At 33.7% G+C, this 72,089-nt stretch overlaps 4 protein-coding genes and 3 long non-coding RNA genes across 12 annotated transcripts in view; 4 read left to right on the top strand and 3 right to left on the bottom strand.

Moving 5' to 3' along the window:
* Window positions 1-2,561, bottom strand: part of LOC117684194 (uncharacterized) — a 3,592-nt gene extending 1,031 nt beyond the window's left edge. Inside the window, exons 1-5 of one of the 2 annotated variants that reach the window (XR_010712303.1) lie at window positions 2,099-2,561; window positions 1,339-1,407; window positions 951-1,095; window positions 627-719; window positions 126-258 (exon numbers count right to left, since the gene is read on the bottom strand). This is a non-coding gene — a long non-coding RNA (uncharacterized lncRNA). Of the gene's footprint in view, window positions 1-125; window positions 259-626; window positions 720-950; window positions 1,096-1,338 lie in introns of both variants that reach the window. The other variant, XR_010712302.1, reaches the window with a different exon arrangement.
* Window positions 2,562-12,891: 10,330 nt separating this feature from the next.
* LOC105338842 (nuclear receptor subfamily 2 group C member 1) lies at window positions 12,892-16,930 on the bottom strand. The gene is made up of 3 exons (XM_011444125.4): window positions 16,770-16,930; window positions 15,112-16,269; window positions 12,892-13,682 (listed from the first exon to the last, which is right to left on the bottom strand). The coding sequence occupies exons 1-3, from the start codon at window positions 16,774-16,776 to the stop codon at window positions 13,441-13,443; spliced, it is 1,407 nt and encodes a 468-aa protein (XP_011442427.3). The 5' UTR covers window positions 16,777-16,930; the 3' UTR covers window positions 12,892-13,440.
* Window positions 16,931-27,448: 10,518 nt separating this feature from the next.
* Window positions 27,449-33,440, top strand: LOC136274038 (uncharacterized). 2 transcript variants are annotated; one of them, XM_066080064.1, is made up of 5 exons: window positions 27,449-27,603; window positions 29,013-29,405; window positions 29,826-30,047; window positions 30,139-31,067; window positions 31,210-33,440. In XM_066080064.1, exons 1-4 carry the CDS (start codon window positions 27,597-27,599, stop codon window positions 31,035-31,037), a joined length of 1,521 nt encoding a protein of 506 aa, XP_065936136.1. In that variant the 5' UTR covers window positions 27,449-27,596; the 3' UTR covers window positions 31,038-31,067; window positions 31,210-33,440. The 2 variants fall into 2 exon arrangements, with proteins under 2 accessions (XP_065936136.1, XP_065936134.1); XM_066080062.1 differs by having other exon boundaries at window positions 30,139-33,440.
* Window positions 33,441-34,429: 989 nt separating this feature from the next.
* On the top strand, window positions 34,430-42,432 carry LOC105338729 (protein mono-ADP-ribosyltransferase PARP12). Of its 3 annotated transcripts, XM_066080061.1 has the most exons (9): window positions 34,477-34,500; window positions 34,588-34,657; window positions 34,775-34,865; window positions 36,564-37,387; window positions 37,498-37,733; window positions 37,844-38,065; window positions 39,382-39,578; window positions 40,302-40,517; window positions 40,607-42,432. In XM_066080061.1, the coding sequence occupies exons 1-9, from the start codon at window positions 34,492-34,494 to the stop codon at window positions 41,103-41,105; spliced, it is 2,364 nt and encodes a 787-aa protein (XP_065936133.1). In that variant the 5' UTR covers window positions 34,477-34,491; the 3' UTR covers window positions 41,106-42,432. The 3 variants fall into 3 exon arrangements, with proteins under 3 accessions (XP_034299147.2, XP_034299148.2, XP_065936133.1); XM_034443257.2 differs by lacking the exon at window positions 34,775-34,865 and having other exon boundaries at window positions 34,460-34,500; window positions 40,607-42,429; XM_034443256.2 differs by lacking the exon at window positions 34,775-34,865 and having other exon boundaries at window positions 34,430-34,657; window positions 40,607-42,428.
* Window positions 42,433-44,897: 2,465 nt separating this feature from the next.
* On the bottom strand, window positions 44,898-47,274 carry LOC117680745 (uncharacterized). The gene is made up of 3 exons (XR_004595667.2): window positions 46,426-47,274; window positions 45,949-46,295; window positions 44,898-45,825 (listed from the first exon to the last, which is right to left on the bottom strand). It is a non-coding gene; the product is annotated as an uncharacterized lncRNA (long non-coding RNA).
* Window positions 47,275-54,190: 6,916 nt separating this feature from the next.
* LOC105338845 (uncharacterized) lies at window positions 54,191-56,776 on the top strand. The gene is made up of 4 exons (XR_010711589.1): window positions 54,191-54,379; window positions 54,990-55,909; window positions 56,009-56,235; window positions 56,433-56,776. It is a non-coding gene; the product is annotated as an uncharacterized lncRNA (long non-coding RNA).
* Window positions 56,777-64,855: 8,079 nt separating this feature from the next.
* The window catches only part of LOC105338731 (protein mono-ADP-ribosyltransferase PARP12), a 9,578-nt gene continuing 2,344 nt past the window's right edge, over window positions 64,856-72,089 (top strand). The window contains exons 1-6 of one of the 2 annotated variants that reach the window (XM_066080060.1): window positions 64,856-65,013; window positions 66,604-67,565; window positions 67,669-67,895; window positions 68,055-68,270; window positions 68,947-69,143; window positions 69,996-70,205. In XM_066080060.1, coding sequence (XP_065936132.1) covers window positions 65,003-65,013; window positions 66,604-67,565; window positions 67,669-67,895; window positions 68,055-68,270; window positions 68,947-69,143; window positions 69,996-70,068 — 1,686 coding nt within the window. In that variant the 5' untranslated portion in view covers window positions 64,856-65,002 and the 3' untranslated portion in view covers window positions 70,069-70,205. Of the gene's footprint in view, window positions 65,014-66,603; window positions 67,566-67,668; window positions 67,896-68,054; window positions 68,271-68,946; window positions 69,144-69,995; window positions 70,206-72,089 lie in introns of those variants that run through there. The other variant, XM_066080059.1, reaches the window with a different exon arrangement.

Raw genomic sequence — 72,089 nt, 5'->3', positions numbered from 1 at the left:
ACGAATTTTAATGATTCCACGGTATATACATTAGATCTGACACTTTTAAGATGCCTTAATAGTATTGTTGATTTTTATCAATATATAAGTATATCATACACATGATATTACAAAGTCAGACTTACAAGTGCTACTGTCATCTACTTCCTCCTCATGTCCACAGGACTCTTTCCTGGTGGGGTGAATTGCCTGTACAAATAATTGCACAGCCATCCAGGGGGAGAGGGTCTCAAATTAGTCCATTGTAGAGCGGAACAGCTAAGAAAAATAAACATCAGACTTTTAATATTAAAACTAAAAAACAAATATTTGTTTAAATCAGTCACTGTATACACATGTAAGAAAAGTCATTGTTGTACATCCTAGAATTACCATTATTGAAACTATAAAAAACTGAAATATCCAGATTTTTAGAATTATATTGCTGTTTTGCAAGTACATGTACATGTTATACAATAATTAATTGTTACAAGTGCTTTTGATTGCTAAAAACTAACAGCAATTTTAAGAAGTCTGAGATAATTAAATAACTAATAATACAAACATGCAGCCATCAGTGGATACCAAGCAGCTTTAACAGAATTGTGATACTGCACATATTTTTGCAACAGAACTGACAAACTAACCAAAAAAACTAGCCATCTCTATGTCGATCTAACTTCAACTTCCTTCTTTTCAGTGCATTGACCTTAGCAATTCATGTGTGGACTGGGTTCTTTCTAAAATATAGTTATACCAACTTAATACAATCATCAGAGGTTTTTAAATCAGCATAAAATAAATATTTAATTTTGAGGAAGAAAACAGACTTATTATGATAATATTTTTATAATTAAACCTGAAATATTTCTAAAAGTTAGATTTTCAACTCTTAAAAATTACAGTACACTATACAGAAATTCTTTATATTAACAATACAGTCAGAACTCTACGTATTTAGATTTAATTACCATGATTTGTCACTTTTATACCAGCTGCAGTGTAGAACTGTCTATGAACTCAAGAAGAATGTCTGGATCTTGAAAAATTCATTACCCTATGTCTTCGGAGTTCCTGACCGACCAATATTGGTAGCCTTTGTACTAAAGCCATTTTCTACAAAAAAAGAAGAATTTACACACAATAGTTGTATATATCAAAATAAGTTGCATATCATAGTACATTGCAGGTATATTATTGCATGTTTAATAATAAAAAAAACACTTAAAACATGAAATTTAGAATTAATATGAAAATTTCATTGATTTCTTTTACAAAATTTAAATCATGAATACTTTCAAAAGAAAATCAAGCAACAGTTTTGAAGATAAAAAACTGAATTTTACTTATAATACTTACAACTGCATAAACAGTTTAGAGAGACATCCCTGCTATCCACTGCGTTAGTTTATGTCTTCTGTGACCTGTCTAAAAATAAAGTGTGTTAATTAGCATACTCACTTAAGTAACCGACTGAACATTTTAGCAAGTTGTTGCATAATAAGTAACATTTTAAACAATCAATTTAATTTTCAGTTTTGATATATCAACAACAACAACAACAACAACAAAATTATATAAAACTTTCGACTTGCTGCTTTTAAGTTTTATGGAATACCTACTCGTTACTTTGCAACGAGCTTTACTCTAGTTTATTCTACTTTCACTTTTCAAGATTGAAATGTGTCTGATCTAAATAAAAATACATTTGATAAACATATATTTAATGTTCGCTCAATTTTCAAGCATTGTTCTGTCTATAAATCTGCTTTTTTTCAGCTACCACTGCTTATAATTGTAGCTTTGTGGAAAACGTTTACCGACAGACCTATACCGTTTACCTACATATATAGCAGATGTAGTATATACCTTTATGTGTATTATATACATTAAATCACCGTATTTGCCTTTATAGTTCATCTAAAAACTTTCATCAATTTCACCTAAGCAGATTGGATAAGCATCGATCGTTGACAATACATGTTTCTTGTTTTCAACCCGAATTTTCCCGAAGAACACAAGCTACTTGACGTGTTGTAAAATGACTAGGTTGCTACCAGCAATATTTGTATAATTTTACAATACAAATAAATGAATAAGAATGATTGACAAACCTTACCTTTAGCCTCAAATCGAATATCTGTAAATGATTGATCAACATCTTCTGCTTCCGTGACGTAAAAAATGACGTATGATTGCAAACGACAAAATTAAAGCCAATCGAGATTTTTAATCCGGAATTGGTTAACAAATAAATTTTCTGTAAGTTACTCGGCAAAAGTTTGTAAGATAAATTTTATTTTTACAAGTATTTACTAATAAATGCATAAATATAGGTGAAAGTCATGAAAATAAATAATAAATTCAACATTTTTTTTTTCGTGTATATGTTCTTTGAAACATGTATTGAACATATATTATTTTATATATGTGTTAAACATATGTAAAATATATATGTTACACACGTGTATAATATATGTGTTCAACATATAAATTTTAAAACATGTGTTGTACACATGCATTATATGTGCAAAACATGTGTAAAATTATACACATATTTTACACATGTGGACATTTTTCCTGTATACTGTACTGTTTCTTCTTTCTTTTAGGCTGAAAAAAACCCCAGGTTTTCATGGTACACGATTTTAAGAGCGTCACTGAACCCAAATGTTGAACGTTAACCGAAATATTTGACCTAGATTTTGTAGTATTTAATATTGTTACATATACCAGGCCTTGTGCGTGACACATTCTGAACGTGGGGTAAAGAAATTTTTGCAATTCTTTCAAGCATATATGTTTTGTTATATATTTAATAAAAATCTTCCTATCTTTCAATGTATAAGTATTTACATCAACAATCACAATTTTCTTTTCATATCAGTATTTAAAGATTTTGAATTTGTTTCATTATGAATGATGGACCATGAATTTCACTGAAACCATGACGTTGAACAAAATTAAAAGCAATTCCTTTATAGACCCTCCAATTATTTTTCTTCTCAAATTCAGTCAATATAACAGAGACGGGATAATATTTACATAATTATATATATTTTGGTACCTTAAAATAATTTTTCTAGGAAACTGCTAGTCATTGGTTAGAAGTCAAGACACAAGGTCAACCATTGCCACGCGCGAACTTTGACATTGTTTATTATCTGAATGTGCAGCTGTTGATGATAAAGCAAAAAATGGAATTTGCGGCCTAATTTTTGTATGTCTATATGATTGTAATATTTGACTATTATTTTCAATTATCGTAGCTAGAAAAAAAACTAGTTGACAACAAGAGTTTTCCATTTTCAATTGCATCCAAAAACGGTTTGAAACACAATGCCCAACAAATTTCGAAGCCCACGTTGGACAAAACAAAGGTAGTTATTTGAAGCCTTGTTTAGTTCTTGCAATGTTTTTAGTGACCAAAAAATTGTCCTGTAATAGTACTAGTATTGATCACTATCAACTACCCCTTTTTTCATTCATAACCACAACAAATGGTCTTATCTGCCTCCTACCCGCGAATCGACGCGGGCAAGTCAACTGATCCGGCCTCTGGCAAAATGCCTGGGGCCCGTTTCACTAAAAGGCGTACGCCCGGCGTAACCTTACGCCTGGCCTAAGTCCGGACTTAAGTCAATTATTTGGACTAAGGTCCGTTTCACTAAAAGGCGTAACTTTGCGCCCGCCTTAAGTTAAGCCAAAAATCTACGCCTAGCCAAGGGTAGTCGTAACTTTTGGCGTAAACATAAAATGATTGCTAATTCTGTTGCTGAGAATATCAGTGCTGACCGTAATATCATAACATCCATTTCTATATCATAATGCTTTCAGTCTATTTTCATGAAAGTCGACTTGGGGTTATATGGACTGTTATAACATTTAATTTATTTAGATCCTCGAGGTCTTTGTTCCAACATCCCCACACTTGTCGGGTGCCCTAGTCAAGGTGTTTCCGGAATGTCTCCTCCTCTACCTGGGGAGTAGCCCGTGTCCCAGTCTGTATAAAAGAGGAGGCAGAAAGACAGCTTCCAGATGACTACTCTTTTATTAATTTAATATGACATTTGAACAATAAATATCAATATTAATTACAATGAAATTTATCAACATTAATATTTATTACAAAAATCTCTGAAAATAAAATATTAGTTGAACCCTCTGAATCTATTAAATTTACTTATGAGAATGCGCGCAAGCGTTAAAGTTTATCTTACCTGTATAAAAGAGGAGGCAGAAAAACAGCTTCCAGATGACTACTGGAGAGCCGTGTTTCCCGCACCCCAATTTTATACGCACGGACACTGCGCTACAACATTCTCCTCCTAATAATTAAATGCGATCAAGTGCATACTAATGATCTGACGCACCGTGGTCAGTAGAAGCGTTTTATTTAGATTTCTGACCCGGCGTCGACAGGCTCATCACTGGACTTAATAACACATTTCTCCATGAACATAAATAAACATACGCTATCTATCTAACGCATGTACTTTAACCAATTTCTATAGAATTTCCGTTATGATAGTAATGTTAAATTGTACAATTTATCATGTAAATTTTATTAATTTCATATGAATTTAAAAAAATAGAGAGTTTTGATAGGTGGTACCAATTCTTGAATGGAAATTTTCTTACCATGTTTTATGCACATTCTTTATATTTGCACTTGCCGTTTACATGTTAAAACGACATATTTAGACAATCGATATATAGTTTTCATTCGATTATTTTTATTCAAAAATTTGATTTACGTTTCAAATATTTTAGTAGATTTGGCAATTAATAATGCAGAAAATATACACACACGATGCACATGTAGTGCAAAGGTGTATTGGTATAAGACATTTGTAGCATCTGCATGTCAAGCATTTCATCCCCTCCCCCCCCCCCACCCCCCCAACTTCCACGCAAAATATGTGTGAGCGCGATATTTTGAAATTAAAAACTCTATAAGTGAATTATTGACTTTTATTTTTTCCTCTTTTTTATTTCATTTTTGGTGAGTAAAAGGTGTCATGTTTAGGAAGTTAAACTAAGGTTAATCACAAAAGTATTTTCAGTATTGTTTAAATGTAAATACATACATATGATGAAAGCTCCAACTGTGTTTTAGAGTCGTCCAAAGTCCTTAATTTTTTTTTTATATTAGATATTGTATTTATCATACAACCGATGCAAAACACTGACTCCAGATTAAATAGATTTTATTTCGTAGGTTACATACACCTACTATATATTAACTTAAAATTTATATGAAGCCTCACTAAATATACTAAATACACATAAAAGTGTACTTGGGTTGTTTATCTTGAGTTCACCATATATCGGACACATACATCTTTACCTTGGATCGGATAACTTTGGATAAACATTTACAAATTAAATAAACGTGCATGCACTTATGGTTTGTTTAATTTATTCCTGAATTAGAACTGATGAACGAATTTAACTATCACATTGTCAAAGAAATAGCAATATAGGCATCGTAAAATACGCCATCATTAAAAATTTGGTTACACACATTTTACACAAAGGTAATTTGAATGTTCGGCATTTGAAAGGACCAAGTAAAAATGTACCCTTTCACAACTTCTGAAACAAAATGTGTAAAAAAAAATTAGCCTTGGAATTCATCAATTTTACACTGACAAAAATCTAAATATGAAAGTAATAAATATATTTATCCGAACATCTTGGGGGGTTTTTTCCATGAAATAAGAAAATTTCGTTATTTTTCATATCTACTGTATGGTTGTCCGATGCTTGCTTAATATTGTCTGATCAATGGTTAAATAGCTCATTACTGCATGCATTAATTTGCTATATTTTCTATGTTTAAACAAATTCGCTGATTTTCTTTCAATGGTTAAGCAAGAAAAAAACCAGAAAATTTAATAAAAAAATATTTATACTCGGGCCATAATTGACGCATGATCAAAAGAAAAATTCCAAGGGTGTTTGAAGCATGGTGAAATCACCGTAGATATCGATAATAAATTAGTTCTGTCAAGTTAATAATTTCAATTAAACATATCCTATATGCTTCATCAAATATATCCTTCAAATAAAACATTTCAGCAAGTTTTGCTGTGTGATTTTGTCACTTAACAGGATTAATTTTTAACAACAATGTACTGAATTAAATGAAACCAATATGCCTTAATACTTCGCGGCTCTCTCTCTCTCTCTCTCTCTCTCTCTCTCTCTCATGCAAATACAATTGACAAGTTTCTATCGTTCTATCTATATAAACGTTATCTATCTATCTATCTATCTATCTATCTATCTATCTATCTATCTATCTATCTATCTATCTATCTACTGTTTATCATTTGTACGCGCATGTGCATAAGCTCGTTGTCAAGGACGTAAGTCTGGCCTTAACTTAGTCCGATACTAGTATTTACGGCCAGGCGTACGCCTCTTAGTGAAACGCAATTTACGCCGGACTAAATTTTGGCGTACGTCCTAAGGCCTAACTTAAGTTTCGTCGTATCTTACGCCTTTTAGTGAAACGGGCCCCAGGGCTGCACATTGTTGTAGTGAACAAAAGTATGTCAGGGCCAAGCCTTGCTTTATTTAGGATCAACCTACTGACACAATAGTGTGATGTCAAATTTTGTGATATTCATAAGTGTCCTTAATTCAAGCTAAACCTATTTTAAACAATATGCATTTAAAACGCGTTTGTTATCCTATTGTTTAGCACATCTCACGAGAATATTTCTCGTGACGTACCTTTATGAGGTTGTACTTGCTTAACAAAAGCACGCCTCAACAACCAGCAGAAATTTGTTACATGTACGATATTTTTTTATCTAACATATATTACCCCGTTTAACATGTTTAAGCAATATCGTGCTTTGAATCCCACTATTAACCAACTGCCCACGCTAGCAGAATGTTAATTTATGGCCACTTGACCACTAGGTCTGTCAGTGTCTACTTCTTGGCTGCAGATAGCGGTTACCAGGGCAAATCAAGGACGTCCGGACTTCTGGGTCGACGCATTTCTAGCGACAGTAGCATACACGTACGCAATATGATGCAAAAAATCTCGCGCCAAGAGCAGAAAGAGGTGGCGCGATGAAATCTCCTACAGTTAATGTAAGGATAACAGGAGGCGGTGACAATGGCGACTCCAGGAGATGGTTGCTCTGATAAATGACTTACCAATGTCAGAGGAGTTAGTCAGGGCACGAAACAACGCACATGCTCAGAAACTTGTAATGTTATAGATGAGACATGTATGAAAAATTAAATAAAATCGAGAAGTTGATTAATAAATTAAATTCAACTCTTTTGACTTGATTGAAGAAAAAATAAAGTAACTGTTGCGCCCCTTCATGAATGAATACGCTATAGAATAGTCTTACATGCATGATATTGAGTAGTCATCAGAGATAACGGGACTTAATGTTTGTGGATATTGTGGATACCATTTACCCAAGAAATTACATTCCTATTTGCTTGTTAACAGCGTTTCAAGATGTTGTTTAAAGTATTTTTTGCTGGTAAGCCAGTGATTAATTTTTTCCTTGCATAAGACGTTTATTTCAAGCAAATGTTGCATATTTACACATGTAGGTCTCTACCGTTTTTGGTGCTTTTATTGTTCAAGATATATTTAACTTCTAGGAAAAAAAGCCATCAAATGTAAAAATATAGGAAAATATTCAAATTGATTAAGGTAATGGTAAACTGTGGATGAGGGTTCATTATATATGCTAAATATAACCATCTATTTGAATTTTCAAATCTAAAATATTTTACCATAGAAATTATTTAAATGAAAAACTTGCAATACGCCCCATCATTTAATCGTTACGTTCTTAGAAAGATAAATAAGGTGCACAAAAACAAAAACAGGTCATTTTGTTGTTTCTGAAAACAATACGTAAAAAAAACAATACGTAAAGAAAACAATACGTAAAGAACGGTGTTCCAAACTTCCGCAAGTTTCAAAGCAGAAACAAATAACAACTATCTTTAGTAATTCATGCGAGAATCATATTTAGAAAATTCATATGTGTCTAATGCATGAATTTTTTGGCTTAACATCAAGCTTACTTAATTTCCAAATTCTCTCCAAAAGCGAAAGTAAACGAAACAAAGACGCATGTTTACGTCAATCAATTGCAATAATATGGACAAGGTGGCTGTCATAAAACGTGGAACAAGGGACACGTGTGTGGGTGCTACTATATATACTTATGAAGTAACCGGCCTTTCATAATAACAATTAGTAAAATGGAGAGGCGAATAATGGTTGAGAAACTCTGCTGAATCAATTATACATGCATATGAGTACCAAGTTATTTCAAACAGCAGTTATATGTGGAACTCCAACTCTTGTTTGTTAGTCTAGGCAGGGTGCACCTGTTCAATTCAAATACCGGTATTCTACTTATATGGCAATTTACGCTCTCAAATGTGGTAGGAATAACAGACCCAGTATCTGACGTGGGCACAACCGTTGATGCTGAGGTCGTTAAAAATACTTAAGGTCTTGTGATTGAATTGGTCATATGACTGGTTATATATGTGTTACATTCAAAGTTTAAAATTTATCAATTTAACTTAACTATAACAGTTTATATAGTAAAGTAAACATATTCGTTTTTCGGTTTCTTTGGAAATAATTCTTCAGCGCATTAGCTTGACACTCCATGTAGATAAACTTATTTATTTTGTTTCGGCTTCAAGGTAATCTTGTCTTTGTTACAGGTCTTCTTTGCGGAAATGCGAGTAATTGTTTTATTATACTTTCATGTTAAATACTGAAATCTGATTGGTTTAAAACAGTTGATAATCCGTTCTATTACCATCAGCGTTAGCAACACGCTTGGCAACGGGTAACACTATATAAATAGTGCCTGTTTGGGAGGGTAACTGTTGAAATTGACCCCCCGAGACAACCATTGTCAATCGACGCGAAGCGGAGGTTGACAATGGTTGTCTCGGGGTGTCAATTTCAACAGTTACCCCAAACAGGCACTATTTATTTTATTATACTGAATGTCTTAATTTAAAGAAAATTTTACTGCTTTTATATAAAAATGAAGTGAATTCTACGGCAAACCGTACGCGCATAATATACGCGCATGTAACAATTCGTTGTGTTACCCATTGCCAAGTGCGTTGCTAACGCTGAGGGTAAAAGAACGGATTACCAACTGCGTCTTAACCAATCAGATTTCAGTATTTAACATGAAAGTATAATAATATATAAATAGTGCCTGTTTGGGAGGGTAACAGTTGAAATTGACACCCCGAGAAAACCATTGTCAACCCACGCGAAGCGAAGGTTGACAATGGTTTTCGAGGGGTGTCAATTTCAACTGTTATCCTCCCAAACAGGCACTATTTATTTTGTTATACTGAATGTCTTAATTTTTAAGAAAATTTTACTGCTTTTAAATAGGAATAACGTGAATTCTACAGCGAACCGTACGCGCATAATTTTCGCGCATGTAACATTTTTTAATGTTACCCGCTGCTAAGTGCGTTGCTAACGCTGAGGGTAATAGAAAATATTATTAACTGCGTCTTAACCAATCAGATTTCAGTATTTAACATGAAAGTATAACAATTTGTTTTATTATACTTTCATGTTAAATACTGAAATCTGATTGGTTAAGACGCAGTTAATAATATTTTCTATTACCCTCAGCGTTAGCAACGCACTTAGCAGCGGGTAACATTAAAAAATGTTACATGCGCGAAAATTATGCGCGTACGGTTCGCTGTAGAATTCACGTTATTCCTATTTAAAAGCAGTAAAATTTTCTTAAAAATTAAGACATTCAGTATAACAAAATAAATAGTGCCTGTTTGGGAGGATAACAGTTGAAATTGACACCCCTCGAAAACCATTGTCAACCTTCGCTTCGCGTCGGTTGACAATGGTTTTCTCGGGGTGTCAATTTCAACTGTTACCCTCCCAAACAGGCACTATTTATATATTGTTACATGCGCGAAAACTATGCCCGTACGGTTCGCCATAGAATTCACGCCACTCCTATATAAAATCAGTAAAGTTTTCTTTAAAATAAAGACATTCAGTATAATATATAAATAGTGCCTAATTAGGAGGGTAATACTTGAAATTGACACCCCTCGAAAACCATTGTCAACTTCCGCTTCGTCGGTTGACAATGGTAATCTCGGGATGTTAATTTCAACTCTTACCCTCCTAAACAGGTACTATTTATATAATAACACCTTCTTTGGCTTAGCTAACAGTGTCAAGCATCAAAGAAATTTCGCCGAAATTGGGCGTTAACCTTTTATAATGGTTTACCTGATTGGCCAATTTCAAGTCCGTAGAGTGACCGCGTTGGTAAGTGATTTTTACGAAATCACTTTCCAACTTGCGGCTTATAGAAATAAACGCCATTTAATTAACTTTTACCGATTTTGACTTTGATTCTTCAGATATTGTGAACGTGAGTATCTCACATAGCCACAAATCAGCAGAGCTATTTCCCAAACATCACAACGGTGAAAACCAGAGCGTGATACATGTATCCTATAAAAGGTGTTCGAAAGCAATTCTTGGTATTTGACAAATGTCAATGCGTCAAGCGATGAACAAGCCGCTAGACGGGCATGTAGTGTTTTTGCCAATTCGGAAACACAGAGAGCAGCAACTAACTGAATATAACTTGGTTATTTTCCATAAGAAGTGACTTAAAAAATAAAACCGACATAGGTTTTCCCAATTAATCAGTTTCTTTATTAAAAGCGATCAGCTCTATATATTTCCGATTGACAAGATAAGAAATATCCTTGCCATTGTTCAATGAAAAATGCTCCTGCTGTTTTGTATGTCCTATATTTTAACAGTATGGATGATCATATGAAGTACGTGCCACAATTTGTGACTGACAAACACGAAAAGGATGGTTCTTTTTACACTTGAGGCACGGGCACCTGACGTTATATATTTTTCTCATTCTAAAAATTATCTACCCTCTACCTAGTAATAAACTATTAGGTAGAGGGTGTATATTTTTTTATTGTGAGAAAATATATCACGACAGGTGTCTGTGATATGAGGCTAGGTGTAATTGTGGCTCCATGTTTTGTGGTTAATTTTGTTTATCATATATAAACGTTCGTTTCTGTTTGCCCATCAACATATACTAAATGTCCATGTTATTCAATAGCAATTCTCGCTGTTCTTTCTTTATAGAACATACATGTTTGTATATCCTTGATTTATTAGTTGTCTTGATTTGGTTAAAACAATGGATGAAGCAATGAAATACTAGTATTTAATATTAAGTGTCCTATTAATTCTCAAATACCTATGTAAATGTATGGAGTTTTACCTCAAACAATGACAAAGAAAAGTGCACAGTTTGACGATAATCATGAGGGTATTCTCTTTTATTCTGTCCCTCAAACTTTAGAACACTTTACACAAATACAGTTAGCGTTGATATAACGCAAGCAACAACTGTGACAAGGGATTAAAAAACCCAAACATATTTAGCATACCTGTATATGTGTTTTAATCTAAGTTCACATTATGAGTTCAATATATATGTTCAACAAATGCTTCAAACTTATGTTTAGCAAATGTTTTTAAAAACGTTAAGATTTTTTTATTATTAACGCATTTTAAAGAATTTTTAAAACAATATTGATCATATGAAACTCTAACGCATTAAACATAAGTTGCAATTTCTTGAGAAACCTGTGTCCCCTTTATCACCATTGGTCGGTAGCTGTATCTGCAAAACAAAACATGTTCTGGACTGGAATAAACAAAATGAGAGAAAAATAACACATGAACACTGAATCTCTCCAAATGTCCTGGGGAGAAGTTAAGCATGCAGCTCAAGACAAAAAAAACATGAAGAGCTACTACCGGTATCTACCAGTACACTCTTCTATAGGATAGGTACCTTATACTTTATGATTAATTAATGTATTGTTAAACTCATAGTACACAAAAATGTAATTCAAAACTTGTAAACGACTTGGTTTTGCTGTCTGTCACTAAGTCAACCAAACAAGTGCTAATTTTACAATTATATTCAATTTTATAAACTTTCTTTTAATAAAAGGACCTAGCTTGAATGCTTTCTTGTGTGAAGGATATTGGGTTCAAATCTCATTTTTAGCGATTTTTAAGGAGGCTCGATTGTCAACAAATTACCATCAGATCTACCAAGTACATTCATATATGATTTGCTTACCTATAAACTATTATTTAGTAAAGAAAAAATCATAAAATTTACATTTTAAATTTGGTAATTTCCTATATATTTTTTGTATAGAGCTCTTCTTCTAAAAGAGATCAATACAGTCTAAAAATGGCCACGACCATCGAACCCTCTTAAAAATCAGGTTGGCGAGTCTTTCAGAATCTAACCTACTCCAGTATAGCGTTCTATGTGAATCGATCGATTCTGCGCAATCATACATGTACAATATCATTACAGTTGAAAACCTTCAAATTAAGAAGATACGCCAAAATGGTTTGTTTCTCGGTAATATATGATATAATAGTTCCTACAACACCATGGTCATTTCTTGCGACACAAATAGCCATAAGAGAGATTGAATATGGATTTGGAAAAGTCGGTCAGCGTTAATAGGAAACCAACACAGGTCGTGTTTAATTTTACCTTCTAAAAAGAAATATCTTGTCTAGGTTGAAGGAAGAGAACAAGGTTCTTTTTTATTTTAAAGTGTGAGGAAACGCTATTTACTAATTTTTTTGCCGTGAATACTAGGTGACCTAATTCACCTTGAACAATGGCTCACTGATCTGTTAGGTCAATGCTTCAGCTCATCAACTGACGTCACAAAAGAACGGTAACCTTTCGGTTTTCTAACAAAAATAACAATATATTCTTTTCTTATGCAAAAAAAACAACAACAAGAAAACAATTCATAGTTCTTATAAATTTTTAATATTATTAAAAAAGAAAAAATAAATTAAAATGGATATGACACATACTCATATGTTTACGACAATCAGAAACAATCATTTTTTCAACCTCATGTCTGGTACACAGGACAAGAAGGGTTGACGCACTTATATCGATTGATTTCACCTAAAATGCGAATTTCATCATACTTCTTCGGTTCAGCTAAAACGTAAGTTGCGAGTTGACTGAACGCTAGCGTTGTTAAACTTAAGGTCAGCGATCCTAGACGAATATAAATCAAGGTCATTACCTCGACTATGAGTAACCTTCAAAACTATGTTCATATGGCTGTATATTGAGAATAAGTGTGCGTCAACCTCAAATCTTGACAAAGAATAATATCATGCATGTATACAATATAGGGAGTGCTGTATGTTGACAACATTTCCGCATTGACAGGACCACGCACTCCATGGAATGATGGAAATAATAAAGAGACGCCCAGCGTCATAGAAAGTCCACGAAATAAATAAAACAACATATACAGTAACGTTAGTACATGGAATTGCTATAAGTTTTGTAACATTTCTTTCAAGAGAACATCGATGTCCATGTTTCCGTTGATATGCTTGCAGAAGAGATTTTCGATCATTTTGCAGTTAATGCCATAAAGAGCTGGGAGACAGAGCAGGACCCGGCTGTAATGGAGGTGGTCAGTTGGGCGGGTGGAACGGGCGTGTTCCTGTAAGAGCTGCTGGATGAGGGAGTTGAGTTGTTCTACCTGATCTGGTCTGTCCAACCCCACATAGCCTGAAACATAATAAAGAGAATGTTCATTAACGAACGTGACCATGACAGCGAATTGAATTTTAATCGGGTGTGCGATTTAAACTCAACAATAAGGTCAGCAACACTAGCCGAATTAATATCGCTACTGGTTACAACGAGATGTACTTGAAGTCCTGTTTACGCCAGTAAGGATAGTCACGCCGGGGTTGTTTATTGATGAAATCAGGAAAATGTCGGTCAGGATTATTTATATCTGCGTCAGAGCAGCCATTGACAAAACGGAATTACGAGAGTTGTGGCTAACTCACCACAAGGTTACATGTTCTGATTTTACTGAACATAAGGTAGTAGAGAGTTATATATATACAGTTTAAGCCTTTAACACCTCATACATGGGAGTGGTAAGCACGAAAACTCCGACTTTAGCTTCGTCATAATTGGCAGGGTATCAAATTCCATTAACAAAAAGGCAAGGCGAGTTCTTTGTCCACCGTTTTACTCGTCATTTGATATACCCGTCTTCGTCTAACATGAGGTATTTACGTCAAGGGCAAATAATGAGTGGTATTCAATAAACTTTTTGTTCCCAAAATATTGAAGGGCAAAGTAATCTTTAAACCGGATAGATATTTACACTTGAATGTTTTCTGGATTACATGCCAATCATCTATTCGTAGCACTAAAGATATCTTTGTTCAAGATAACCTTGTTGCAGAACAAAAGCCACCTGTCTTTTTATAGGGATATTTAAAGATTGCCATCTCTAATGAAAGGTACAAGGTTGTCATGAAAAAACGAAAAAGGTCAGGCACGCAAGGAGAAATCTCCAAGAAACCAATCAGAAGTGAATCTTTATTCAGCGTGAATTTGTTTACGGGGAAAACATATTTTTGACTCCCGAGTAAATTCATTGACACCGGGGCGATGGCTTTTGATGGTAATGGGTCTGAAGGCCGACAATAGCTTTTTCTCAGCAGGGCCCCAGAAGTCGGTGATCAGGACATCGACATTTGCTAAGCTCACCAGTAATTACTGTTAGGACCAGGGCTGGGGATGTCGAGGGCTGTGGGCCGAGTGCCAATAATTAACCTTCTTTCCTATTGTTAATTTTAGCCATTGTGTTCGCGGTTTGGCCTTTGTCGGGTCATGGACTGATTTTGAACCCGAATTCGGACTGAAGAATTTTGATGGACTTAAATGATACTATGCAAATTGGTTTCCCTATTTCATGATATTTAGAGTCCAATGATTTCAGATTACTCTTTTCAGGGGTTGAACAAGCGGTCATTATTACCGATATCAGGCGTGGTCACTCGACGGTCAGTTTTCGGACAAAATAAACAAAGGTTCTTAATAAAGTAGAGCATTGCTGACCTTATCGAAAACCATAAGTTAAACTTCAAAATATACACTGACCGATTTAAACACAATCAAAGGTATAGCAACTCACCAGAATTAAACAAAACTGCCATTCTGAGGAAAGCGTACTCTTTTTGATCCAGATTCATGGTTTGGCACTTGCGGACGAAGCCCTGAAGATTTTCCACCGATTTCATGGTGGGCTGGCTGGGCGGGGGGTCGCCGCCGGACTCCTCCGACTGCTGCTCGGAATGAATGGGGGTCACAGCGAACTGAAAGTTACTCTCTGACATGTACAGTAGCAGAAGCCGTGTCCATGAGTTCAGAATCAATGTCACTTTGTCATTGTGGGAGAGGTTGACAAATTCCGGAATGGATTTTGCAAATTGGATGATTTTCACAAGCCAGTCCGACACCCGCGACCCCACGGGATACATGTTTTTCTTGGCGAGGGTGACGGGCGTCGTCCCCGTTACATGGACCCCAACACAACTCTCGCTGTCGCCATGTTCGCTGCCCGAGTCTGGAGATTTGGGGGAATTCGTTTGATTGTTTTTTCCAACACACAGTAGGTTCCTCAATAAAGAGAACCCGCCATTGTCCTTGTCCTCACCGCTAGGAGTATTATTTTCTTCTTCCTTGATCACTTTGCAAGACAGGTCAATGGGCTCGTCTTGACAAATTTCTGTGGAACTAGATGAAGCAGGCGAGATTGAATGCCGAGGCGATAGGGAGGGGTGCGGTGAAGGCATCAGGCGAGGTGATGGCATATGATGAGGGGATGAGCGATGAGGCGACGAGATTATAGGACACTGTGGAGAAAACTGACGTGAAAATGGAACCTCCTGAGAAATCTGGAACGACTGCGGTGACCCGATGGGTGAAGTCCGAGACGGAATGTTCAGAAATGAGCTAGGACTGTGGGGACTCCGCCGGGGAGACGAGGCGCAGTGGGGTGGACTGAGTTGATAAGGAGACTTCCTGTGTGAGGTCAGATGGGAGTAGGCAGCTGGGACTTTCCCCAGTAACACACTTTGTAAAGTGTTGCTCTGTTTTGTTTCACAGTCCATTACTGGAGCGGAGGTATTTGATTGTAACAAGTTTGGCTGATTCGGTGAAGAATCCAATGGGTAAAATAAATTATGTCTGGGCATGAGTCTCTGCATTTTGTGAGGTTCGTATGCCACGGGAGGACATGCACAGATTGATCCTCGGTCGTAGCACTGAGACATAGTTCCAACAGTCAAGTCTGTAAAAGAAGAATCAGAACGTTATATAATGCTCTACAACTCAGAAAAATTGAGAACGGCGAGTTCAGGTTTCTGCCTGCGTGCAGTCACTCAACACTGGCCACTCTCGAGTTTTAAATCGGTGACCTACTAGTCTACAAATTAAAACGTTACTTCAACAAAGCCATTGTCTGGTTTAACAGGAAAAGGCTATTTTAAGAACATGGATATTTAACAAAGTCATTAGTTTGCCTTAAATAAAATAAAAACAAAAAATGTAATGACTGTGTCAGCCAGAAAGCTTTTACATTAATTTAGGCTTAATATGTTTGAGAATATGCGGTCAAATAAAAAAAATAATAAATTAGATATAAAAAATAAAGATGTTATTGAAAAAAATAAAATTTTGAGACTCGATGTAATAAAAAAAAATTGAAAAAAAAAATTGAAAAAAAAAATTAAAAAGTTTTCAGTTTAATTAAAATTTTTATATTAATTAAATCTTAAAAATTATACTTACCAAACATTTAAGAATGTTAAATAAATCCTAATTCCATATGAAATAAAAAGGAAACTTTTTTTCAATATCAATAACAATTATATAAACGTTTTCTGTAGCGTAATCCACTACCCAACCGTCGCTGGCGCTGTCAATATCGTAAATGACGAGCTGAAGATATTCTCTGTGTTTATAACGTCATAAAGTGCACTCGCCCTACTCCCATTCGCCCTCCGATGACCTTGGATTCCAGTACAACTTCCTTGAATAGGATATAATCCGACTACACCCTCGAAAATACGTCTCATAAATATTACTAAATTATCAATAAATACTTGGCCTTTATGATTTTTAGGAAATAATAGAAAAACCATACACAGATTTAAAGATGAAATATGAAAATAGTGCGCTGTATTACAAACTGAATCAGTGCTTTTGGTTCGAGATTATGTTTCTTCCGATGACGTAGGTAACCTTGAATGATTAACAAAGTGCGAATAGCTGACCCAATTCCAGAAATAACCATGTCAGTATGAAAAATGAAGGTTAATCCACAATACTTTAAAAACTTGTATGCTGGGATAGATTTAATACCTTTATATCTTAGATTTAAAAAAGAAAGATACCGTGAACGTGTCATATTTATTTGTTGTTTTTTTTAACTCTCCTTAAATAACTTTTCTTTGGTATTACGCAAATGACTATGTAATTATGTTTATTGTTCAAGGCTTATTTTCCCCAGTAAATAAGATTGTTTATGCAACCGTGACCACGGCCCATCCTAGATAAATTCTCTCCGTGTTAAAATATTAAGGGAATTGTTTACAAGGCCTCAAACCAAAAGTCGGTCAGATGACCTGCGTTGACTCTTTGCGCACAAGATTAATAACAAACAGAGTCAATAACGGGCGTAAACAAAGGAGTCAACTACCGTCTGAACAAAGATTTGAAAATAGCTTTTTTATTCCCAACTTTCACGATTTCCTATCAACAAAAACAAATGAGTACCGAAATGTTATAAATAACTCATGTAAATAGAGAATATATCGATATTACAAATGTAAATATAAATATATGTTTGACTATATATCTGAATAGACATATAACAGGAAATAAGTGTTGTAATTCTTCATTGAAAAAATAATCTTGATTTGAAAATTAAAGGAAACTCAAAATACTCTTTTTAGCAGCAAAGGAGAATTTGTTACTTCTGTTCATGTAGAAAGGGAAAGAACTCACGTTCGTTATTATGTCGTAAAATGTGAAATTACTACGCATAGCCATCGCAATCTAAGAAAGATAACTGTAAAATATAATCTTACTAATTCTATCAGGAACTGTGATGGAATCTCTGCAGATAACAAGACCATAGGCCCGCTCCCAGTTTGTGCACTCATACCCGTTCCACATATCTATACTATACTTCTTCGTTTTCAATTGCTATTTTTATAGTTTGTGATAAAGCTACGTTTATTTTTATCTAAGAAATCACGAATCTTACAAACTACTGTAATCTAAAGCTTTTGCGGTAAAAATATATGCTAAAAGGAGAAAACAATACAATTCTACTCTGCTCACAATACTCAATTAATGGTAGGAAAAGTTCAAATTTCTTCATTTATCTGTTCGAATCCGACACTGAGAAAACGTCAAACAAGTTAAAAGATATCTATTGTTTTCGTTGTCCTTGCGCAATGAAAATGTCTCCTTTTTAGGTCGTGAATCGATTGTCCAGAACAAGTTTAGTTTTTTTTAAAAAGCTTACCGTCTTTAGAACAAACCTTAAACAGCAATTAGTTATCAAAGACAGTTTAATTCTTTTTATATTAATGTCCATTCCTCTACATAGCATGGCGAGTGGAACATTTTATGTCATGTGTCGTTTAAGCCTTCGTGTCTAAAATTGAGAACTGCGTACCCAAGCTTGTAAGTTGAGATCGACTATAGGGTAAAAGCGATCTTAGGTAGGGTCGTAGACTCGTATTATTTTTATAAAATCAAAGTTATCCCACTGTATTTATCTATCTAAGGTGCAAATAACTTTACCGATATTAGGCATACCGCATCAATTTTGTTTATTTTGTATAAATATTTGAATAAACAATGCTAAAAGAAAAACAAATAATTTCAATAGATATTATAGAATGTTACTTTCAACAAGTTGGACCTGAAAACCAAAGGCTGAATTTCATTCATAGCAATTTTGTATTGCTTTTTCGTTTTCTCGCTTTTTAAGATTTAAAATCTACGAAATTTGTTAAGTCGTACATATAAAAGATCATCAGAAAATTATCTCCCTTGCACCGAACAATATTTCAAACAATGAAATAAATGTAAATTTTCTCATCATGTATTTTCTACCAATCACAAAGGAAAGGAAGTGCACAACCCGGAGACTGTAAATTATTTCAACTCTTTATACCGTCTTCCAAGGAAGACGGTAATAAAGTAACTCTTATAGAATTTCATTGATACACATTTGCGAATTTTATTTTTTTCCAAAAATCATTTATGCGACAAGAGGGATGAAGGAGATTCAGATGGATATGCAATTATTTTTCATCATACAACCGGCTTTCAAAAATGGTGAATATTAGAAAGAACAAAACATCATTTACTATTGTCCTGATGTAACGCCAATTGCGTGGTTATGAAGATGGAAGCATGCATCTTTAGAGATTTCCGGAAATTTTCTTAGAGAGCCGTGGTTTGGCCATAGAAAATCGTGGTTTTTGCGTAGAGTGACGTAAAATCGTAATTTCGACATATGAAGTTCTGGTTTTGGTCATAGAGAGTCATACTTTGGACCAAGTATGTCGTAATTGGTCATAGAGGATTTGGCCATAGAGAGCTTGACGTGTTTTGTTAGGGAACCAGCTTGACACATGATATCTGTGAAAGGAGTCCTTTTTGACGACCCAATTTCCATGAAGAATACGAACAACACATGTTGAAACATATTCAAAAATTGTCCGGTGGAATGCCAGGTATTACCAGCATTTGCTTTTAACTGCAGTCTTTGTTTAATATATTGTCTTTGGTTCCCAGAAAAGGCGATGCCATAATATAAATGTAATAATATATAATGCTTGTGATAGATAACTCTAATCAATTACATAGAAGTAAGCAACATTCATTTTCTTCATTTAAAAATTCTAAAAATAAACCGAATTCATGGATTACTGAGAATAATAGTGACTATAGAATTAAAAACTGGTATGTATAGCTTATTAACAAATGTCAAATAAACCACAGACTAGAACGAGAGTCCATCAAGTTGTTAAACTTTTGGAGAGTAGTACAATTGCATTAGAATTATTCCCAGTTAATAAATTGAAGTGATCTGTATACATGTATGTCCATATAAGCTGGAAACTTTTAACTATACAAGAGTCCTTAACAAATCATTACACCATCGTATGGTTACAATGAACCTTTTTTCTACGTCTCCATAAATTAAACTGCATAACACTTCTGATAAGACTGATTTAGTCAATGAAACCGCATCTATTGCAAACATCTCAAAGAAAATCTGTATCTTGGATGCACGTTAAGATTTTTAGAAGACACACAACTCGTAATTTTGAAAATTCAGGTTAAATATGGACTTAAAGTGTCAGCTTGTCATCTGCATTGAAACACTAGATTTCATATGTTTATATATAATTCCTGTTTTTGTAGCAGAGTCACGTGAAAGTTATTCAATGTGTAATGGCTTGTATTCCTCTGAACCACAAATTCTCGGTGCAGGAACCATTCTACTATCCAACTGCAAATAATTCATTCATAGTAAAGCAATACCGCCACTATTCCGCAAAGATGTCCAATAGGCAAAAGTATGCTCCACTCCATTCTGGACTTGAATGAACTATATACCATGATCAGCAGTGTTTTTGTCCAGTAGGAAGTAAAAAGTGCGAGTTGGTAATGCCTAAACTAGTGGTGCTGCTTGCATTTAAGAGGTACTGATCAATCATCATTTTAATTTGAATCTGGACTTGTTGATGAATCTATATCTTGGTTATTTCCTGGGCATGGTAGTTAAAAAGTGGTATGATATGTATCCACGGTATCAATATCGCATTTGATGAAAGTGAATTGCCCAAAAGGAACTTATTATTAGGATACACATAAAGTAGTGAATGAATTTTATTCAAGAAAATTACTTTTGTTACTTTTGTTACGATATGTCTATACAATGTGCGAAGACACAGACACAGAATCCAGGTCAAAAAAGTTGAAGTCAACACTATCAGCAGTGTAGGGTGAAAATTTAACTAAAAGTTAGTTCATCTGATCCGGAATTCAAACAATGTATCATGAGCAAAGGCGTGTACTTTGATGGAATTGTTATGGACGCTTATGTCTGCACATAAATTCAAACGACTCAATCAAATGTCCTGATTTCTCTAGAAAAGACAACAGACGCATCCTTAACTCTTTAACACTTACATATCCTCTGGTTATGATTTTTGAAATCACGTAAATGTCAACGTATGTTAGCTTGCTCCACTCAGCATACCCTTTTTTTACTATTTGATTTCAATGTACATTTGTATGTATCTGCAGAAATAGTCTTTAAACTTACATTCAATTTTATCCGAACTGTGTTGGAAATATCGTAGAGAGTCATGGTTTAGTCATAAACAGCCGTGTTTTGGCCTTCGAGAGCCGTGGTTTGCTTTGTTGGCAAACCAGCATTATACGTGCAATTTGAAAAATGAGTCCGTTTAGATTCCTTATTAGGGTAACACCGGCTCTGTTATATCTGGCAGTAGTCTTTTTTGCTGAATGCTAGCATCAGCTAACCATGATAGCCTTTGTTTTATATATTCTCCGGTTCCTAGAAATGGGGGTCATTCATACATGTATAACTACAGAATGTCAGTAATCTCCTTCATAGAGGTAATCAGCATTCATCACCTTCAATTAGAAATTCAGGAAAACGTATTCTTGGATGCAAGACTACTGTGAATAAAAGCGACTGCGGAATATTATGCCTAAATGAAAACAAGTGTCGAATAAACCATAGACTAAAACTAGATTCCACCAATTTGTAACGTCGAAACTTTGGATTTACTCGAAGAATGTATCAAAATCATTCCATGTAAGCAGATAGCAGTGAACTGTATATGTCTATATACGCGGGAAACTTTAAACTGCACATTAGTCAATACTAAATAATACCACCATTGTATATAGTAGCATTAAATGCGCCTTCTACTTGTCCATAAACTCAACTGCAAACACGCCTTAGAAGTCTGATGTACACACTGAAATTGAAGAACTAGTTCTGATGTGTACTTTGACCTATCTTGACGATCCACAACCCATAGATTTGTGGACGGTTTCACTCCAAGGTCAGACCTGGACATACATGTAGTAGTTACACTTCTAGATTGAACACCAGCTTTCTAAAGTTTGACTCCTAGTCCTTGTTTTAGTGTCATGCAAGTAAATTTTTTTAAATGTATTGTCACTGTCATTTATTTGAACTATTTGCACTTATTCCTTCGTCGTAATGCAATATCGCCACTGTTTTGTGAGAGCTCTCTACGACTGCCACATACAAGCCCACTATGTTCAGACTTGAATGAGCTCTATCCCATGATCAAAAGCTTCTTCGTCCTATAGGAAATCATAAACGTCAGTTGGTAATGCCAAACCTGGTGCTACTGTCTTTGTCTGTATGAAAGAGGCACTGATGATCCATACAACGTATATGTTCCTTTTGATTATGTAAATAGGTGAATACTAATCTAAATCAAGACTTGTTGAGGAAGCTTATTGTAAAAAGATTTGTCTACAGCATGTGCAGAGGTGCAGAGGCATAACATTCCATTCAAAAGTAGTTGAACTCGACACTATTTGCTGCAATATATGACTTTAGACTATCAGTGGTGCAAATTTAAATCAAATATGGTTCATGTGCTCCGGAATTCAAACCACGTGGCATGAGCAGCGACGTACCCTTACACAAAATTACTATGGACTATTGTATTTGAACAACTCAATAGACTATTCCGTTTTCCTTAGAAAAGAATTTTAGAAATCATGTAAATGTCCAACTTTACTATTGGTCTCTCTAAACTAAGTCTTTTTTCCTAAAATGCTAAATTCAAAATGCCTCTAGCTAGGAACGTACATGATTTAGGAACAAATTATAAAGGGAGAGTACTGATTCTGAATTGGGGATAAAGTTGAAAACATAGGTGTGCTGTATTATTCAAGGACTATTTTAGATTAAATATCAACCGAAGCGATTTCCATGGTTTCCGACATTTATAAGGTGTCAACATAAAAAATGAGGGTTGGATGTTGATGGATGCTTTGTCAATTTCGATGAAGAACAGTGATAGTTTGACTGTACAAGCCAGTCATTCTGAAAACTGCATTATACGACTAGTTTTTCACAAAGAAAGAAGTTTGTTAGTTTTAACTGTATGTGAAAGATATTTTTTCTACAGCCGATGGATTGGTCTGGCAACAATGTTTTGCGTTTAGCATGATTTTTTTTTTTTTTTTTAAATTATGCTTTATTTCACTTCAACAACAATACCCATTTACAAAAGCCAGATATCCCGGGTATTAGGCATCATTATAATAATAATGAGAATAACAGAACAAAAGTAATTTATAACAGGTTTGTCAAACGCTTTACCATATTTTACCATCGTTTAGTATGATATATGAAAAACCAACTTGTTCTTTCATTGTTATAGAAAATTATCGAATGATAGCTAATGACGAGATACCTACTTCCTTACGGGAACGTGATTAAAGTCAAAAATCAAAATGCTTGTAAAAGGTCTGAATACACCTTCATTATTACACTTCTCATGTTGCATAACCTACAGAGATTGTTGTGTTCCAAGTTCTGTTCTCATTATCAAATTTTACATGCATTATCAATATTGTTCAAACTCTTATCCCACAACAAATGACAGATAATATTGTGCTGTTACCGTCTTAAATTGAATAACATTCAAGAGTTGTAAAAAATAAAATAATATTCTTTAAAGTTTCTTGAATGTAAATAGTAACTTTTTATCAACTTTATCCAGCGGGATACTATTATAATGGTGACAATTCATCAGGTCAGCTGAAATAACCTATTTTCTTCCTAAAACATGACACAAATTGTTTTGCTTTCTAATCCTTCTTTTTATGGGGGGGGGGGGGGGGGGGGGGGCAATATGCAAACTAAATGTACATACGAAGTAAAGGAGACGGATATTAAGATAAACAGACATGTCGATTAAGCCATACGTGAAAGATATTATATGCATCCTTAAATCCATGCCATTTCTTCATTATAGTGTTTTGTGTAAAAGTGGGCAGCCCAGTGAGGTCTACGGCAATGGTTAAAGAGTCTGCCCACACTGATTATGCCATTTCTTTTGATTTTGAAATAAGATATATTTCATGCTAGAAGATTTAAATTGTTTATGACCAATGTACGTATACAATTAATTTGAATTAAAGGTGTAAATCTTACTATTCTTTATTTCTTTTTAGACGAACATAATACCAAATTAAGTAACATATTGATGCTGTCAGCAATGTTATTTAACCCGATGGAATGTAAGTAATAAATCTCTGTTTCATGCTGATTCCTTTAATTGGTTGGTCATTTTTTGCAGAATATTTAAATAGGCAATTCCGCGGATGATCCCTTTCTTTGATGTCCAAAATATCTCGAAACAGAGTTAAAGCGATTCGTAAAGGTTGCTTCATTTATCAGAAAGACGGTTTACAATAAGCGTGCCTTGACATTTACATGTGCCGAATATAGATTTAATATAACTGAAATTGGCTTCAGAAATAACACTCAAGAGCGCTGGTTGATATATATACAACTGTATATATATTTCAATTATGAACACGAATAACACCTCAATACACGTAATGTTCAACATTTCTAGTTGTGATGGAGTTTTTCTCTCTCTTAATGGACACTGCGTTTATTGGCAAGATGTTGCAATCAATGCTTTCATATTTTTACTCGGATTTTGCATCATTGCAACTAACTTTTGGATTGTGTGGATTTTGTTTTCTAGGATCAAGGATGAGGACAACTCGTTGTTTATCATTCAGAATCTCGCAGTTGCTGATACATTTACCGGCTTCATCGTCATTTATGACTCAATTTACAACGTCATGCAATTTTCAGTGTACGTCGAATGCGTTTTAAGAATAGGTCTGTTTATTTCATGTAGTTTAGCATCTGTGTTTATAATCACAGTGCTGACACTAGAAAGACTTATTAAAATCAGCAATTCATACACATATCGGAAATACATCAGCATTAAGCGAACCAGAATCGGTCTTATAATTGTATGGATGACGTCACTGGTTGTTGGGCTGCTACCATTCTTCGGATGGAGTTCTAAGAATGTCCTCTACCTATGCAGCTTTTTTCGTACAATGTCAAAATCTTATATTATCTTTGTACTGACCATCCATGTGACACCTTTTCTCTGCACACTGTGTGCGTACCTGTGGATGGTTACCGTCGTACGTCGTCACGTGATCGCCATCAGACACACCCGGGGCACTGGGAGAGGACGGAATAGAAGAGGGTCCATATCGCGAGCTGTTATGACCACACTGATAGTTGTGGGAGTTTATTTCCTGTGCTGGGCACCAATAGGTAAAAGATTTCCATGAGCCGAATTTTTTAATTCACAACGGCATAGGCTCTGGTTATAAATTAAAAATTCATTCCCTTCTAGAGGAATAATGTGTATATTAAAGACAGAAGACACATATGCAACTTTTAGTATGTTTCTTTGATAAACTATTATATCTACATGTTGAATAATTAATTGAAATTTTAAAAAAAACTGTTATATTGTAACCAAAAATCTATGGTATTTTTTATTATGTAAGGTAAACAAAACATCCGCCGTAGATTTTAATTGTTTGATTAAAATTCCTTTTCTTTATTCTAAAGCAAGAAAAAATATGGTTTATCAAATGAAAAACAAAATTATTCCTTAGTATAACTATAACTTACTTGTTAACTATTTGTTGACTTTTTATGTCTGTTACAGGGTTGTTCACAATCTTAGTTCTGGTGTTTGAGTTGGACAGACACCTGACAGGTAACTGGTCAGCTGACGTCGTATTCACCTACCTTTTGATCCTGGCTGTCATCAATTGTCTCTGCAATCCGCTCATATACGCCTTCAAACTGGACATCGTCCGGAGACAATTCCGATCGTCTTTTTTGTTTCGATGTTTTGCGAGTTGTCGCCGTAATTCAGGGCAGTTTCAGTAGAATTTTGTTAATCATCTTATCACGTACGTATAAGGAGTCTTTTGTCAAAAAAGCGTTTCATTGTCATGATTACAATAAGTCAAGAAATTTTAGACTTACCACATTTACATGCATAATAGAAACACATGCGTCAATATGAAATGGACTACGTTTTTTTAAAGCCTTTTTAGAAATAATTTTTAATTATATCTTCATGTGACTTTCTTTAATGACTTTCCATGTATATCGTTTTAATATTTTCATTCTTATTAAATGTCTTTTCCCGGGAGAAGTATGTTTAATGTTTAAAACATGATTTAATTGAATGACTTTATCGAATTAAATACTTGTAAAAAAAAATGTATTCAGTGTCGTATGTGGTCTCTGAGTTGGCATCAATTGCGAATTTTATTTTGCTGAGGGATTTTAAAACTTTACCAAACTTCATTTTTTAGTTTATATAAGAATCTAAGATCGTGGAACGGTTTTTTCTAAGTAGGAATACCATCCCTATCCACTGACTAATTGGGGGAGGGGTCAAAGTTCAATATTATTGTGAATCTTATAGGTCAGCATCTTCGCTAGCGGAGATGATAGGCCAGTCAAATAAGTTTCTTCAAGACCTTAATAGTTATACATGTAATAAAAATTAATGGTAAAAATAAAGACGTTTCATTTTTAAATTAAGGATCATATCAATCCAAATTGGGTATAAAGGTAACTTTTCTACGTTTTAAGATGGCTCACTACACCGTGAAATATTTTCTCAAATCAGCAGATAATTACTTAATTATGATAGATATCATAATGGATAAGAAGTATTTAAGTCTAATGGGCAATAAAATGTGCAATTTTGGATTTAAAAAAAATACATTTTTAAAAATTCAATTCAGTTAATATGAACTTTAAATTGCCATCTTGTGACGTAGTGCTTAAAAAGTATAAGACTTAGTGTAGATGTAGTGAGGTACCTTAAAAGTATATACTATATAGGTCGCCTTCCATGTACATCTAGCCTAACAGTAAACCAGGCAGTAAAGCCTATACATGTAGTTTAAGTAAACCAGGCAGTAAAGCCTATACATGTAGTTTAAATAAGAATTTTCTTCGGATTGTCATCGTGTTTACATATCCTACATATCTGTTTAACTTACAAATTCGTTCCTAATTTAAATTTAAATGCAACTTACAGAAAACCAAAACAAAGGATACAAAAGGTTAATTCATCATTACTAGCTACAGTTATTTTCAGACGTAAATTATACTGTGCAACAAATAGCCTTTATAATGTATTCACAAAAATGCACGATTGCATTGCGTAACCAGCAAAAATGTATGGAGTTTGAAATGAATTAACCCCCCCCCCCCCCCCCCACACACACACACACACACTCAAACACCTCTGCAAATTCACGTGTCACTGACAATGTTTAATGTTTATTTTCCTCGCATTAATAACGAAAGTACATTTTAAGGAAAACTATTTCCTTCTGTTTACATGTTTAACCTGAGCACTGAGCGTATTCTCTGTAGACATTTGGAACTAATCTGATTGCTTTTATGGTAGAAGAGAATTTAGTAACAACATGAACCGTAAGTATTGCTTAAGACGTATAAAAACAGTTTGATTTTTTTTTCATTATTCACTATCAATTGACATTATGATATCGACTAGTACATTTTCTTTATGTGCTGTCGTTTTATTTATATTGTATTTTTATTTCAATCGAAAGTTCTCATTAATTTGTTACCAAAAATTATGAAATTTAGGTATTTTTCAAAGCGAAAGTTGGGTCTACCGCAATCAAAGTATTGGAGATAACGAAATGCATGAAACAGTTGACCATACTTTAACGATTCAATGGGGGATACCAAAAAGAGAATCAAAAACACCGTTTGTTTTTGTCTCATCTATTGCAATTTTTAACCTCTGTTATAATAAATGCAGGTTTAAACTTTATGCATGGGACGGGGGGAAGTCGATAGGTATCAATAAAATACAATGAAATGAGCAGTATAAATACGTGCTTGTATTCCATTTAAAGCTGCTTGGTCCGATCTTATATCAAATTTTATGCACGCTTTTAAACGATGGCTATGCTTAGTATATGTATAATAATAGACATTGCAGTAGTTTTACCCGTCAACTATGCCAAATTTCAATGAAGAAAAATACGTACAAAATTTGCTAAACAAAACAAACGACATAAAAAGGTACCGCGTTATTTCGCCTCATGTTAAATTTCACCCCTGACGACGAGACGGGTATGGCTGTATTACGAATTTGACATCGCTTTAAATAAAGGTCGAAATGATCAGACAAATTACAAATAAACATGTGTACGTTTTGTTTGCTAATATTTCTAAAGTTTTCTTTCTTTACAATCGATGCATAGCATGCGGGTTGAATAACCCCAATCATTCGGGGGACGAAACCAAGCGGTTTCCTTTTCTAAACATTCCCGTGATGCATTTTGGTTTGTTTTTTCGTTTGCCCAAAGAGAAATTATTTTATTTACTTTGAATATTTCTAACTTTGAAAGGAGACTGATTCTGCTGGTGTAAATAGGAGAAAGTCCATAACTTTCTAAGATAAATGATTCGTCTGAAAAAAAATTGATACTGTAATTGCAAAAAAAATCGGACCAAGCAGCTTTAAATAAAAATCCGCACAAGTGATTTATATCACTTGCAATCAACACAGGTGACGGGAGACAGTTCCGCAAGAAAATTTTGAAATATTGTAAGGAGAGGTTTGGAGAGTTTTCTGAGGGGTATAAATTGCTAGAATATTTATACCATTCATTTTGTGGGTAGAGCTCATGTCCATTTCATTTATATATTAGGACACCTGAGTACTCATAGCACTTTTAATCAAATATGGAAGAAAAACGCAAAACTGAACAAAATTATTAAGGATCGTGTTCGGCCTAAATAATTTAGCAAAATGACAATAAGGTTTAAAACACCTCCGGTATTTACGAAACAACTATTTTTTACAGCACGCCAACAACCTGCCAGATTTAGAGGACGTTATACAAGGCCCGGCCCACCACGTGGTGGTCGGGGGTTCAAACCCAGAACACCGCAGAGAGAAGAGTACAGTAGCCCTGGCGCGGGATATAGCATGCCCCCTTGTAACCAAAGAGATTTCTACTACAATCCTCAATCCCAACAGACGCCAGTTTATCAACAAGCCTTCAACTACGGACAGTATTCAGCATCGGGACCGTGTCCGCAAGTGGTGCCACCATATGTTCAGCCGCACCCTTTCCTCCCTCAACCAATGAATCATTATCAGCAAATTACACCACCCCCTTATTTGCCACCAACAGTATCAAATATACACTCTAGTTACACACAAGATGTACACGAGGCAAGGAAACCAATACAAGGTATAATGAACAAACTTTCACTTAATTTTATTTAATGATCAATAAATGCATTGATAAGCAGTTATGAAGTTTTGTTTTTATCTTGACAATCACCTTAAAATAACAATAATTATATTTTTGTAGCGTAAATTTTATTTTTTATCGGAAATCTTGGTATGGTATGGAACGTATATCAAAGATATGATATTGGTTTGTTTTTATTACATAAAGACTGATTGTTAGATTTAAAATATTACCTTTTTAAAGATCCACGTAATATTATTTGGTTATTTACATTACGTGATATTGTCCAGTTGTTATGGTGTTACAAATATTTATTTTGCACATTTTGAAAAGCGCTTATATCTTGCAGAAAAAAACAGAAATAAAATAGTTTTGATAATTAATAGTCTAACTAACAATAATAATTGTATGTTGAAGGAAATGCAACCATATCTGAGAGGGATCCTGTTGAATTTTTGTCGGAACTACGACCGCTGACAACTTTTCTTGAGAAAACTACAACTTCGGGTCATATATGTTTCGCTGTTGAAGTTGACGGTCGCGAATTTAAAGGCTATGGCTTGACTAAGATAGGGGCCAAACAAAATGCAGCAATTGATGCCTTAAGACATACGTTCAATATCGTCTGTACAAACACAGGTACTCTTTTTAGCTATTCATTTTTTACCGTATACTAAGTTGTTAGATTTAGTTATACATGTAGTTGCTTATCCATTTTAATTTTGTTTAGTGGACTCGGATTCTGACAACGAGAGCATTGCCAGTGAAGTTTCAAACGCAGACAGCATAGCAAATCCTAGACAGACCAGAACAATTCAGAGGTTCTCGGATGTTCAAGACGAAATGGAAAAAAACGTATTCACCTTTCTTGTCAAAGAATGTGGTGGCTGCACTAGTACTGCAATATTTAAAGAAAAATTCAATGGCCTTCGGGAAGATTTCGATGAGTGGATATTGAATAGAAAAACCATATTGGCTGTTTACAAGAAAGCTGGAAAGGCAACTTACATTGCCCCTCTCTTTAAAGGTGCCAAGGTTTGCTGTTTTTATGGAGGTAACAAATCTTGTAGGAATCAAACCTGCTGGCATTTTCATATATGCAAGTTTGATCTTTTTGGGCGCTGTAAAAAGGGTATAAAATGTCGGTTTGAGCATAATTTCGAAACAGGAAATAACAAAGACATTAAGTTTAGATTGGGCCTTGATGAATTTTCGGATAGAGAAATCAAAATAATTCTGCAATGTAGATATCCTCAAGTATGCCCTGCCTCGCAATGTGAAGCACCAACTCCATTTGATTGTCCGTTTCTTCACACTTGTTTCAATTTTTTAAAAAACAAATGTAAGGATTCGAAGTGTGAAAAAGGTCATACATTGTCAGATCGTCACAATAAGTGGGTTCTATCTGTTTATGGAATGAAAAAATGGTCAGAAGAAAAACTAAACCCTCTGATTGGTTTGCGGAAAATACCTAATGATGATACAAAAATAGTACATGTATCTCCTGATGAAGAACACGATCTGGCATCGGATTTTGAGTCCTTTTTGGTAGAGAACGAAGCAGAAGGAGAGGATGACAAAAATGTGGATGTTTATAATGGTGTAGGTCACAGGTTGAAACTAAAATGACTATCTGACTCTAATATGACTACTGAAAAGGTAATTGAATTACATATCATTCATTCCTCTTTCCAGACACTCAATTTAGCGATCAATTTCAACGGCACATGTTCATGTTGGAAGTGGAATAATTGAAAAATTAAATCAAAGCGGGAGAGACTTATTTTCTGTACATTAACAGATTTGGACCACTGCACATTATCCACTGGTCACTACTGAGACAGAGACTATGTTGAAGCACTAAGGACCAAATATAGCACTCAACTGGCTGAATTGCACATTTTGTCATCATCAACAGATATAGACCTCTGCACATTAACCATGGCCCACTATATAGGAAAAGAGATAGACTTGTAGCACAAAGGACCAATCTCAGGATTAAAATCAGGATTAAAGTTTTCAACATTACGTTAAAAATATTTAACCAATGAACCCACATTTCTGAGCACATTTATACAAAACTTAAAATAACTATATTCACCAGTTAGTGATGATATCAATAACTTGCATTAAAGTGATTTTTCGTTAAAATGGGCATTACATACGTTTATTTTTCCCATTGATATTTCATTAAATTTAATTCGTTTAGTTATCATGGAGTGAAATTTCGATAGACTATTACTGAAAACATATTGTAAAAACGTTCAAGTTTACATTCCTTTATTTGTTATTCATTTGCAATATTTTCTATCACATTTTAAATTTAAAAAAGATTGATAAAATTGACTCACTTCAGCTGAAGTTTTACTCCATGTCATATGTCACTCATGCTTATACAGGTCGAGTACACTACCTTATATGGATAGCATTATTTAACACGTGACAGAATTTTTGTCAAACAGATTCTCCAATCCAGTGAATGAGTTGCAATGCATGACGGTCTACAACGTGTGTACGATTCAACAGACGCACGTGGTTTTTGTCTGTTTTATTCACAATATTTAATTGCTTGCCGGAATGTTTGTACATCTTGATTTTTACTTTAGAAGGTAAAAAAGGAAAGATTACGTACCATTAACTTTGTTCCATGCTCACATTGAAAAATACTGTTGTTTTATTTGATCAATTGTTGCTTCAAAAATGATCAGTATCAAACGACTGACAAACATACGCATACAAGTACATACAGGTTTTGATAAGAAAAAACTGCACAGTTGTGTATTGGTGACGTTTTCATTGTGCACTAGAAATAAATACAGGTAACCGTACATTTTTAACATACGTGAATAGCCACGGTAGTAGAAATGCACAAATATACAAACGCAGAAGCGCAAGCTGTGCAGCATATACTATTTTGTCCGTTAAGCATTCTGATGAATGTCCCTGAAGAAAATATCAACGCGCATTCTAATAATGTTGTCTTAAATATGGGATATCACGTGAAAAAACGGTACTCGCTGCTTCATATTCTAGAGGACGTACCTTTCTTTTGAACGTTGACAATGGGGTATTTAAATAGGTTGATATAAGTGCTCATATGCAATATTTTTTAAATGTGAGCATAGAAATTGAAGTTCAGACATAATTGTCCATATTAATTTCATAAATTCTGAAAAATCATTCAAAATGAGTTTCCAAAGAACAATTCAAAATGGTATATATTTTCAATACGCTTTGTATACACTGAAACTTGTAGTAGCCCACAATGCCTTGCAACTCATTCACCTGATTGGTTTGTCGATAAAAGTAAACAGATGGCTAATTTAGTATGCAGATTTATGCCGACGTCACAAAATATAGTGGTCTCGACCTGTTATAGTGATAGTTACTATTGTGTACAATTCTTATGATGCATCATTATCGGGAATTAGTCTTGGGAGTTTCGATATTTTTTATTCACACTACCGGCGGGCGGCAAAAGTTCAAATAAAATGCTTATATACCATCTACAGTATTTTAGTCTTATTCTCGCCGGATAAACAGAAACATTTTCCCCGATACGGTGATATGGCTGTAGTGAACAAAACTCACATTCTTATAGAAGAACAAAACAATATAAAATCGCAGTTAAAATCTTGAATACAATTTTGGATAATCAAAGATGTATGAAAATTTTATTTGATAATTTTTTAATGTTGTAACGAATGCTGTATACCCATTTATCTTTAGAAATTGCAAATACGAACTATATAGCGTTTTACGGTGAATAGTAAGTAATTCATTGTAATGCTAGATAAATGTAAAAATAAAAGCTATTTCACATTTAAATGTTTACAGTTGAATGTTGTAATTTTGTAATTAAGACATTTTCAGTATTACAAATACTACTTTAAATAAACTGTATGACAAAGCTAACAATTAAGTAACAAGTAAGTAACAAGTGAATGCGAAGTAAGGCAGCATGCTGTCTGTGCAAAATAATAAAGATGTCTGGGAAATCCATTCACAGGATAAATATATTTTGTATTTCATTGATTGTTGTTTTCTTTATTCTTTGCTACAAACATTTTACTACAATGTGTAATTCATGCATTTAGAACTCCGTGCAACCTGAATGCCTCGATCGGAAAGCAACCGACCGTAACTTTCTCAACCGGTATATACATGTATACCCCAGAGGCAGTAGAGGAGCGTTCGAAACTTATATGGCGACCAAATACTTTTATGAATTCATGTCAGCTTTAATGTGAATTGTGAGGTTATCATTATAGAAAACTTCATCTTATAATTTATGATTTAAAATCTTCGACATCTCAACACTAGAATTGTCTATAGGAAAAGTGGCAAACTCCTTGTTTTATAATTCAAAATTCAGAATAACTTACTCGGGGGGAATATATTTAATTCTCAGAATTTACTATTTTATAAAGCAGGGGAAAGGTTTTGAATGATAAATGAGCTGACATGTTGGACATAATTATATATAAATATAGGATACATATACATGTATTGTGTGTAAGTAAAAGTAATAAGGTTGTTTTATCTTTAATGTATTTATAAGACTTGACGGTCTTAGGTTTCACTCATTTGAAGCTATATGTAGATACAAGCAAATCTTATATTATCAATATGAGTGGCTGTTTGGAATTAAAATAATTATCACAATATACGAATGTACAACTGGAGTAAAAATCCACAAGATACGTGTACTTAGAGGATAATCAACATTGAATGATCAGAATATCCATGGAAAAGGGGATTTCGGGGTCTATAGGAGGACAAAAAAGTTCTGTTGTAAACAGAGACATTTAAAACATATACGTCCCTGTCGTAAATAACATTAACAGCTCAAATATGTCCTCCTTTACAGTAAACACTCCAGTATTGTAACAGTCATATTGTTATCTTTATACAAATATTATGACTAAGATAAAAAGAAAAATATTAACATGAAAAAATCCCCAGAATCATTTATGATTTTTACTATCCAATTTCAACAATAAACCAAAAGTAAGCGGTTGATCACCTTGACCTTGTTTACGAAAATTGGAACATCTGCCGCTGACGTGCACTTCATATATTGATGTTACACGTATGCATTTATTGCACGAATTTGATTTCATGTGAGCGTGTTAAGATAACGTTAAACCTTGTGAGTTCTTATCGAATTGCCTTTTAGATCTTCTGCCTTTTGCGTCTGGCGTTTCTGAAGTCTTTTGGATATCTAAGGTCTTTTCAATGGCTTGCAGGTTAGTGATGAGAGGTTCAATTCTGAATAACTTACCGAATTAATCGATATTAATATGCCCAGATATTAATCTTTTATTGATAACGTGATTGAAATGAATATTTGTTCATGCATTTAGACATGTATGGTGTTCCGTTAGGGCCACTTGCAACTTCTCACTTTCGAAGATGCGACAGCAAAGCGCAAAAATCCGAAGGCGAAAGTGCTAAGTAATAAGAAGAATCGGTACTACTATCGCTCATTCGCCTTTACAACTTCGCACTCTCGCCCTCGCAACTTGGTACTTTTGTCTCCCTCCCCTCTCTCTCTCTCTCTCTCTCTCTCTCTCTCTCTCTCTCTCTCTCTGATGCATTCAGAAAATCTTGGTGCAGGTAGCAGATTCGCCCCGAAGTTTGCCAAATGCTTTCGGATGTTATTAGTACACATGCGCTAGATAGTGACGGCGCTAACATTTATGGGGACATACGCAACAATTTTTCCCCTATTACTCTTCTAATTTATAAAATAAAAAATTATTTAAAAAATACCCCAGACTCAAATCATTTTCGGACTTTTGCTCCTTTGCACTATCACCTTCGTATCATCGCCCTAAATGGTGCGAATAACCCCATCGAAGCACCACAGACATAAACATGTATTAGTTAACTCAACGCGTGGTAAAGTGTTTTTGTCACACATGTAGTTCACTTGAGCTTTGTAGCTTTTTAATCCACATTGAAATATAATAATAACTTATATTGATTACTAGTTATTATTTCAACTTTTCAAAAGGTTATATCTCGTTATTTCTAACTCTTTTATCAATTAGAAGAGCGAATCTTCATTTATATGAGGAAACTTTATAACTGTTTATATACACTACATGTTCACTTTGATGATTTCAACAGAGAAAAGTGTTGCAACCGGAATAAAGCAAGATGGGTTGTCAACATCAGATCTATGTTGAATTTTTATATAAGATTTGTTTGGCTATAAACAATTATTTACTAAAGAAAAAATCATATATTTAGCTTTGTAATTTAAACAGTATGCTAAATTTCATACAGAATTATTCTTCTTGAAAATTAATATAGTCTAAAATTAGTAACAACTATCCTGCCCTCTCTAGTTACATGTATTATTGGATATATGTTAATGTCAACCATGTTGAGGTGGTCCATTCCTAAAGCATTAGAGTCGTGGTTTAATACGATCTTTGATTTTATAATTCACAAACTATGAATTTGCATAGGACTTTTCAAATATGTAAATGAAATAAACATAAGGTCAACAGAGGCAAGATATAATATTTTAGAAGACCTTTTACAATATAAGGCGCGCAGTTATGTAATGATCTGTCTCTATTCTTGGCATGTCACTTAACTTTAGAAACTTTTAGATATGCTTACCAAAGAAGTATTTTCAATTGACGTTGCCTGTACATTATTTTCATTGATATTTATATAATTTATGGCTATATTTTAGAAAAATAGTTTGACATAGATGTAATGCACATTTATTTTGCATGTTTTTGTATGTGCTTTCAGTTTCTTTATGTAATTGTTGTCTGTAAATACGATTTTGATTAAATACTGCTGGGTTTTTTCGTAATCAAAAGCAAACTATCCATTTTATTAACTCAATAAGTAATTTTGTTTATTATAAATGTTTGTTTGAAATTGGAGAAAAGAATGAAGTTAACTATTAATCAGATTTATCAATCATCCATTAAATTTAATGGCGCCTTGGTAAAGTACCCTCAAATATGAGTACTGTAGTAGTTCTGAATTCTAAATTGATGCATGATATATGACTAGATAGTTTATCAAGTTTATATATTTTAACAATTAACAAGATCATGATCATAATGATGAAAAAACCCAACTCTTTTTGTTTCCAACTTGTTACAACGAAGTTTACACCTATAGTTGTAGAGAAAGGCAGAGATACACAAAGAATGAATTTGATGGAAACCAGGAATCGGATTATTCAGAGGAAGAAGTGTTTGATAATCTTGTTGAATCTGGTGGTTTAGTAAGCGTGTCCCAATATGTGAAGGACAATACATATTTGAACGAAAACTTCATCCAGTGGCTTTCAAAACGCCGAAATCAAATTTCAGTATACAAAAGACATGGTACCCCCCTTTGTATTGCTCCGTTTGAAAAAAATGCAACAATATGTTTCGAACATAGTGATGGAGAATGTACTCGCTTGAATTGTCGACATTTCCATATTTGCAAGTTTTACCTTAATGGTGTTTGCAGATATGGCAGAAGATGCTATAAGAGTCACGGCTTTTTTGATGATCATAATAAACAAATAATAGAAAACCTCGCACTCGATAATTTTTCGGAAAAGGAAATTCGGACCATTATTTTATGCCGATACCCACAAGTCTGTCGCAATGAAGCATGTTCTTTGGGAGAAGATTGTCCATACCTCCATATTTGCTACGATTTTATAAATAACAAATGTGATGATTTTGGCTGCGAAAGGGGACATAGTTTTGAGACTCCTCACAACAAATGGGTTCTTAAAGTGTATAAAATGGACCGATGGCCGAAAGAAAAAATAGTCTCGATGAAAGTCATTCTAAATATGCCCAAAACCCAAAATCGCATACATTATTCTAGTCATTCTACACAGAATGGCTATGATATCCAATCAGATGACCTGGCATACAAAGAAGAAATGATTGAAATGACACCAAAACGAAAGCAAAGAAGCGCTAACACTCCAGTTCCATCAGGTACCAAAATTATTTTAAAAACCCTTCGAAAAGTATCTTGATATCCTTTGAATATTCCATTTAAAAAGAAAATCAAAAAAACATGATTGTATTGCTTAAATTGTTTGCAGAAAAGTATTCATTTCCTACATTCAGCACTGAAACTGACGATGATGCCGACAAGAAAAATATTTGTCTGGGACAGTTAGTAGGGGACTGTCAGAGAAAAAACTGCGATGGACATCATATCCGTCTTCCCTACTTGTGGCAAATTCACTTCTTCGGAAAATGGATCAGTTTTGGTGATGAAGAAAATCAAACAGTAGAGCAACGATACTGCAGTCTTGAAAAGACCGCAAATGGACAGGCAAGTTTTCCTAGAATAGTAAAGATTTTAGATAAAATAGAGCAAAAATATTAATCTGATATAAAATTATTTTTAAAAAAGACATATCTTAATGCATACATTTTTTGTAGGTTATCTTCAATGGAAATATATACCAAATTGACATAAAGTTTGAAGAAGGTTACGGTACAATCGTACCAAAATCCCGATCAATATCTGGTCGGTTGAATGTTCGACGACTTTCTACAGTGTCCTTCGCCACGGAAAATACTCCAGTACAAAGAGGGTCATTTCATACTCAGTGGAGGTGGCACTTTCTTAATGACCATCAACAGTGGGTGCTCTTTGATAAGGTTAGAGCTTACTGGTACATTTAATTATATATACATCAAACTTACGAAACAACATTGTTTTAATTTTGATTGTTTTAATTCAGTTCAATAAGTACAATTGTTGTACAGAATCATCGCTTTCTTTAAGTAGTTGTTAAACACAATGTAAAATGCTTAAATTGTCATAGTATTTAAAATGGTTTCGATATGGTTTAGTTTACAGTTCGAAAGAAAATAATGAAAGTTGTTTGGTTTACTGTTACTATAATAACAAGAATTCACATGTTAACTAATATTTAATTTGCAACCATTAATGTATATATGGATAAAAGAATCTCGAATACGACCCCTGTGTTTGACCAACGTTCCAAGCAATAGAAGCTGACTCCAAAAAACGTTACCGTGAAAGCAAAAAATCATTAAATTAAATGTTCCATGAGCATTAGAATCATCCATACTTTGCTACATTACTAGTGTCGGATCTTAACATAATTGTATTAATAAACATTCATTTCGTAATATATTGGTAAACAGCAGAAATTCTCTCTTTTTTACAAGTCGTCTAAAAATGTATCTGTACATCTACTTATGGTCAATTTTCCTTACGAAGTACCGATAACTAACTGTGTAAACTTTAGAATTGCTTAAGAAATTTGAGATATCTCAATTGATTTTAGAGTAACAAAGTTAAAAAATGAAATTTACGTTGTCTTGTAATATTATCGTTGACAAGGATTGTTTCTTCCCATATGCTTACAAAAATGCCTAAACAGTATGTCTGCACCTTAACTACGTGTTTCCTGTTTTGTTGTACCGCCTGTGAACACATTAAATAAACAGATCTTATATATATATATATATATATATATATATATATATATATATATATATATATATATATATATATATATAAGCACATGGAAATTAACTTTTGTTGGAGCTATATATATATTCACTTTTGTTGGAGAGAGATATATATATATATATATATATATATATATATATATATATATATATATATATATATATATATATATATATATATATATATGGCATTGTAAGATGTTCTACTTATATTTATTCAAAATAGATTTGGTATTACAAAAGTTATAGCGAGTGATAAATATGACAGCAAGCAAATAAAAAAAGAGGGTAGGTTCGCACATTATATCTTAAACACCGTTACAAAGAAGAGACAGTTGGTGAAATTATATTTTCTAAGAGAAATTGAAAACATTTCTTCTTTATGTTTTCCTTTGTGAGCTGCAAGTGTCAAAGTTAGGTATATTGCTTGTTTAGATTGATGGTATGTTTTTAAATCTTTCTTCTGTTCTAAGGATGAACTCCAGTACACTTTGGAGAGAAAATATATCGCTGGACAGAAGAGTTATTTGTTCACCAGAAAAAGTAATCGATTCAAATACAGAATCAATTTTCCTCATTCGAAACAAGCAAACCTTGATTCGAACACAGTCCGCGATATTATAAGACGACCTCTATTCGTGCCTATAGCTGACGTGTGTTTCCAGCGATAGTAAGTGATGTGATATTGTTGAATTCTTTTTTAATAATTTTCTACATAGATATAGGGGCTGCTAAGATCAATAATAAACAAATTATATAAGATATATTAGTTATATTAATAGCTGCAATATTTTCTAGCAGACCATGGTTTAAAAGGGCTTGATGGTCAGGGTCATTGTTAGACTATCAAACTCATTAAGATGAAGAGCTTTGTATAAACTTGTAGGATAATTTTAAAATTCAAAAGCTAAAATATTTATATCATTGATAAAAAATATCATATTTGAAAACTTAGGTGGATCTGATGGATAATTCGTTTACCATCCAGCCTTTTTTAAAGAAAATGTAATTTTAGAGAAAAATTTAAATGAAACCAATTTACATAAATACTGTGGTTTCATCATTATTCGTTGAATAGTAATAATAGTGGATATCGTTGTTAAGTTGATTTACGTATCCTTGAAACAGTGATTTTAATGAAATCCACGAAAAATGATGGCATTGAATATTAATGAAACCACAGTATCTAGTTTTACTAGTAATATTTAGAAAAACCATTGATATTTACTTAATATTATTATTGCTTTCTGAAAAGTAGGCTATTAAAACAAATTCGTTAATAAAAGAATACACAAGACGTTTGCGATTTTTACTCAAAACTGCAATTGTAGCTGTGAGGAAAAAAGTATGTTTTACAAATACTTTGTAGCAGCCATCTTGCATATCTTTTTAGTCCTCAAACGTTAAGAGTCCTCTTTCCTGACCCACATCCTCCAGAATGGAATGCATTAGACATGACGCACGAGTTTGAACTGATTGAGCTAGAGGAAAAGCTTCCAGAATTTGATGGCGTTAAGACAGCTTTTTTCGCCACGTTAGATCAGAAAATTTTTAATATTTGCAACATTTATCGCATTCAGAATCTGGCGCTTTGGAATGAGTTCAACATGTAAGTAGAAACGTACAGTGTATATTGTCATTGTATTTTTTATTTCCTTGCAACTCAGTTTGGTAGTTTTAATCATTTTTCGAACACAGGAAAAAGGTAAATCTAGAAAAAACTCATGCAAAGAAAGCTGGGAGACTTGAGGAAAGACGCCTTTTTCATGGTACCGATTCTTACGACACCTGTTTTGGGATATGCACGAACAACTTCGATTTCCGTTTAAGCGGCAAAAATGCAACCGTGTTCGGGAAGGGCTCTTATTTTGCTGTTTCAGCTAAATATAGTCACAACTACACAAAAGGTCCTATTCATTTGATGTTTCAAGCCCGGGTCCTGATAGGAAGCTTCGCAAAAGGAAGAGAAGATATGACCTGTCCTCCCATTATCAAGGGAGCAGGCCACAGACGATACGATTCATGTGTTGATAATACTACTTGTCCATCAATATTTGTTATCTTCGACAGAAATCAATGTTATCCGGAATATCTGATTGCTTATAAGGACAACTGCAGCATGTGTGAAGAGAATCGTAAAAACAGTAATAAACGCACACCTATTGGTTTTGGGTACAACCAAAAGTCGTACATATGATTAAAAAAGTGACTTACGTTTGTATAATCTCGTTTAGTGTTTGACCGCTGAACCAACCTTAGACTCACACTCTGATAAAATAGTTTAAAAGTATGATATCAACCACCAACCTCTGTCATAGCTCCTTCGTATTTTTAGAATTGCATATCTAAATTATTAAGTAATTGCAGGCCGTGTTACTCATTTCTAGAGCGACTTAATAACGCCAATGACTTTAAGTTTCTTTCTCATGATGGGGGGGGGGGGGGGGGGGGGGGGTTCAAACATTGCAAGTACAAGTACCAAGGGTCAATAGGAGTTCAATATTCAACACCTTCTGACTTAATGAGTCCATCTACGTCTGGCAGGGTTAAGAGTGGCTACCGTCTTTTTTAAAATGTAGCTTTAAACCAACGAGAAATCTGATTGGTTTGAATTTGTTATTTTTTCAATAACTGTTTGCGCAACTTCTCACGTTGTTTTAACATAGTTTAATATTGAAAACAAGTAATAATTGAGTACAGAAATTTATTTTTTGTGTCTTCTTAAAATGCTTTAATAAGATATTGTAAATTGTTTTGATATTTTTTCCGAAAGAATTTTTTCTTTATAACTTTTGTGTTGTGCAAATATTTTTTGTTGCATCTAATTAACATGTAAACGAGCTTGGAAAGTTAATTATTTGTCTGTTTTACACTATGTTATCATTGTTTTCGATTGAAAATGTAGCGTAGAAAATGTATGTCAGCTATGAATTTAATATTTCGTGAAAATACCGCATTCTTGATATTTTGGACTTCATTACATGAATGATATTTAAATATTGCAGCATTTTTTGGTTTCATCTTATGACTTCCAATAGAAATGCTGTACATAAAGGTTTCTCTTTCACATCTTAGTTTTTCGGTCTTACAGTGTATTTAATTTTGATTCTATGTAATACTATTATTGAAGCATTGATGTTAAAAGACAATTCTTTGATAAAAAAAAAAATTAAATTAAAATCTACATTTTTTTTATTCCCCTTCAATTTTACTAAGAATGTGGTTTGTGGTGCAAATTGATTTTTTTCATTTGGATGTGCATTTTATCTTATCAATAAAAGATGTTTCTTTTCTTAAAAAAAACTGTAATACTTTAACCAAACGTTTGTAGTTATTTTATAATATTGTAATTAATCAATTTGGTTTTAAAATATGTGATACAATATAGATTTTTCTTTCACTTGAAGGTGGCCCAACACATGAATATATAACTTGATTGTTTTATAGTATTATTCTGAATTATGTTCTTTAAATATTACTTTGTATTATGATTTTACTAATAAGAGACCATTTTTTCGTAATTTATTTTAAATGTTATTTTTTCTTTTTGTATTTTTTTTTCAGATATATTAGAAATAGCTTTTGTAGCAAAACTTGTTTACGGGCTTACCGCTTGGTCCCAATGAATGCATAATATAGAATTATGTAATATTTAATGTCAAGAAGGCTAAGTGCAACTTCGGAACTTTTTAAAAACAAAACATATTTATAAAACTCATTCTATTTTTAAAATTAGGAATACTAAACAGACAATTCTTGGCACTGTGAGATTGTAACTTTGTTTAAGATGCACAAAATTTCATCAGGAAGTCTGTTTGTAAAGAATAACCATCAAATACTTTTGATACAACATTCAAAACTTCGCTCATTCTCGATTTTTTAATCGCTTGTACAAAATGTACTTTTGGTTTTTTTCTTTTAATAATAACAACAATAATCATTTCTATATACAAATATATTTTTTTGGTAGTTTAAATTAAGTCCTCAACCTTTTAAAGATGCATGGTCACAATGTCGGTCAAATTCTTTTTTTCTGTTTTAATCATTTACAATGCTTAAAAAGTAAATTTCTGATGATCAGTCGAATTTAAGAGTCATTTGTAAAGTTCTTAGCAAGATACAGGGCTCACAATTCTTTGTCATGTAAACAAAGCTTGTGTCCTGTTTTTGCTTACATTGGTTCAATATACCAGTAAAAAGTCTTTTTCAAGGACATTCGTCTATCTTCTTATTAATTTAAGGCATAAATAAACAGCTCTAACGTTTAACACTGAAAAGCTTTGTTTACATAGCAAATTAAAGATGCCAAAGAATTGTAAGCTCTGATATTCTTGGATAAAGAAAATATTCTAAGTGGTTGACATATGGACATTTGTTTATCAATTTCTGAAATAAAAAAAGAGTCCCAGCCCCCTACGCCACATCGGGTTTTCGGTCAAATACTCCTTATATTTAATACACGTGAGATGGTTTTCTTTTATTAATGTAGATTTTTTATTCACATGGAATGATTTTGAACGAAAAAAAACTTGGTAGTTCTGCAGTAGGATTCGAAATTTTTAATAAAATACCCTGAAAATAATACGTGGCGCCTACCCCAACTGCATATTGTCGAATGTTTGAGCTTTTCTAAAGATATCTCAACTCCCATGTTACTAGAGGTGGTTTATCAATTATCACTGTCTGCCGTGCCATACTTATACTTTTGGTAATCAAAATCGATTAAATTTAAACTTAATAGGTCTTTAAATACTCGATGACCTACGTTCACCGCTTCAAAATCATTATAATTATTTGTTACACCAATTACAGCCCCTTATGTGTGATTCTACACGGTGATTAAGTACCAAACAAAATTTTTGAAAATAATTTTGAATACAGGTATGGGAGACAATGTTAAAGGAGCAGTAATAGAATTAAGCATCACACTGTCGTTCTAATTTTCTCAAAAAATTTAAAAAAATAAATAAATGGTTGTAGTGTTTTATCTTTGCAAATAAAGTCAACAATTACTGGAGATACACCTATGGGCGGAGTTATCAAAACCATGAGTGTAAATAAGTTATTGAAAAGGCAATTTCAACATATAATTTTGAATTTGCATTAAATTACACATTTTTTCTAATACAAAGCCATTACTTTTGTCACTAAAGCACTTTCATTCTTAATAAGCTACTTTTAGCATTTGGAATAAAATGAAAGTGCAGTGGATAAATGAACAAGTACTGGTACACCAGTCTGACCAAGAACTTCCAGTTTCTCGGGGACGTTTAATTTATATGATATACCAACGAGATGTACACAAGCATTCAAGTTCTTTCCTGGAAATTTAGATTCTGGAGGATCTATCATGCATACGCTTTTGAGACCGTGCACGCAGTATCTGCATTTCTAGGTTTATAGGCGTGCACTCCCACTTCTAACCGACCCATAATCTCCTGTTCATCAACTCCATTTTGAGATTGGACTATTGCGCACGTCCTTTTTCCAGAATGGTTTGTGTAGTTTACTAGACCGGCTCTTTCACGGATCATTTTAATCATGGATTTTCATTTATAAACACCAACAAGTTCCGAGCCGTAACTAAACAACATTGAGATGGTGACGATCTCAAAGGGCTCCGCTTAAGGTTAGATGACACGTTCCTCAATTTTAGATAACTTTTGTTTTTGATTTACTACTACTTTGACAAGCTTTCTTGCAAAAATGAGGGTACCTTACTGGGCATTTGTGCAAGATACTAGAGTATGTAATTTCGCATAAAATCTTATTGAAAATACACTTGAAGTTGACATAAAAAAATTTGGCATATAAATTAATATATTTTTTTAAATATTTTAATCATTTTAAAAATTATAATAAATAATAATAATCTTATTTGGTATATGATAAGGTCGTTGAAAATATGAAAAATAATTATTATTTTTCATCAGTTTCAACCTGTCCTTGAGTTACAATGTACCTCTCTTTGTGAAAAAGACATAAAAGGTTGTTGTAAATAATAATGTTTATTCACATTCAAGGAATCAAATATTTTTTTTAATTCAAACAGAGATAAATGTTCATAACACAAGAAAATGTGACTGATTTACTACACAATATCACAGCACACCAATGGATGTTTACAAATCTATTTCAGATTGATAAAGTGCTGTTGAAGAGAAGAAATAATCCTAGAATTGGAAGTAACGCACATTTTACCTGTTGCATAATTGTGAGACAATACAAACTTTACTCCATTTACTGCATCTCTCTGACAGGCAAGAGAAAGGTGCTGGAAATGAAGGTCAGATGATGCAATTTTATTTGCAGTGATTTTTGACAAGATATTGCTATCTACAAGATGTTGTAAAGAACATAAATATCTGCTTGTCGTGTCTGCAAAAGAGATGTTTTCTATAACAAACTGGGTTGAGAAAATATGTTTGAGCAACATATCTGAAGAGACTTTTACACAAACCATAAGAACTTGTAAGGTCTGAGCATCAGACAAAGCATCATGAGCATCATAATGCCTACTACATATGTCTTTAGCCAAATCTATAAGCTTATATGATTCTCTGTTTGGGATGAATTCTCTACATAATGGCAGAGTGTCAGTAAATCCAACAAAGAAGTCACTGGCACACAATCCCACTGATTCAAATATCCACACAATAACTCTTGAATCAAACACATGGCATTGTGGGCAACAAGAATAATGTTTGTATATTGCTTCGTCCAATCAATAAATGATTGCAAAGCTTCCTGAGTTGTCTTATTGAGAACTTGATGTCCATTCTTGTACATGATATTGTCTCTGATGGCTAGTCCAGTCACATCTATAGCAGAAGCAGAAATGGGTTTTGTTGAAGGAGTGACATACTGGGAAAATGCTTTATCATCAGTATACGCTCCAATCTGTGTTACTTCACAATCTTTATTTGAAAAGAAAGAGCATGGAATAATTTTATAATTCGGTAGGATTTTTATCAGCAATTTACCTCATGTTTCAGGTACAATTTTTACATGGAAATGCATGATTGAATGATGATATTTACCAAGACCTGTTCTTTCCAAGTCAAAGTATACAAATGTATACTGCCTAGCTGCAATGCTGTTAGATGGGGTTTTGTGAGAGGAGGGGTATTTCTATAATGCTGTCGTCAGTGTTGTTCATGATGTCAACATCAGTTTCGTATTTGTTCCCCTCTTTCACTGCCGATGATTCTTGATGTTCTTTCTATCGACTTTCTTCAATGCTCTTATTTTCTTGTACTCCATTGTATCTTCTGTGTCTTTCTTTCTTTTCAGTCTGTTTTTATTGCAATTGTGCATGTAACTATCCCAGGTTAAAGAAACAATTTTTCATTTACCTTTTTCTCCCCTATGCTTGCATGTAGCATTCCTACAAAAACAAATACTAGAAGTAATATGACAGTAAATTATATATTTTCTTTTATTTTCCGATTTTTTTATATTTTTATCACATGATAAAAATAATAATAATAATTATTATTATTAGTTTTCATACACACCTAAAGCAGGCTTTGCGTTTTCATTCAAATGCTCTGCTTGCATGATCATCCAAGCGCGAGTGTCTCTTTCCACTCGAGACAGAAGTAACTTTTTTGCAATTTTTACAGTTTATTCGCAGTAATGAACCAAGTCCGTATCTCACTTCACTACAAATATCATATACCTTCAACGGAAGTCCACAAAATTTACAGCTCTCAATTCGTTTGTTCACAACATATCCTAGTTCTATTACACGTTTGCCTATGAGCCATTCTATCTCTTTATCACTTATATTACTGTCATCATCCTTCAGGAGAATATGATTGTCTACTTCATCTTCTTTCTGTGCATAATCATGCTCATGCACATAGTGTGGTACATGTAATCCTACAACCCCGTCCACTTCATTTACTTCAGAGAGCTCTTGATGTGAGTTGAGTGGAACACATTAAAATCGTCTGTTTAAAAAACATTCATATATAGTAAGAGGTTATGTCCGAAATATTTGTTCAATTGAGTGGAACACACTAAAATCGTCTGTTTAAAAAACATTCATATATAGTTAGAGGTTATGTCCGAAATATTTGTTCAATTTATAAAATCAAATATAATATATGTATTTCTCCAAATAAATACATACAATGTATATCAGGAGTGAACTACCTGGTGTCTTTGTGACACAGTCTTGTTCTGCAAAGAATTAGCAAAATACGATCATATATACATATAACAGCATATTAAAGAGTTTTATTATACTTTCATGTTAAATACTGAAATCTGATTGGTTTAGACGCAGTTGACAATCCGTTCTATTACCCTTAGCGTTAGCAACATACTTCGCAACGGGTAACACAACGAATTGTTTTATGCGCGTACGGTTTGCCGTAGAGTTCGCGTCATTTCTATATAAAAACAGTAAAAATTTCTCTCAAATTAAGACATTCTGTATAATAAAATAAATAATGCCTGTTTGGGAGGTTAACAGTTGAAATTGACACCCCTCTAAAACCATTGTCAACCTCCAATTTCAACTGTTACCCTTCCAAACAGGCACTATTCATAAAACATAACCTTTGTCCACTTCTTTATTTCTTTGCTTTTTTTCTTCTAAAGCATGCACTTTCCTTAGAGTTTTAATTGCAAATTTTTTTCCACTTTTAATACGAGATTTTTCCTGTGTCGCCATTACATAAACAAATTACAAATTTATCACAATTGTGGAAGAGCACAGAAAGGGGCATAATCAAATATAATTTTTAAAACAAATTTCGGTGAAAATCCGGATTATTTTTATTGGAACTCTTTATTACGAGGAGATACAAAACAAATACTCGAGGAACCTGTCGTCTGACCTTAAATAATGGACTTTGAAATGAAAAGAATTTCAGAGAATTTTGCTATTATCTTGATCTATAACTTTTCCTGCTGGCATAGAACTATTTCAATCTCATTACCCCTACATCTTTGTACCCAAGGCATTTTTGTTCAATCTGAGCAAGTTTATGCAAATGGGAAATAATTTACAGTCTAAAACTAATTATATAGAGACCCAATTTGACATTCACATTGACTTCATTGAAGGTCATTGCACGCCATTATCCAAAAAGCTATGTTTTAGTAAAGTATAAGCCAAATAAGATTATATTGAGAGTTCATTTGCTCTTACAAAAAGGATTTTTGTGTGATCCGATATGACCTTGACACTTTACTCACAAATATCACTGCATTCCCTTTGATCAAAGGCGCCATGTGGGTGAAGTATGAACCAGATTATAGCAAAAGAAGAGACAAGGATATTTCACACAATTCTGCTATGACCTTAACCTTTGAATGGCGGTTTAACGCTCCATTGTTTCCGTGAACATCTGGAGTTAACAATGCACCGCTCCTCTATTGAATGAAAAAAAAAATGAAATAAATTAAAGCCGTACCAAACATTATTTTGAAAAAAATTTCAAATTAAAAAGCACTAAATGTTTTTAATAAAAAATGTAAACTTTAGTAAAATATTTAAAAGAGAGGGTTGTAACTTACCGGTTGACAGTATTGCCGTATCTGTTTGCTTTGTAGTTCCTTGTGAGTTAGTCCTCCCTTGATTGTTTTTGTTGATCTACCCTTGAATGCAATGAATAAAACCTGGTTATCCTCACCAAGTAGAAAATGATTTCATTCCAGAGAATGGTGTTCGTAATGTCTCCCTCAACCTAAACAACTTGCAAATGAAAAATATCATTTTTTAAAGGATTTCTGCGTGCCTTGTTCATCCAAAGTATTTTTTTTCTCTTGTAAAAGGCGGCCTAAATAAAAGTTCAGTAAAAGTTCAGCCTCACTGCGTTCATGAATTATGAGTTCCGATGTTATATAGTACCTTTTCCCCCTAGCCATTTTACCGTGGGGAAAAATGGCTAGGGGGAAAAGGCCATCTTCCCCCCCGGTAAAATGGCCATATAGCAGTCCCCCCCCCCCCTGAAAAATGGCTATATAGCAGGAAAGCTGACTATATAGTGGGTTTTCCCCCTTTTTATAGCCAGATTACCCCCACGGAAAACCTACTATATAGTAGATTTTCCCCCTTTTCTAAAATTTCGGTCATGTTTATGGCGGACCATTCGTGGCAATAATTTGCAATAACTGATATGATTTTAATTTCTCATAATAAAGGATAATTCTGCCATTTATTCATACTTAGAATAAAATACATGGTTTTTTCCACCCCTGATATGAACAAAGGCACGCGCCTTCATAACATTCCTGTGTCATCACCATTTATTTCACCTTTTGTTACACCTTTTTGGAACACCTTTTACACGGATTTCGGAATACCTCGAATCTTTTTCATCTAATCGATGCTTATCTACAGTTTTGACTACGACGTTATGACATTGACATTTTTCACAGAACACGTCAGAATACATTTGAGTTAAAATATGCCGGTTTGGAACTCTAATTTTCCCATGTATTATCATCTATGTATAAGCTCCTCCCAGGAAACTAACTGACCAATCTTAACTTAATTTTGTAGAGGAAGGGAATAAGAATAAATTTATACCGTTAGAATTGAAGATCTTGAATATAATCGTATATTTGTACTTCTAAATATCAAACGAGAGAAAGGGTGCAATGATATGATGAGAAACTGAAATGTTTTCCTTCGACTGATGGGGTTCTAAATTATGGGTAAGGGGTATTATAATTGATAATGTATTAAAGGCATGTGTAAAGTTAGTATTTACAATTTTGTTTTAAAGTCATGCATATTCATATTCATGTCTTTAAGCACATTTTTTTACGAAACGCGAGGTTTTATGATGTAAACATTTTTTTTAATGTAACTTTACAACCAGAACAAAGTCGGTATCTTTGCTGGTTACTTTGGAAAATGTGAAATGGAGCCTGAACTAACCTTATGTATATATTATCATTCCCCGCCTGTTAATTTTTCCGCTTTTTATTTTGCAATGTGATTTATAAATATACAATTCTGAAAACGATGCCATATAAAAAAAGATATACGATTCACTTACCTAAAAATCGTATCATACTATTTATTTCATATTTTTGCAATAAAGATATACTTGTATACCATATTATTTCTTCGAATAATGAAACATAAAATTTAATTAAAAATTATAACTAACACATTTTTTACACTAAATTATAACTAACACATTTATGAGCTGACTTATTTTGTTTTAATATAAGCATGTTCCTCTAATCAATTGGCAAGTAAAAAAAGCCGTATATCAAGTGCGCTTTTGTTGGTTATTGTCCCCCGCCGCAACGCGGTGCGGGGACATAGAAATGCCGGGCGTCCGTCCGTGCGTCCGTGCGTCCGTGTGTCCGTGCGTCCGTGCGTCCGTGTGTCCGTCCGTCACACTTTTTTGTAAGCGCTCTCATGCCTACAAATTTTGACGGATTTTCATTAAATTTATACCAAATGTATATACCACTATTACCTTGGTCAAGTTCGAAAATCAGCATTGGTTGATACTTTTTGTTGGAGTTATGAGACTTTGACCACAATAATGACTCTGTTTTATCCAAAAATTGACCTTGTAAGCGCTCTCATGCCTACAAATTTTGACGGATTTTCATTGAATTTATACCAAATGTTTATACTACTATTACCTTGGTCAAGTTCGAAAATCAGCATTGGTCGATACGTTTTGTTGGAGTTATGGGACTTTGGCCGCAATAATGACTCCGTTTTATCCAAAAATTGACCTTGTAAGCGCTCTCATGCCTACAAATTTTGACGGATTGTCATTAAATTTATACCAAATGTATATACCACTAATACCTTGGTCAAGTTCGAAAATCAGCATTGGTCGATACTTTTTGTTGGAGTTATGAGACTTTGACCGCAATAATGACTCTGTTTTATCCAAAAATTGACCTTGTAAGCGCTCTCATGCCTACAAATTTTGACGGATTTTCATTAAATTTATACCAAGTGTTTATACTACTATTACCTTGGTCAAGTTCGAAAATCAGCATTGATTGATACTTTTTGTTGGAGTTATGGGACTTTGACCGCAATAATGACTCTGTTTTATCCAAAAATTGACCTTGTAAGCGCTCTCATGCCTACAAATTTTGACGGATTTTCATTTGATTTATACCAAATGTTTATATCAATAATACTTTGGTCAAGTTCGAAAATCAGCATTGGTTGATCCTTTTTGTTGGAGTTATGGGACTTTGACCACAATAATGACTCCAGTTTATCCGAAAATTGGCCTTGTAAGCGCTCTCATGCCTACAAATTTTGACGGATTTTCATTAAATTTATACTAAATGTTTATACCACTAATACCTTGGTCAAGTTCCTAAATCAGCCTTGGTCGATGGACTCGATACTAGACAGCTTGACCGGCGGGGGACCCAGGAATTCTATTCTTGTTTATTTTTGTTTTTCGGTTGCTACTTTTTTGAATAAAAATTTATTGATTTATTTATTTAGTTATTTAATATATCATTAGTCATCTTATGAATTGATTAAATGTTTTGAAGAATAATGATTTTACCCGCGTACCTTTTCTAATATTTTTGTTTGTGAATTTAAAAAGAAAAGCAAAATTAAACGTAATTTTTAACCATTTTGATAAGGAATTCTATGAGTGAGTGTGTATTTTCAAATGATGTTTTTACTTTCTAATGACCGTAAAAATATGGTGATGTTGTCATTTCTAGTTTTTTAGATAAATGGCCCTAAAAATACACTATTCATTATAATTGGATTTTAAACATCGGGCTCGGAAACATTGAGGGCCCCTACCCTGGGGGCTAAAATTTTCAGGGTCATATACTAGTGGTATACCACTACCACTGAGAAAAAATGGTTAAGTGGTCATCTCTAGAATTTGATATTCGGGCCCCCACTTATAGAACACTATTCAATCATTATAACGGGGTTTTAAACATCGGGCCCTGAAACATCGAGGGCCTGAGGGCTCAAATTTTCAGAGTCATCTACAAGTGGTTAACCACTGCCACTCTAATATATGGTGATGTGGTTATCTCTAGTTTATGAGATATGGGACCCTAAAGAATAAGCACTATATTCATTATAATAGGATTTTAAACATCGGGCCCTGAAACATCGGAAACAAAATTTCTCTAAAACAGAGGTTTAGCCTGGATAAAATTTGCACAAACAGACAGACGGAGTGATAGATTTATTAAAATATTCTCAAAACATTTTTCACTTACAATTTCAGAACACAGAATTATGCATATACATGTAAGTGTATATCTTGTGAAGTACCTTTTTCAATTAAATACCTAAATTAATTAAGTTCTACGTATTATTCCATTAACACATGTTCAATTTTCGGCATTGTCTATAAAAATAATAAATCGGCAAAACGAAAGTTAACCTGTACAGATGAATGCAGATATACAACCTGGGAGTGTAGAAACATTGATTTTAATCCTTACTGGGTTTCCATAAATATTTTTTATAAAATCTGAACCAAAACCGTGAGGGAGAAAGTCTACTATGGGGGAAAAGCTACTATATAGTAGCTTTTCCCCCCAGAGGGAAAGGCTACTATATAGTAGGTTTTCCGGGGGGAGAAGCTACTATGGGGGGAAACTTCTATACAACACCGGCCCTTGATACTGCGCGTTCTGTTTACGCCACCAACTTTAAAAATGTTATATGACCAACGGGTATTTTTCCGTGTTGCTATTTCCATGATTCTCTATCAAACCTTGAAGTTTCTCTTCTTCAACTTCAAAACAAAATCGTGGCTCCTTGGAGTTTTGAATATGTTCAATTTTTGTTACTACATCTACGTTCATGCCAGGAGCACTGCCATTCTCTGTGTCGAAGCTCATTTCTAAATTTGTTAGATTCTCTATATCTGCATCGAAATCCATGTAAAAATCCTCATGTTTAATTTCTCCAAAACAATTTCTTCGCAAGCCTGAGATAAAATCAAGTCTTCGTCATTCGATAAAAGAAAACCCAGGCCTAAATCTCGTGTTCACTGTTGGAAAGTTGCACCCGTTAATAGCCAACCAAAAAATGCGTAGTAGAATATACTGGCAGGAAAGAGAAAATATGCACGCGGTCACCTGACAAAACGATTTTTTTATTGATCAAAATCAAAATCACTCATCATGCACTGTTTACAAGACACTTACTATTTGTCTAATTCAAAATCAGGCATCAGGCAATTGTCACAAGACACTTACTGGTGTTTTATTTGGCGCATGATAAAAGAACGTGTTTGAATATTTATTACTAGTATGGTATGTCCTGAATTATTTGGACGAAGGGCGGAAACTTTTTGGGAGTTGATTTTAATCAACTCTCCTATGCAGTCACTCGGACAAACCGAAAGTGAAACAGTGTTTGGACCTCAGCACAAATCATTGCTCCTGACAAGACTTAGTTCTTGAAAATAATTGATGAACTCGATGTAATGTATGCTAAAGCATTGTTTTTCAAGGAAACTTATTTACAAATACCTTAAAAATAATCAGATTTTATATGGTACGAACAATTTAAATATTTTTTGTAGTCGTATGTATTCCTACGCCAGAGTTCAATATAGTCTCGTTCAACCCGACGCTCGGCTGTCTCCGTAAACCCTTGTCGGAGATTTACGGTGTCAGCCGAGCGGTTGGTTGAACGAGACTAGAGTTCAATATTGCTTGGATCCATACAATTTTCGAGAAATATTTCTACCACTGATACATAGTTTGATTGAATTAATTTTATCTTTAAATATCATTTAACATGATTCATATGGAGGTTTCTCGACATTCTAGTCAAAAAAGTTCAAAAATTCATATTATAAAAATATGCGTAATTCAAATTACAAACTACGTATACATGTACTTGTCATGCAAAATAACATATCATTGATTTTAAAATAAATAAACATCGACAAAATCAACTCCCGTCAGTTCTTCAGTACTTTGATTTGTTTTGCACTCTTTAACGTCCTTCGTTTAAATAACTCAAGACAAACCATAATCAATATACAATGACTACTACTTGAGCATATGTATTCCACAAACGCGACCCGTCATAACTGTTGCATATTTTATACGATAGGAAAAACAATGTTGGAATGCGTACAGATGTGAAAGAAAGAAAAAACTTGACTGGAAGAGATTTTCCTTTTACAAGAAGAAACGAAAACTCACGTTGACGTATTATAATGTATTTTCAGGTCGATGAATAAAAAATATAAATATATAAAAATTAATACAATTTATGCATACCAAATTATTTTCCCCTTTTCTAGTATAAATCTTGAACGAGGTGTCGCACTGGCTAGTTTTAAGTTGGTATCATTACATCAAAACGAAACAAGGTTTTCTGAAAACGCGTTTTCGGCACTAGAGACTTTTATCGATATTTTTTATAGAATAAGTTTAATCAACAGGAGTCTATGACGATTTACTTAGCCAGATAGAAGGAGCTTGATATATCATAAGGACAGACATGGCTTGCAGGTTAGTTTTGAAAAATTGAGATTTAAATTAATATAATTAATTGTTAAAGATGTTATAATTAGGTTGAAAATCCGTAAGGATCGGCATTGTAAAAGAAACGAAATGGTTATTTATGACAGAGTATCGGTTATGATAATAGCATTATATTTACATCTACCGAGTATTTTTCCTTTTTTCTAATTTATAGAAACTCTAAGTTTTGAAATCTACATCGATCAAGTTTTAACAAGTTTATCGATTAGTCATCAGCTTTAGCTATATAAAAATAATCATGTCGTGCACGACATTATAAAGATGATATCAGACTGAAATTCCCATATACGCCGATTCGTTTTTTTTATCTAACGTATTGATGAACATTAACAATAATTTAGTTAATTGTACTTTTTCTTTATAATCAATTCATTGATTTGTTAAAATGAAATGCAGTGAGTCCATTTATTTTCCGGGTAAGAGCGACTCGTCTTTACCGAACAAGATTTTATTGAAACTCTTTATCTTTGAGAAATAATTCGCTTCTATACGTTGCAAATCTTTTAGGACAGGCTGGGTCTGTTCGAAAGATAAATTTACGAATAATCTAGTTTAGTGGGGGGTTTTTTATTACAAGTTGGCGCAGTGATTATTGCAGCGATGGAAAATATAGAAGTCCTTTAAAAGATGGTGAATATCGATCAAGTCAAGGATCAATTAGCAGAAAGAGAAAATATCCAGAATTTCAAAACGATGATTTTTCCGAAGAGAAAGTGTTCAAAAATCTGGTTGTATCAGGTGGATTGTCAAGTATAAATCAATATACAGAGGAAAATGTACATATGGAAGCATTCGTACGATGGCTTCAAGGACAACGAACAAAACTATCCGTTTACACAAGACAACACAAACCCATTTGTATTGGTCCCTTTTTGAAAGAAGCAACACTCTGTTTTGAGCACACCAGCAGATATTGTCGCCGCTTGAATTGCAATCATTTCCATATTTGTAGTTTCTACCTAAACGGTATTTGTAAACGTGGCAGAAATTGCAAGAAAGGTCACAACTTTAACGACTATCATAATGGACAAATAATAGATAATCTCGAACTGGAAGAGTTTTTGGATAAGGAAATTCGGACTATAATTCTATGTAGATACCCACAAGTATGTCGAACTGAAGCATGCTCTCTGGGAGAAGATTGTCCATACCTTCACATGTGCTATAATTTCCTAAAAAACAAATGTGAGGTTGCCAATTGCATCAGGGGGCATTCATTTGACACTCCTCATAACAAATGGGTCTTAAGAGCATACAAAATGGACCAATGGTCGGGAGAAAAGTTAGCTTTGTTGAAAGCGTTAATAAACATGCCACGACAACAAAAACAAATTGACTATTCTAATCACGATACACAGTTTGGTTATTACTCAGAATCAGAAGATTTGCCATGCGAAGAAACCTACCCAAAACCATCATTTATATTAAAAGCACAGACCTGTCAAAAACAAAGATCAATTTTAAAAGCAGGAAACAGGAATGTAAAAATGTTTAAAGGTATCAAACTAAATAAAATTGTTGGAAATCGTTACTTTCTAGAAAAATAAAATAAATTCTTCAGAAGGAATTTAAAAGATGGTCTTCTTTTATAAACAGATATTTCAACATCCAGTAGTATTAAAGACCACGATGGCCACACAAAAGACATCTGTCTAGATCATCTGATAGGAACCTGTCCAGCAAGTGACTGCAATAAGCACCATACCAGTCTTCCCTACCTGTGGCAAATTAACTTCTTTGGTGAATGGTTGAGTTTTGATGAAGAAGAAAATCAGTTTTTGGAACAAAGATATTGTAACACGGACGACATTGCAATTGGAAAGGTAGGTTTATTGTACGTTTGAGTACAATCCATTCACCATACTAATCATGCTATGGAGAAAATAAATTTTAAAGAAGAAACAAGTTTTAACTTCCAACTTGCAATTCGGAATTTAAAATACATCAACTTTTTTTATGCAAATTCAAATGTATTTTACAATGCATTTACTACTTTTATATTACATATTTCCTTTGATAGATTTTTCCAAAGGGAGTAAGAAATAATATTACTCTACATTTTAACGAAGAATATGGTACTTGTTCTGGCCAATTTGGATTCGTTCACTTAAAATTTCGACGGCTCTCAACAGCGTCGTTTGCCAAGGGAAACGCTCCATTGCAGAAAGGATCTTTTCACACACAGTGGAGATGGTACTTGCAAAATGATTATCGACAATGGGTGCTTTTTGAGAAGGCAAGAGAAAAGTATCAACAATATTTGCAAAACCTGACAATGCGATAGCTTCGTTTTTAATGTCAGTTTAATGATATAATAATGTTGAAAATTGTGTGCAATAGTCGCTGTCTTTATAAACAATTTTTACAAAAATCTAGCGAATCTTTGGGATATTTTGGATTGGAGTAAATGTGAAGACCCTGTATATATTTCACAATTCTAACCAACATATTATGCTTTCAAAAACACGTTAAGGAAGAAGTCTTTTCTGGTTTTCAACTTGTCAAACGTTAATTTGATTAATTAAATTTAAAGCGCCCATTCTATACATTGATTTTGTGAAAAAATCATTAAATCAGTTTTTCTCTCTTATTAAATGGTCAATGTATTAGCTTTTCTGTCAATATATATCCTTATATAAAATCTTCATAATACTTAAAAATCAGAAATATTTTATTATTGCATAAAAACAATAATCAAAATTTCTTCAAAATTGCGGGCTAAGCAATATCAATTTTAGTGTAAATATTTAATCCAATTTAGTAGTATAAGCTGATGGACATTCTGATATTCTATCATTTCATTGAAGAATAGAATCCTCAAATATTAAACTAATGTCTACAGAACTACAAAGAGCTACACTTATTTTATGATCCTTTATATTAAGGAAAAATGCAGTGACCTTGACCTTGACCTGACCTTTGAGAGAAAACAAAAAGGTCAAATTTGATTAAACTGATAGAATCATTTGGTAATATGATCCGTTTGACTGTGTCAACATTTACATGAATTTCTTATTATAAGAAGTATGTTTGATAACAAGAAGACTCCTTCCTTAAAATCACGTTTTCATAAGCTATCCATGTTTTAAATGAAGTTTCATGATCCAGATCGTTCATTAACCTCTCTTCTTTAAGGATGAAAGGCAGTATACTTTAGAAAAGAAATACATCACAGGACAAAAGAGCTATTTATTCACCAGGGAAAGTCATAAATTCAAATACAGAATAAGTCTTGCTGATAGGGAGCAGAAAAACCTTGATACCTTAAAAGTTCGGAAGATTTTAAGACGACCCATATTCGTGTCTCGTAGAGACATAGTATCCCAACAATTGTAAGTTATGTCAATTTGTTGCTTTTTGGGGGTAATTTTCGTAAAATAAGTTTATTTCTGCTTACCTATTCGCTAATTTGTTCTACGAGTTGAACAAAATATAGTAATGACAGAAATATCTAAGGCCTCAAAATATATCTCAGAAATCAAATAACTGTTTTATATTTTTCTCATTATTTTATAATAGTAAAATTTGATTGAGAAACAATAGTTAAATATTTGGCTTGAAATAGAGTTTCTTTATCGTTATGATTATCTAATTATCATAAGATTTTTTAAATTTTCTGAACATTTATAATAATCCGGTGTATACAACTCAAACTTTGATTTAATCCTTCAACATCAAATATTTGTTAATTACTGTAATTATATTGTATCAGCTTTGATAGTGAGTTAGATTGCACACGTATTTAACTATTTATTATTATAATTACTATCTTTTGTTTTACTGCTTATACATAAAGCGAAGTCATTTTAAAATTTCAACGAGAATAGTCCTTAAAGTGTATTTACTTGTGAAAAATTGTCTAGAGTAAAAATTTACCAAGAAATGTTATTTTCAGATTTCCAATTCAAATGAAGCAATATATTTCTTTGCAACAGTAATAAATTATTTATATTTCATATTTATTGCAGATTTAAACATACTCTTACACATATTTTCAAAGGTTTAACCTAATCGTGTTGATAGAGAAAAGATTATTAAAAAATGTATAGAGGATCCTTCATATGTATTCTTGAAGACATTCCGATAAAGTTTTCTCCAGTCATTTATCTGATCAAACGTATATTTTCAGTCCAGAAAGATTGAGGGTTGTTTTTTCTGATTCACATCCACCAGGGTGGAATTCATTAGACCTGGCGCATGAATTCGAGCTAGTTCAATTAGACGAAACGCTTACAGAATTTACTGGTGTGAAGACAGCGTTTTTCGCAAAATTAGAGGAGAAAAACATCGAGATATGCAATATTTACCGTATTCAGAATTTAGCTCTATGGAATGAGTACAAAACGTAAGAACTAACATTATTTTGGAGTTCATGGTCTTCTCATATTTACATTTGATATTGATTAGTTTTCTTGATGACAGGAAAAAACTGAACCTAGAGAAAAGTCTTGCCAAGAAGACTGGGAGACTTGACGAAAGAACTCTCTACCATGGCACCGATTCCTACGACACCTGTTATGGAATATGCACGAACAATTTTGATTTCCGGTTGAGCGGAAAACATGCAACCGTACTTGGGAAAGGTTCCTATTTTGCTGCTTCGGCTAAATATAGTCACAACTACACAAGAGGCCCTGTTCATCTTATGTTTCAAGCAAAAATCTTGGTGGGAAGCTATACAAAAGGAAGCTGGGATATGACCTGTCCACCAAAAATTCCAGGAGAAGGCCACAGAAGATATGATTCATGCGTTGATAACACAACCAATCCATCAATATTTGTTGTCTTCGACAGAAACCAATGTTACCCTGAGTATTTGATTTCTTATAAAGACAAATGCAGTATGTAAGGAAAAAATATCTGATTGCTTATCAAAGCAAATCTACCACAACAACTGCAGCAGCTGTGCAAAACACATATCAAGCCATAACAAATTGGTTTTAGAAAGGACCATGCACCATACAAGTAATGCCTACAATCGTTCGACGTTCATCCGAAGCCAACCGCAAAGTAATATCCTGCATCAAAGTGTTATTCAAGTACGTTATCGAACAAATCTATAACTTCCATCGATTTAGAAAATCATTCTTATAACCGATCCCAAAATCACGTATCTGTATTATCGAATAGTCAGTGCAACACTTCAAACCACTCCTTCATTTAGAAGTCCAGTAATGACAATTCTAGGTTATAATAAAAATTACATGATGAAACAGGACAAAGTTACATTATACCGCTAAGTAATACATTAAAAGGATTAAAAACATCTTATATCGGGACACCAACTCTAACAATGTCGGAAACTTAACCGCAATTGCTGAGTAAAACCTATCAGATATATACATTTAAAGAAATGCCTTTCTAAAGAAACGAGTTTTTAGTTGTGATTTAAAAGCTTTTAAACTGCTAGCTGTTCGAAGCCCGACTGGAAGCTGATTCCTTAGCGTCGGTGTGACTCTGTGGAATCGACGATCGCCGTAGGTTTTTGCCCGGACTTGCGGCATTACAAATTGGGTTGCCGGCTCTGAACAAAGTGACGTAGCAGGTTTGTATTCGCCAGCTAGTTCAGCAAGTTACGTCGGCGCAGGACTACAGAACGCTTTGTATATATATGTAAATATAATTTGTAATGCACTTTATACATCACAAAAGTCAATGTAAATCAAACAGGATGGGACGAATAAGTTAACGCTTCCCTGACCTTTCAACAGTGTTCTGAACCCTCTGCAGTTTGATTATGTAGGTGTTTATCATGATGTATAAGAGCGCATTTCCATAGTTCGTTACCAGAAAGTGAACAAACGTTTTGCTTACACTATCTGTGAGAAAGTGCCGAATACGTCATATTTTCCGCATTTGTGAGTAACATGTTAGCCGATAGTAAAAAGGGCGGTTGTACGATTCAATAAAATGTATGTATTTTCAAAGAGCTACCATGGAATCCCTTGACTCCATATAAATGCATATAATACATGTATCCACAAGATGATTGCTTGTGTTAGTCACACTTAGATACACTTTGCATGTACATATATTATTGACCTGAACAAATGGGAACAGTATTGGATATTTGTCTATCCGTAAAACACATTATTTTATGAATAGTTTAAACTGAGTTTCTGGAGAGTCAATGGTTTTTATTTTGTGGAAGTAGTGGTAACAAAAAAGTACTACATGTAATATTTGAAATTGAGGACTTTTAGAAGTTCCTTTAAATGATAGCTCAAATATAATTTTTCTTTCAGTCTTTGAGAATTGCTTTTCTATATCTTCTTATTTGTGTAATATAATACAGTATATCACTTCTCAATTGCTTGTACATATCTTTACATTTTTTGTCGTTGAGATAAATATAAATATTATTAAGAATGGAATGATGGGCAGCCGCGGTTTGTTTTATAGCATTTCTTAATCCTGTATACTCTAAAAGTATCTCAGTGTTTAATATATTGTTACATAAACAAATGCATGCAAATTGCCATTTTCACCTAAGAAATTATTAACAATTAGCATACCTAAACTAGACACGATCTCGTTGCGAGCAACGAGTGGGTCTTCCGTCCGATTTTTGAATAGATTAGATTAAACTTATCACTTCAAAGATAAAATCGTAGATCTAAGCGAAAAATAGTAAAAAAAAAAAAAATTGCGGCTATCGGGGCTTGAACGCGGGTCACCTGGGCCATGTCCACGACTCTATCGACTGAGCTACTCAGACTCTTGGACCAAAACTTTGACGCTTAATTATTCGAGAATGCCTGAATTACCTGAAAGCACCTTGTTGCGAACAACAAGTTGGTCTTTCGTTTGATTTTGAATTGATAGGGTTCAATTAAACTGTTGACATTTGGTACGATTTACTATCATATTAACTTCCAAAACTAATTTTTCAACCTACACTGCGAAATGCAGATTTCCGGAAAACGTAATTTTTAAACTTCAGTATCTCTGCAATGCGTTGTCCGATTTTAAAACGGTTTTTAGTTTTGTATTCAGTACAAAAATGTCAATAAAACGCATATGCTTTAAAATTCCAAAAATTGAAATATTAGAATCACTTCCGGTGACTACCGGAAGTGACGAACGACCTTTATATTAAAATTTGATAAGTTTAAAACATATTCTGATGGAAAAAAAATTGTACATTATTTGATTTAAAAAAATTTTAAAACACAATTTTCCAAAAATGCTGTTTGAACGGACCGGAAGTGACGGACGATCGTAGTTTTACCTGATCGGCCCTAGAAATTCAAAAATCTATCATTCCTGAAACTTTCAATTTTCTATCTTTAATCGTGTTTGCGAAAAAGCGAGGACAAGATCACTTTTTGCAAAAAGAAAAACGAATATAACGGCCGACCAGAAGTGACGTCATCAACAAAAATGTACATGATAAAATACCTTGATATTTTGTATTATTAGTGAAATTTTCATAAAAATCCATTGTAGCATATTTGAGATATTTGAGTTTTAAGAAAATGTTAAGAAAATAAAGAATAACTAGACACGATCTCGTTGCGAGCAACGAGGAGGTCTTCCGTCCGATTTCTAGAAGAAAATATGACATCATTGACTTTGATTTTCGACAACAAAACACGATATGGAAAGAGGAGTGAAGTACTTATGCTTCATTGCATCGCTTTTTATAAGTTCTATTACATTGCTTTTTTAAATGCTTGCATTTCCTCCAATCAAGATTGAAAAGATTAATTTTGTTTACATCTGGTCCCTAAAAACCCTAATTGGGTAACGCAAGAGAAAATCATTATATTGTTAGGATATAGAAACGTATTATACCTAATCTAGCATTAATAACCTTTCACAAAATGGCTCTCATTAAAGGGCTATAGAGAATTTTTTTTAGAGCCCTTGTATCCCCTAATTAAAGGGGCCAGCCCCTTTTTCTTGGAATCAAATGAAAGGACATTTAATTCTTAAAACATTTTGTCAACAAATGTTTTAAAATTCGTTACCGTTCTGGAGATATATGAGAAAGAAGGTTTTAGGGGCCGATCCCTTATCTCCTTATTGGGGCCGTTTGGCGAAATTTTGAAGATTGCATATGGTTAAGAACATCTTTTTGAACAACTTTTCTTCTGTATTGCATTTCAAAATATTTTTTCTTTCCGATATATGGGTGATCAAAGTTTTGGACTTTTGGTCCCTAAAAACCTTTAATTACGTAATACATGACAAAATCATTACATTGCTTGGATATATAACTGTGAGATAAACATATTTGCTTCTATAACCTTTCAAAAAATATCTCTCAGTAAAGAGCTACAGATTAAAGACTTTAGAGCCCTTTGGTCCCCTTATTTGAGGGGCCAGCCCCTTTTTCTTGATATCAAATGAAAGATCATTTAATTCTACAAAAATTTTATTCAACAAGTGTTTAGAAATTTGTTACCATTCTGGAGATATATGAGAAAGAAGGTTTTAGGGGCCGATCCCTTATCTCCTTATAGGGGCCGTTAAACAAAATAAAATTTTGAAGGTTGCATATTGTTAAGAACATTAATTTGAACAACTTTTCTTCTGTATTGCATTACAAAATATTTTTCCTTTCTGAGATATGGGTGATCAAAATTTTGGACTTTTGGCCCCTAAAAACCCTTAATTACGTAATACATGACAAAATCATTACACTGCTTGGATGCATAACTGTGAGATAAACATATTTGCTTCTATAACCTTTCACAAAATATCTCTCAGTAAAGGGCTACATATTAAAGACTTTAGAGCCATTTGGTTCCCTAAATTTAGGGGCCAGCCCCTTTTTCTTGACATCAAATGAAAGGTCTTGTAAATGTAAACATTTTTTGCATTACATGTTTTAACAAAATATTTTTCAGAAAAAGATAAACTAAGAAAACCATAAAAAATTACGACGTTCTTTTTGCCTCAATTTTCGGGACCGGGCGAGCTTTAACGCCTTTTGAGCATGACAAATATGAATGCCAAATTGCACATCTACAATCTCTTGCCTACAATCCCTGAAAGTTTGAACTCAATATCTTTTACCGTTTAGGAGGAGATCCCTGGACAAGCCGACCCTCTGAAAATCGCTAAAACGTCATTTTCTCAAGAACGGAAATGACGTCATCAAAATAAAAAAATGTATATTAAGTTCGGACTAATATCTATTAGATCTGAAAGTTTCACGAAAATCGGTTCAGCCATTTCCGAGAAATCGCCTGCACAAACTTTGTAAGAAAAAAAAAATAATAATAGGGAAAAAGAAACCGAACGAAAACAATAAGGTCTTCCGTTGGAAACGGAAGACCTTAATAATAGTGAAAAATAGAGAAAAAGAAACGGAAGACCCTGGTTATAATTATTTATTTTTTTTAAGAAAATACTGAACTTCCATCAACATTAATTTTAGTATTATACTATATATAGTAATCATAAAAATCTGAGCCAGTTCCACATTTTGCAAAGTATACTTTTGACCAACAATGAAACACATCTATAGAAAAGCTGTTTGTTGTTTATACAGTTATATTCTTAAAATGATCCAAGTAATCATAATAATACTAACGAGGGCAAATCACCAATCATAGTACCTTGTCTAGATAATTATTACAAAATTACCCAGACGTTGATTATATGTGTTTGTCTAATTGGTTTAGATTTGGCTTTGAATTATACTATAAGGGCGATAAAAATAATCCGGATAGAATATAGAAATATGATATGTGGTGATTTTTTGTAAATAGAAATCAAACCTAGTTGACACAGGAGGGTGTTAGGTCTGTTCCCTTTTCCCCTATTTACATTGTTAGCCCATTGTTTTTCCAAGGAGGTTGGCGCATGATCAACAGTATATCTTATCCCTCCATGGAAAGAATAAATGATTACATAGATTCAGAGCTGTGTTCAGTCAATTATTCAACTTTTGATGATACATTAAAAGTAATTTCTGCCAAAGGTGAAAAGGCGATAAAGGCAAAAATTAATATTCCGGATACAGATGATAATGATGATGTTCTGGCAAAGATTAAGGACCGATTATTTGGTTTCATATCTTGTAATGCTGACATTGATCTAATGTGGTAGCAAACTAAGAAAGAAAAAAATTAAGACGTAAAATTAACAGTTCAATTGCAACTTTTATTTTCCAGCAATTGAAGGTAGAAGAGCAATCGGCTATCCTGATATATCTGCAAATCAAAGAAGTATATACTGCATAGATAAGTTCATTTCATTGGTTTCGGCAATTATGTGTTTATAAGTACAATCAAGTGTGCAATCCGAGTAAAAAATGATAATGTATCAATAAAGGTTTCTTGGATATTTTCCCTTTCATCGATCTTAACTGTACTCCTTTAAAGTAATTGTATTTTTTATTAAAATTGTCCAAAGGTGACATGGAGAATAAACTGGAACAGACTATAGTTTAAATATCAAACGGCGTGTCGCATTGCTTATTTAATATCACTGCACCAAAACGAAACAAGGTTTTCTGAAAATGTGTAGTCGATATTTTTACAAGGGGCTTTTTATCGATTATTTTTAATAGACGGGTTGTGTCTCCAGAAGTCATATGACGATTAGCCAGGACCTAGAAATATCACTAGGACAGAGATGGCGTACAGGTTTGTTTTGAAAAATGAGATTTCAGATAGTATAATCAATCGTTAGAGATGTTAAAGATGTTAAAGTACGGCTTGGGGTAAAATGCTGACGATGGACCCTCCACTTTGGAGGGTCCATAGTGGAGGGGGTGGAGCTTGGTATGTCAGTCTTAATTCTGAGTCCGTTTGATCTGTCATTCCAATTAAGTTATCAGCAACAAAATGGGGCACATTGTTTTATTTATATGACTTTTAAACACAAGCACATAAAACTTCTCTCCCCTAATTGACGATGACAAATGGTGGCACTTTCATTTTGGTGCTGGGTTTATTGTTCATTAGTTCTACACAAGATGTATATACCCGGTAGTAAAAATATTACAGTTGCATTATTGCTGAAATGGACAAAATTTTTAAAATTTATAACAGCTTATGAATTTTATTCTACAAAAGTGTAAGTCTTGTAAAAATAATTAATTTATTTTATATTACATTTCCTTTAAATGTCCCTATGTTCTGAAGATAATTGTGCTGAAATGTCTAAATGCACTATGACATGGCGAGACATTTCAAACACCGGACATTGTCTCCGACAACAATCCGCATTGTTAATACATATTTTGCAACGAAGCTGACACTCTTGGTGACTTGGAATTCGGACTCGGATATTTCCGATAATCATACTGTTTGAGAACAAGATCATTGGGTGGTTTTCTAAAATTTTCTGTGAATAATTGTCCACATCCATAGCATTTTTTTTACTATTAATATATTAACATTTGTTACTCGGGGAAAAAAGATAAATCTCTCCCAACGTTGAGGTGAGTTAACTTCCTGTTCACAGTCTCACTGGACTCAGAATAATTGTTACACAAACATAGAGTAATTTATGTATCCTGATAAAGTTCATTTGAAGTTGCTAAATTCATTAAATGTAAGGACCTCCCTCTCCTTTTTTTTCAATTTCTAATAAACAACCCATATGTTTTAGCTATTAGGTGCATGATGAAATTGGAATGACAGATCAAACAGATTCTAAATTAAGATTGACACACAAAGCTCCACCCCCTCCACTATGGACCCTCCAAAGTGGAGGGTCCATCGTCAGCATTTTACCCCAAGCCGTTAAGGCACAGATGTAACTTCGTTGAGATCGTCATTGCATCATTGCAATTAAGAAACATCAAAACTCCCGTCATTTGCTTCTGCGATGATGTTAAGCCAAAAATATTAAAATAACTTCAAGTATCAAACTCCAAAACACATGGAGTAAGTCTCTTCTTTGATTTACAAATATGTTTACTTTCGAATAGCAGCAGACAAAAATTTGGTACCCTACCCTTTACGATAAATAATATTTAATGTCATGTATGATTGCCTTCATCACTACAATTAGATAAAAACTTAAACCGATAATGGTATAGGCATTCGGGTAAGCGATGAGGCTTATTAGTCTTTTGTTGATTTCTTACTCTTGGTCACACCAACGCATGTTTACCAAACAAGATTCTATTGAAGTTATTTAGCTTCCTGACAATAGTTTTCTATCATATGCTGCAGATTTTTTACCTAATAAATACTGCTTAATTAAATTTTGTGAATTATTTCAAGTTGGAGCACTGATGATTGCAGCGATGAAGAATTAGATGATAGATTTGTATATAAATACGGTAAAAATCGATCAAGGAAAGGACAATCTCGCACACAGAGAAAATATTCAGACTTCAATAACGATGATTTTTCTGAAGAAGACGTATTCAGAAAGTTGGTTTTCTCAGGTGGTTTATCAAGCGTACCTCAATATATGGAGGACAATTCACCTGGGGTAACATTCAAACGATGGCTTAAAGGACGACGGAAAAAACTATCAGTTTACAAAAAACGAAACAAACCTATTTGTATCGGTCCCTTTTTAAAAGAAGCAACACTGTGTTTTGAGCACACCAGCAGAAATTGTCGCCGCTTGAATTGCAGCCATTTTCATGTTTGTAGTTTCCACCTAAACGGTGTTTGTAAACGTGGCAAAAGTTGCAAGAAAGGTCACAACTTTGACGATGATCATAATCAACAAATAATAGAAAATCTTGAACTGGAAGAGTTTTCGGATGAGGACATTCGGACTATAATTCTATCCAGATACCCACAAGTCTGTCGCACTGAAGCATGTTCTCTTGGAGAAGATTGTCCATACCTTCATATGTGCTACAATTTCCTCAAGAACAAATGCGAGGTTGCCAACTGTAGGAGAGGGCATTCTCTTGACACTCTTCATAACAAATGGGTCCTAAGATCTTACAGAATGGGCCGATGGTCGGGTGAAAAGTTAGCTTTGTTGAAAGCGTTAATAAACATGCCACGACAACAAAAACAAATTGACTATTCTTATCAAGATACACATCTTGGTTATACCTCTGGATCAGAAGATATGTCCTGCGAAGAAACCTACCCAGCACAGCGGACAATTTTAAAAGCAGAGACCTACCCAAAACAACCATCAATTTTAAAAGCAGAGACCTACCCAAAACAACCATCAATTTTAAAAGCAAGAAACGAGAATGTAGAAATGATTAAAGGTATCAAGCTACATAAATCTTTGATTGAAATTGTTACTTTCCAGACAAGAAAAATAAAATAAATTCTTAAGCAAGGAATTTAATAGATTTCTTTTATAAACAGATATTTCAAAATCCATTAGTGTTAAAAACTACAATGGCCACACAAAAGACATCTGTCTAGATCATCTGGTAGGAACCTGTCCAGCAAGTGCCTGCAATAAGCACCATACCAGTCTTCCCTACCTGTGGCAAATTCACTTCTTTGGTGAATGGTTGAGTTTTGATGAAGAAGAAAATCAGTCTTTGGAACAAAGATATTGTAACATGGAAGACACGGCAAAGGGAAAAGTATGTTTATAGTACATTTTGAGTACAAAACATACACCGGTTTGCTCACGCTAAGTGGAAAATGAATTGTAATGAAGAAAAAAGTTCAAATGCAAATTCAAATGGATTTTAAAATGCATTTCCTACATGTACTTTTAAATTACATATTTTTTTTGTTAGATTTTTTCAAAGGGAGTAAAATATGAAATTACCCTTAATTTTAAAGAAGAATACGGAACACGTGCTAGCCATTTGGGATCCTTACGCCTCTATATACGACGGCTCTCAACAGCGTCGTTTGCTACGGAAAACGCTCCATTGCAGAGAGGGTCTTTTCACACGCAGTGGAGGTGGTACTTGAAAAATGATTATCACCAGTGGATGTGTTTTGATAAGGTACAAAATCAGAGAAATATCAATAATAAATGTCAAACACCTGTGCTTCAGCTAGGTTGATGATGCGACGTTTAATTTTAGTTTGATAATGATGATTAATTATAAACTAAGTTTTAAGGTCTGTTAATGCCACAAGTTCAGAACAAAGAAAAAAATCACTCTGTTAAACATATAGAACTTAATTATAGGTACAGTATTCTTGACTAATGAATTTTCTACATCTTGAAAATGTTATACTTTGAACATTAAATAAATTGCCGAGTAAAGTTTATGGACAGAGTAATAGGTCTATGAAATTAAAACATATTATTTCAGTTGCATTTGACAAATGCCACCTGGGTCTTTGTTACCATTTAATAAAACATCTAATGTAGGTCTTAATTGCCCCCACACTATTCCAAGAATTCCATGCTACAAATTTTGCGATTCAACAGACATAAACTGGTTCGCAGAAATTTATTCTCGCGACCAAGCCTTATCAACATCCGTTTTAACAACATGAAAATAACTGGTAAGCGGCAAGAATTGTTCGCGACGACGATAGAGAATAAAAGATGGTTGACAGTGCTTTACAGGACTACTCTAGAGATCTAAGGAGTCTTTGATTTTCATTAAACGATGAACGCAAGTTTCGTTATTATAGTTGTTAACTTTTATTTATTTTTTCTTGTTTAAGGATGAATTGCAGTATACTTTAGAAAAGAAATACGTCACAGGACAAAAGAGCTATTTATTCACCAGGGAGAGTCATAAATTCAAATACAGAATCAGTTTTGCTGATTGGGAGCAGAAAAATCTTGATACCTTAAAAGTTCGGAAGATTTTAAGACGACCAGTGTTCGTGTCTCGTACGGACATAGTATCCCAACAATTGTAAGTCATGTCAAAGTGTGGCATTTGCCTCTGATAACTATCTTTTTTTTCTCTACCTTTGATTTATCTTATTTGCTAATTCTTTCGACGGTTTTAGCAAAATAAGGAGAATTTGATAAATTTCTAGTTCTGAGAAGATATTAAATTGCAGAATTTAAGAAAAAAAGTTTAAATTATGTTTTGATAATTATATTTTCCTTGCAATGAAAGTATTATTTGAATGAGACAATAGTTAAGTATTAAAATTTAAAACAATGCGGTATTAACAACCCATGCCTTGATTAAAATTTATTCTGAAACATTTGTCAATTACGATGCTAGAAAACAGCTAGATAAGCCAAACCTTTCCTATAATCCAATTTTTCTGAAAAGTTTATATTTCGTTCTCTAAAAAACCTCAAACCTTGATTACAATTCATTCTTAAACATTTGTCAATTAAGATAGTACAAAAAAGATTAGCCAAACTTTTTCTATAATCCAATTTTTCTGAAATTTTAATATTTTGTTCTCTGGAATGACACTGTATATTTCAAAATATTGAAAGAAATATTTCAAATTTTTGTCCATATTGCCTTAAACTTAACATTTCCACCTCTTTTTAGCGAAGTGTAAAACGGAAGAGCCATTGTTAAAATTTAAAATGCCAACAACTTACTTTTGAATGTATTGCAAATATTTGTGCTGCTATTTACACAGATGACCTGAACTTTACTTAAGACACTAAAATGTATTCTAACTGGTTATTTAATGTAAATTCTGGTGTAATATAACGCAAGAATAACGATTGATAATGACCTTGAAATTTGATTTGCATGAAGTATATACACATGTGATGATTTTGTCAATTCCAGGTCTTTACTACACAAGAAACAAAAGTTACACATTTTTAATAATATAAGGCAAAACTGCAAAAACATCGAATGAATGCCACTCAAATGCAGATTTCGAAATTATCAAAATACCATGTACAACGAATTTTTCTGGTTCAAGTTAATATTGGGTATGATTTTTTTCTTGATAGTTGGATTGAAATTAACTTTTACAAAATATTAAGCCATTATTTTGTGCATCCGAGAAACTATTTCAAATTTAAATTAATTTAACGCGTGTTTTGCACTACCTTATTTACATTACATCGTTTTTATGAATTACTGTAAACGTAATATATTTGACGTGTACGATAATAAGTAGTGAATGGTTTTTCAACAAGATAGCGTGGATTTGAATTAGTATATTACCAAATATAACTATTATCATAAATATATCAGGCACGTAGCATCTGGGGGAAGGGGGCTACCGCCCCCCCCCCCCTTCCGGCCAACTTTTTGGCGGCAGACATTTCGTTTTTAGCTCACCTGAGCTGAAAGCTCAAGTGAGCTATTCTGATCACATTTTGTCTGTCGTCCGTCTGTCCGTCCGTCCGTCCGTCTGTCCGTAAACTTTTCACATTTTCAACATCTTCTCAAGAACAACTAAGCCAATTTCAACCAAACTTGGCACAAATCATTCTTAGGCAAAGGGGATTCAAAGTTGTAAAAATTAAGGGTCACACCCGTTTTCAAGTGGAGATAATAAGAAATTAATGAAAAAATTCGAGAAATTTTTAAAATTCTTCTTCTCAAGAACCATAAAGCCAGGAAAGCTGGAACTTGTGTGGGAGCATCCTCAGGTAGTGAAGATTAAAAGTTGTAAAATTTATGACCCCAGGGGGTAAGGTGGGGCCACAATTGGGGCTCGAAGTTTTACAAAGGAATATATAGAGTAAATCTTTAAAAATCTTCTTCTCAGAAACTAATCAGCCAGGAAAGCTGAAACTTGTGTGAACGCATCCTCAAAAAGTGTAGATTCAAAGTTGTGAAAATCGTGACCCCCGGAGACAGGGTGGGGCCAAAATGAGGGGTCGAAGTTTTACATAGGAATATACAGAGTAAATCTTTAAAAATCTTCTTCTCGGGAACTAATCAGCCAGGAAAGCTGAAACTTGTGTGAAAGCATCCTCAGGTAGTGTAAATTCAAAGTTGTGAAATTCATGACCCCCGGGGGTAGGGTGGGGATACAATGGGGGCTCTTAGTTTTACATAGGAATATATAGAGTTTATCTTTAAAAATCTTCTTCTCAGAAACTAATCAGCCAGGAAAGCTGAAACTTGTGTGGAAGCATCTTCAGGTAGTGTAGATTCAAATTTGTGAAAATCATGACTCCCGGGGGTAGGGTGGGGCCACCATAGGGGTGTTAAAGTTTTACATAGGAATATATAGAGTAAATCTTTAAAAATCTTCTTCTCAGAAACTAATCAGCCAGGAAAGCTGACACTTGTGTGGAAGCATCCTCAGGTAGTGTAGATTCAAATTTGTGCAAATCATGACCCCCAGGGGAAGGGGGGGGCACCATAGGGGGTGTTTAAGTTTTACATAGGAATATATAGAGTAAATCTTTAAAAATCTTCTTCTCAGAAACTAATCAGCCAGATGATTCTTTATAATTGTTAAGACTTTGTCTCCAGTACAATTCTTCAGCCTCACAAGAAGGTTCAGAGTTTGATGTAGCTTTATATACCATATATAAACAATTGTTAAGGATCTTCTTTTTGAGAACTGCAATACTCAACATGTGATATGACTATAAAATCATCCTGTTAGAAAAGGGACTAATGATTATAAACATAAGAATAGCCAGGGGGGAAATGGATTTTATTTATACAGGATCTACATGTATTAGGATCTACATGTATTTTTGTACATTGTCCAGTAGTTTTGTATTTTGACTACATTAAGCTGATTTTATCATTCCTATTGTTCCTCAGGTGAGCGATGTGGCCCATGGGCCTCTTGTTTACATTTAAAAATGTGCAATATCATGCCCCCCCCCCCTTTTGTGGGAGCATGTAAGAAAAGGAAGCGAAAATAGGGAATTAAACAGTTAATTAGAAATTGAAGTTAAAAGG

This window comes from Magallana gigas, chromosome 3 (genome assembly GCF_963853765.1).
Source record: "Magallana gigas chromosome 3, xbMagGiga1.1, whole genome shotgun sequence".
Lineage (NCBI taxonomy): Eukaryota > Metazoa > Mollusca > Bivalvia > Ostreida > Ostreidae > Magallana > Magallana gigas.
The sequence above is the reverse complement of the archived record's forward strand: the minus strand, read 5'-3'. Positions and strand labels throughout refer to the sequence as shown.

Coding starts and splice junctions, on each gene's coding strand:
- LOC136274038 (XM_066080064.1), top strand. Junction 29,406..29,825: donor GGCAAGGAAACCAATACAAG/GTATAATGAACA, acceptor TGTATGTTGAAG/GAAATGCAACCATATCTGAG. Junction 30,048..30,138: donor TATCGTCTGTACAAACACAG/GTACTCTTTTTA, acceptor AATTTTGTTTAG/TGGACTCGGATTCTGACAAC.
- LOC105338842 (XM_011444125.4), bottom strand. Junction 13,683..15,111: donor GGCAGTTTTGTTTAATTCTG/GTGAGTTGCTAT, acceptor ATTATGTTTCAG/GCTATGTGGGGTTGGACAGA.
- LOC105338729 (XM_066080061.1), top strand. Junction 34,866..36,563: donor TCCGAAGGCGAAAGTGCTAA/GTAATAAGAAGA, acceptor TTACACCTATAG/TTGTAGAGAAAGGCAGAGAT. Junction 37,388..37,497: donor TAACACTCCAGTTCCATCAG/GTACCAAAATTA, acceptor AATTGTTTGCAG/AAAAGTATTCATTTCCTACA.